The sequence below is a fragment of the Pinus tabuliformis genome, chromosome J, assembly GCF_031772625.1.
Source record: "Pinus tabuliformis cultivar Carrire ecotype Pingquan chromosome J, CPIR1, whole genome shotgun sequence".
Classification (NCBI taxonomy): Eukaryota; Viridiplantae; Streptophyta; class Pinopsida; order Pinales; family Pinaceae; genus Pinus; species Pinus tabuliformis.
The window spans coordinates 675,548,334-675,620,422 of NC_142295.1; positions in this window are offsets into that span (position 1 = coordinate 675,548,334).

Below are 72,089 nucleotides of genomic sequence, written 5' to 3' on the forward strand. Positions count from 1 at the left end.
CTAACATCTAGAGGAATAGTCCACAAAGATGCGATGGTCATTAAAACAATTATAAACAATAAATATATGTCAAACATCCAGCAGAATAGTCGACAAGGATGTGACAGTTATAGCCAACATTACATCACATTATCAATTAGATAAGCATTAAAATAACCAAAATAGTTCAACTGATTTAGTAAAGGTGCAAGAAAAAATGAATCATAAATATTCATAGAACAATATTACAAATATTCATAATCCATGCATGAAAACGTGTCGGCCATCAAGATTCAAACATTAAGTAAAATTCACAAGACACATGTATACATTGAACACCACTAGCCCCAATAGTGGAGAAATTTTACCACTCCTTGTTCCCCAAAATAACTAACTTATCCCTCTAATGCCTTGCTGGAGGAGCCAAGGTGAAAATTTATTTTCTTATATAATGAGGTGTATAGATAACCAACGGGGTGATGCTTTACCTCCCTTGTAACTCTTTGACTAACCTCATGATTGTTTGACTTCTTATGACTTTTCAACTTTACATGACACTTCATCTTCTATACATGTTTTTTGGACTTCCACTTTACAATACGTTTTCGAATAGGAAATTACATAATCCACAAGAATAATGGGCATATGATGACTCATGACATGACATGGCATGACACTGTTGACAAGGGCTTCTTGATGACATGGCAATGTCGAGGCATTCTTCTTGCTCTTTTTTCTTCAAAAATATATGTGAAATGCTTCATCTTCATGAGAGATATGTTTTGTTCTTCATATCCACCCTCCAAAGGGTTGTGAATCAGATGGAGTGTTCATGTGGTCTTGATATTTGACCTTCTGTTGTAATCTAGTGTTCCTTCATCTTCTCGCTTGACCATCATCTTATCTCTTCAGATCCATATGTGTCTTTTAGCATATCCTCCTTCTCCATATCCTTCTTCATCATCTTTCCATAGCATGACAGAGTTCTTGCATGTACAATCCATTCATGAGAAGATGACATCAGCTTGATAAAACCCTAGTCTAAGATGTTGCAAGATGATTCAATGACTGAGCTAGAACTAGGTAGAAGACTAAGGGAGAGGCTCAGTGACTGTGTAATTGTGTATATCAGGAATTCAAGGGTGAGGCTTGAGCCTTGAGACTGAAAAATATGCAGTTTAGTCTTAGACTAAGAAAAAAGAATGCGTAGTTGGGGAGATGAGGGGGCTAGGCTGAGGGCTTGAACATTGATTTTTCCCATTGCATATTTCTTGAATATAGAAGAGCCCAGATGATTGCACAATCTGATATTTCAAGATCTTAGGACTGAGGCTTGAGCCTTAAGACTGTGCACTGTGTAACTCAGGCTAGAATGTGCAAGCAAATTGCGCAGTTTTGAGGCTCAATGAGTCAAGCTGCAGGGTTACTGTTTCTGTCAACTATGTAGTTCTTGGAGGAAGACCAAACCTAGTGATTACACAATTGTGTCATTCAAGAGCTTAGGTTTTGGGCCTGATCTCAGAGATTGTGCAGTGCACAGTTGGGGCTAGGCTGGAGGGTTGAATTGCGCAATTTTGGAGGCCAAGCCTCAGGCTTGAGCACTCAAATTGCATAGTGCACAGTCCTGGAAGACAGGAACTACACATTGTGTAGTGTCAATAGGTATGGTTATAACTTGAGGGTTGGGAATATGAAATGCACAGTTCAAGAAGGCTGGATGAGGCTAAGTTGCTAGGAATTCTTTGAAATTTGGCTAAGTGTGGGATAAGTGAAACTTATGTGAACAGTGATAGGACCTTACTATGATCACACACTTAGATTGCTTAACAACACAACTTAGATCATCTAGAACACATTAAAAACATACTTCCTTCATTGCGACAACATTTACGACAACTTACGACATGTGCGACACTAAAGATACACATTGCGACGACCATGTTGACACTTGTTGACAATGCTTAGAACATTGGAAATGAGTGCAGCGGAGGTTTACATGGTATGAACGAATCATTTACACAATTAGAACCTCTTGAAAACACCAAAACAAGCTTATGTACATTGTGCGACACTTAACATGCCATAAGATGGCAAGTGCTAAAGTGAGAATGACACTGGGATATGCAAACAATGGTGAAAGAAACACATTTTTGGAGTGAAGATAACATGAAAATAACATTAATTAGAGTGAAATCAAGAAAAAGTGATGGCCGAAAACATGAAAACAAAACTCATGAAAAATAAGGTGCGCAATTGTGACAATTCGCAAAACTCGCCAAAATAGAATTACAAATGTAGTTAGAAGTGAGAGACTATCGATGTCACTACCCACTAACTGTCGACATGGATTGGACATCACACAAGCACAATATTGATGGCTCATGTTATGCTTGTTCAAGCTTGTGTTAAATAATGTGCTCCTGAACTTGTTGTTGACTAAGTATGTGTGATCAAGTACCCTCGACACTTCCAATCTAAGAAGGGATATCAAAAGCATCAACTAACCAACAAGTGACTACAGAATGACCAATCACAAGATCCAGAGTAGGCTTTGAAATTCGTGTGTAGGAAAAATTTTGGAGGGTGTTTGTTGAAGTGACAATGCTTGGCAACATACTGGTAGAACTCCAGCTTCTCTGCCTTGGTCAAATATTTCATGCAGGGTTCTATTTATTTAGGAAGTATTGATTCATCATTCAGATTACCATGGATTCCCCACTTACTCCATGCATAAACGTATTACCTTTCATTCCTTTACTCAGTTAAACACAAACATAAGGTCAATGATCACACAATGTTTTGAATCAAAATAAGGTAACAAAGTTCGTTATCTTTAGATTTTCAAAGTATAGTTTTTCATATCTGGTGTTGCTTCATTGTCAGTAGGCTTAGACAGTACCTCAACGGAATCACTACAGGAACACAAACATTTCTTTGGTGCCAATGAATCCGGACAGTACCCTGGCAGAGTTGTTTGCTTCACCTCTCTATGCAGGAAGGATTTCTCTTATTTCACCTTTATTTATTTATTTAAATAGGATTGTGCATAGGCACTTATTCATTTTATGGGTAGATAAGGGATCTCGACTTATTGAGAGAAGAAGAGGTTGTCCTTTAGAGAAGCATATATAAGGCCTATGATATTGGTTTGGTCGTTTAGATTTTCCCCTTATCCTTCTCTACTTGATTGGATCAACCTAAAAATCCCGAAATGTAAAGACCCGAGTGTAGGGATGAGGTTTCCATAATAGACCTAGAGATCATGGTTTGTCACAAGGCTTTTAATGCAAGGATCATATTTTCCATTGGAACATCATCAACCAAATGGTGTAACCAAGACAAGGAAGAAGGATAGGGAGTTAGCCAAATGATTTAGTGTTACAAAGTGCTTTTTTTGCCATATTTTCGTTTGAGCCCAAATAGGACACCCTCCATGCAAAGTCTTATTGTTAAAACAAAAGGAAAAGGAACAACGCAAGAAGAAAGCACAAGAAAAAGTATGCTAAACCAAATCATGATGCAAGAGAAAAGTGAGAAAATATAAGAAAGACTAAGGAGAACAAGTGTGGGATGAGTGCAAGAGAGGGGAAACTAGAATGCAACTAATCTTACTCCTAACTGAAACAACTAGAAGGTCAGGGTCACGTATAATGAAATTTCCAATGTAAACACCATAGTTGTTCCTAACCTGCATTGGCAAAGATACAAGTAATTAAAATAGATATAAAGTAATGTGCAACCAAAAAGATAAGAAATTGAATAGCTTTCACAAAAATTTTAAGGTCTTTCCTGTGGGAAGAAATATGTGTCACAACACTACTTTTATCCATCTCACATTCTTACCTTTTCAATAGAAACCATAATCATACAAAACTCAAATAATTCTTGTGAATGGACCTTCTTATGTGTCTTCATGCTTAACAAACATGAGAAAAGGCTAAAACATGTTCTTTGCAATGGAGCTTTCTGAGTAAGATTGCTCCAACTGTTTGGATGTTGGATCATGAAATTCGAAACAATCCTCTTGAAAATCTTTAAAACTTTGAAATAATGAATATTCAATTAAAAGTGCGAGATCAAGATGACAATCTTGTGATGAAAGATCTAATCATAATCAGAAGGATTTTCAAGATAGTGAGGACCTTACATAACCATCAACAAAGGCTGAAGTGCCTCAGCTATTTGACAAGTATTTGAATAGTGAGATAAACCATAAATATTAGAAATGTGAAACAACTTCATCAAATATACTAGTAGGAAAATGATAAAACAAATGACATTTAATATCATGATCAGATGGACTAATTAAAGCATCAATTTGAACAACTTTGCGAGTGCTATGAACAACCGAACCAACTTCCGCGCAATTTGAATGTGACAAACCATTTTCCTGTAACTGGTGACAAATAAGCATCGTAATCATCGAAAGAATTTAAAATGGATGTCAGCACAACAAACACATGAGATTATTCAATACATAGTGAATGGAGAAAAAATTGATTCACACAATAACTCGTGCATTCATTCACACTCAAGAGGATTTCAGGTGCTATGAAGAACAAGATTCATGATATGATATTCACATGGAAAATCAGGAGCCACTTATCATCAAATAAATTTGATAGATATGATTCCTTCAGCGAAAGATGATATTGGAGTTGATCAACTTCATAGTTCCATGACTTTAAGAGAGATGAACATTCCAAACTCGATTTTGATGCAAGATATTTGCATGAAGATGAATCAACTGAAGAAGATTCTTGAATCTGATTGGAAGTGAAAACTTGAAATTTGGAAAATTACATCTAAAATGACAAATATCTTTCAATAAGAAATTCACATCAAGTGAAACCATGCAAAGAGAATTATTATGCGAGAGGAATCAAAACTAACTTAGTTCGAGGGGCTTACCCGAGTCATGATATCCTGACATAAACATTAGTAGAAGTTGAAGTGCCTCAACTTCCCGACAAGTCCTGGAACTTTCAAGGATTGTAAAATCCCATCCTAAAGATTGAACCAGATCATGCATGGTGTGAATATAGTTGCTACCATTGGTTTCAATAAGACCACTTCTCACCAGATGGCAATCATGTCTGTCACAAACCCGACCATATTTTTCAACTTCAATAACCATATTACTCAAGTTGAAAGATTCATCTAATCGCAAAGATGATGATGCATGAATCAAAGAAATTTCGTGAGAAAGTTGGTTTGGAGAGTTGTCTTCATGCAAGAGAAGAGATGATGAGGGATGGAAGAGTACTGAATGATTTGATTGTTTTAATTTTCATCATGGATAATCTCACCACCTTATGTCAATTGAGAAGTTAAGTCATTGGATGAAGAACTTGAAGAGCATGGATTATCTTCATTGAAAGTAGATGTATTGCAAATGGTAGAGAACAAAGAATAGTGAGATGAAGAGGAGGTTTCGACAAGGACATCTTCTTTGACCAATCAGATTCCAGATCTAAAGTAAAGTCTTCATGAGAAACCAAAATATAAGCTGATGTACTTGGACATTCATGATCGCATACATCAATAGAGTCATCATCATCAGAATGATTGTTTCCCAAGGCTACAGATTGATTGAAAGAATTGATTGCATTTGATTTACTACCAAGATTACCAGATTCAATACGAGCCAAGAATGAGTGAACACCATATTCACACGGAGGATTTTGAAAAAGATAAGAAATATTGAAAGAATCTTCACCTTCCTTCTCCTCTACCTATGTAATGTGACTACCTTGAACTTGATCATAATTTAGGCTAGCAACTTGAAAATCAAGAGACTATGAAAAACTATCTGGTGGAAAAAATTAATCAAGTGGATCACATTAAAAAGATTCATGGCATGTAGATGATAGAGTATAACATAAATCAAAATCATATTCAAGACTAGAGTTATTAATGTTAATACCATCTTGAGGAATGAAATATTTATCCCACCCTAGGATCCATGAGCCATTTTAGGATTTCTTCCATTAGCTCTGAATCATGAAAAACAGAAGGAGGATGAAGAGATGGATTAGGAATTTGATCTGGAGATTTCGCAACCTTTTTATCATCCCATGGAGGCACCCTCATTAGAACTAGAAAAAGAGGAGGACAAGTAACAAAACAAGTAGTAAGTTCCTCCTTTGAAATTAAAGGTGTTTCCTAATTCACAAGAGTTGAGGAGGTAGAAACGTCAGGGGGTTCAGATTCACTGTGCAAAGAAATGTGAACCAAGCATTCGGAATTATGCTTAAATAAATACCAATCTGTATCTTCTTCAGGAAATTCACAACAAAGATGAAGGAATCGATCAAACAAATCCTCAACTGATTCATTAGGCTTCATTCTTAAGTAATTAATTTTTTTAAGAACATATCAGTACTCATACCTATCAAAGGCTTGATAAATCTCTTGGAGGAAATTATGAAAAGACTGGATGGAAGAATATGGTAAGCTATGACACCATCAATTTACATGACCTTTAAGGTTGAGGAAAAAAGCAACACAAGAAAAATATTCATCATTAATTTCGCAATATTCACAAAATTTAAGAAAATTAGTAATGTGCTCGGTTATGGATGTTCCATCGTCACCATAAAACTTTAATTGAGACAAGTGATAAATAGGCTCATTGGGGATTAAAATTTTATTAGGGAATAGGCTGGAAAAATACCCCACGAATATGATTTGAGGATGAGCCATTTACGATAAGATATTCAAAACAAACTCAACAAGCATTGCTTGTCATCTAGCCCTCCTGCTAGCAACATTTTGTTGATGGTGATGGAAATACATCAACCAAGGGGGTCTCCCTAATGTGAAGTCCCAATCAGACCTCAAATTGTTTGGAATAGGAGCCTCATCTAGGATATCAACCCAACTTCCATATATTATTATAGGTTTTCCTTGGCTACAAAGTTTAGCACAAGATAGTTATTCACATGTAATCTTGGATCAGTGAGTGAGTATGCCTGGTGAGTGTTCGATTGTATGTGTGTCAATATTCTTCTACTAACATGGGAAAGGAAAGTGAGCCTATAGGAGAGAGGTAATAGTACCACCCTAGTAGATACACACAAAGAGAGAAGATATTCGTCTAACATATAGCGGAATAGTCCAAAAAGATGCGACGACCATTACAACCAACATAAACAAGAAATATTTCTCTAACATCTAGTGGAATAGTCCAAAAGGATGCCACAATTATACCCACCATTATAGCACATTCTCAATTAGATAAGCATTAAAATAACTAAAATAGTTCAACTACTTTAGTGCAGGTTAAAGAAAACATGAAACATAAATATTCACAAAATAATCTTACAAATATTTACAATCCATGCATGAAAACACATCGGCCATCATGCTTAAAGTATTAAGTAAAAGTCACAAGACACATGTATACATCGAATACCATTAGCCCCAATAGTGGAGCGTTCGAGGCACTCCTTGCTCGCCAAAAGAACTAGCTTGTCTCTCTAATGCCTTGTCGAAGGAGCCAAGGTAAAACGTTATTTTCTTATACAATGAGTGTGTATATATAACCAATGGAGTGATGCTTCACATTTCTTGTGACTCTTTGAATACCCTCATGAGTAATTGAATTCCTATGAATTTTCAACTTTACATGACTCTTCATATCCCGTACTTGTCTTTTGGACTTCCATTTTACAATACATTTTCAAATAGGAAATTACATAATCCACAAGAATGATGTGGTATATGATGACTCATGACATGACATGGCATGAAACTGTTGACAAAGACTTGTATCTGAAATGGAAATGTCTATCCATTCTTATTGCTCCTTTGCCTTCAATAATATATGTGCAATGCTTCATCTTCATGAGAGATATGCTTTGTTCTTCATATCCACCCTCCAAAGGGTTTTGAATCAGATGGTGTCTTCATGAGGTCCTAATATTTGATCCTATGTTGTAATCTAATGTTTCTTCATCTTCTCACCTGATGATCATCTTATCTCTTCATCTCCATATGTGTCTTATAGCATGTCCTCCTTCTTCATATCCTTCTTCGTCATCTTTCCATAACATGATAGAGTTCCTACATCTACAATCCACTCAAAAGAAGATGACATCAGTTCGAGAAACCCCTAGTCTAAGATGTTGCATGATGATCCAATGACTGAGCTAGAACTGGGTGGCAAGATGAGGAAGAGGCTCCTTGAATGTGAAATTGCGTAGCTCAGGCAGTCAAGGGTGAGGCTTAAGCCTTGAGACTATAGAATGCACAGTTCAAGATTGGACTGAGCAAAAATATTACGCAATTGGGGAGCTCAAGGAGCTAGGCTGAGGGCTTGAACACTCATTTTTCCCATTACACTATTTTTGGAGGCAAAGAAAACATGGTGATTAACACTTGCATCATTTGAGAGCTCAAGATTTTGTCTTGAGCTTAGGGACTACGCAATGTGCAGCTGGAGCCAGGCTAGAGGGTTGAATTGCGCAATTTTGGAAGCCAAGGCTCGTGCTTGAGAGCTGAAACTACACAGTGTGTAGTCTTGGAAATAAGGAACTGCACATTGCATAATTTTAAGAGGCATGGTTGTAACTTGAGGGTTGGGACTACACAATGTGCAGTTCAATAAGGCCTAATGAGGTTAAGTTACTGGGAATTTTTCGACATTTGGCTAAGTGTGGGATTAGTGAAACTGATGTGAATAATGATAAGACTTTACTATGATAACACACTTAGAGTTCTTGACGACACAACACAGATCATTCAAAAGACATTAACAACATACTCTTCTCAATGTGACAACCTTGACGACAACTTGTGATAAGTGTGACGCAAGAGATACACTTTGCAACGACTATGACAACACTTGTGCGACAGTGCTTAAAACATTGGAAATGAGTGCGACAGAGGTTTACATGGTAATATAAACTCATTTACACAAGGAGAACCTCTTGAAACCATATAAACATGCCTATGTACACTGTGCGACACTTAACATGCCAAAAGACAAAAAGCGCTAAAGTGAAAATGACACTTGTGATATATGAACGATAGTGAAAGAAACACATGCCAGAGTGAAGATAACATGAAAATGAAACTAATGAGAGAAAAATAAAGTGAAAGATACAAATGAAAATATTAAAACGAAACTCACAAAAACAAAGGTGCGTGAAAGTGACAGTTTGCAAAACTCACTGAAATAGAAGTACAAACACAATTAGAAGTGATAAATTGTCAATGTCAATGTGCACTAAATGTTGACATGGATTGGACATCGCATAGGTACAATCTTGATGGATCATTCTATGCTTGTTCAAGCTTGTGTAAAAGAATGCACTCATGAACTTGTTGCGGACTAAGCATGTGTGTAAAGTGCCCTTTACACTTCTAATCCAAGAAGGGAGCTCAAAAGCATCAACTAACCAAGAAGTGACTATGGAACGACCAATCATAAGATCCGCAATAGGCTCCAAAATTCACGTGTAGGAAAATTTTTGGACTGTGTTTGTTGCAGCGACAACACATCAAAACATAAACATCTGGTTATGTTTTTGTACTTCTACCTTTCACTCCCAATATGGTGTAGAAGTATTGATTACATAATTACCAAATCCATCTACTCAATCCATGTATTCATTGAATTGAATTCAACAAAATAAATTGTAGATACACTTGCCTCACCTGCCATTATGCATTTCTTCAACATTCTTCTAGGTAGAAAGACTATATACCAACTATATAACCAATACAAAAACATCAATATCATAATTACCTCAACATCGTGGCCTTTTGTCAAGATATCAGATTATTCTTACTTGTTTCTTTGAGATCAACATCCTTTTGCATGGTCTATCTCCATATTGTACAAGAATCCTTCTCCATGCTTTCACTTTTAATCAAAGTGCCCATGGAATGAAAAAATCAACAAGCTACAATATCTTCTCCCTCGCCATTGTTAGCTCTCTTTATTTGTTAAGGAGACCATATTTGATGTTGATCAATATCATCATGTCTTATTTCATGCCATATTGTGGAAGAGTCTTAATCTTTAGCCATCCCAATGCATACCAAACTCCTTCCAATCATCAAGTAACCACATGGAAGACCTTTCATGCTCATGTTATTGAGCATATTCATGTGACCAATTCTTTCTACAATATTCTTGTAGACATGAATTCTACCTTCTAGAGAAGATTTATGCATACCTTAATCATCTAGCCATCCTTCCTTGAATTAACTTGTTTCTTATCCTTATCGAAGATAAGTTTCCTTCTCTAAGAGGAGAAAGAATTCAATTGTGTCTTTCATACTGCAACTCAACCATCCAAATGACTTCATCCTTCAATATTATTGTTTCCATACTGAATGGAATATATATCAGTCACTTCATAATGCTTCTTTCAAATATTAAAGAACCTTCCTGAATGATGGTTCTTATTAGAGGATTTTGGTGATCCTTTTTGCAAGATGACTACCCATAAAATTGTGTTAGGAAACTACTTGTGATGTGTAAAATGGTCCAAGTATTCTCATTCCTTTCAGCTAGATGACTTTCTCTAAATCAATTTGGTCATGGAGACTCTAATTCCTTTACTATCATATTCTTCCTTTTGTGATGACATCCTTCATGAAAACCAAGACTCTTATAGAGAATGGAATGATGCATGCTACTCTAATTGATACTTTCTAATAAAATAAAGACAAACTACAAATAAACTTGATGGTGATGGAGCTTATTTCAATAATATATATTCTTGGGATCTTCACCTTTCGGATTCTTCTCGGATTCTTCCTTTTCTTCAATTATGTGAGCTCCACTCCTTTCCTTCCTTTTGTTGGTTTTATTATTTGGACAATATTTCTTAAAATTTCTGTACTCATTGCATCCAAAGCATTGAATCTTAGACATATCTTTTTTTCCTTTAGATTTTCCAGACTTCCCTTTCTTCTTCTTAGATTTTACAACAAAGGCTTGAGACTTTTCATTTGATTCAATGTCATCATTTTCCTTCATTCTTGTTTCTTCCAAAATACATTGATCCAATAGTTCACTAAAGGGACTTGTATCTTTTCTTGAGCTCCATTCAGGTTGCAAAGCATTTAGTACATATGTGGTCATCTATAAATCATATATAACTTCTCCAAGAACTTGAAACTAGTCCCTTAATTGCGAGATATCCATAAGATATGTGGAAATATTTTCATTCTTTAATATACTTATTTTATATAATTGATTCCTCAAGGATATTTTCTGTCTTTAGGTACTTGTGGAGTACAATTTCACCAACTTATCATATATTGCTTTAGATGTACTCCAATCATTAACAAGGGGAATGAGATTATCCTTTATAATCAAAATCGTTTGTGCTCTCACTTCTCCCTTCTTCTATCTTGCTAATTCTTGAGTCTTATCTTTTTCTAATTGAGTAATTTCTCCAAGAAAAAATTCCATGACTTCATTTTCTATGAGCACCAAATCAATCCTTTTCTTCCATGCTATGAAGCCCATTGATCCAACGAGCTTGCATTAGAGAAATTTTGAGGTCTAAAATGGGCCTCAAATCAAAATTTTACAACAAAAATCAACTTTAAAGAACTAATGGGATTCAAGATGATGATGTCAACCATGGGGGATGATTCACCATTTTTGGAGTTAAAAAGTAAAAAGATAAAAAATAAAAAATAAAAAATAAGAACTATTTTTTCAACTTATCTCCCTACATTTTTACTCAAATTTAAAGTGGGATCAATTGTTGGATGCATAAATCAATTCCTCATCCAAGAATTACCCATGTTGAATATGTTCGATCAACCCTTCTACACAAAAAATGAAACATACATGAAAAACGTGATTGCAATCGTATTTTTTCGTCTGTTTCTCATTTTTCATGAAGAAGAGTCCATCAAAAGTATGAAAAAAGGGTGCTAATTTGACAAGGAATTAAATTGCACATCTAATGAGTTCTCTCACTTGAAATTTGAGTAAAATCGTAGGGAGATAAGTTGAAAATACGAATTGAAAAGGTAGTTTTTTCTTTTTTCCCTCTAAAATTTCCACTATTATTTTATAATATTCCATAGGAGGCCCATTTTAGACCTCAAAATTTCTCTAATGTTTCTTTCTTTGCAAAATGAAGCCATTTGATTTGTAGATTGAGACATGGAGAACAATATGGTAATTACTTGTCAAACAAGTGTCCTTATTGATGATTCCTTCAATTATTTTGATGCTTTCGAGAACTTTAAGAGACTTCAAAGATGTACTCCAATAGAAAATAACCTTCAAGAGAGATAGATGTCCTTTCTTACTATGATGAGGCCTTTAATTAAAGCCTGATGTAGTAATATTTCTTCTAGGTCAACATGTCTTCTTTATTAAGTCTTTCCTTGTGTCTGTGAATGATTTACTTTAACAAACAACCTCTTGGATTTCAGTGATCTGTGGTTTGTGCTTTTTGAATTTTTGATCGGAGAATCCACAGTAGTCGAGTTTTTACACCAACGTTTCAAATCCCAAATGGGATCCATCATCAGGGTAAAGAGAAAGATGATGATGGATCCCATTTGGGATTTGAAACGTTGGTGTAAAAACTCGACTACTGTGGATTCTCCGATCAAAAACAACCTCTTCTTATGCCAAAAAATTGACCTTCAAGATTCCTTATTCTTACTTTATCCCTGGTACCATGTTGGAGAATCTAGTACGGTAGCTATTAAAAACAATTATCCTATCCTTAATAATTGATTGTGAACTTTAACTAGCTTCTTATTATTATTTATTAGATTATTTTCATCAAATAATTATCAAGACCATAAACCATGAAGGTCATAAAATATAATGGACACAAGCAGTAGGCTCCAAGTTAGGGAAAAACCCCTCCAAGGGAAACCCAGAAATAGTTTCTTCTCTTCTTACAGAATCAGATCAAATGAGAAATCCAAGACCCAAACTCTAAGACCAAGGTTTTCATCTAAGCAACAAGTTAGCCCTCCAAAAAGTCCTTCCATAAGAAATTCAAAGTCCTCAAAGTCAATGAAAGTTAAACCTCAAAAATTCTACTCCTGTCATGTTGGCACTATGGCACAAGTGTTGTCCTTGATGACAACTCACTCAAAGGGCAAATCACAGTTCAGGCTCTCAGAATGAAAGAAAATGAGGTATACACAGGTTCATCTTATTAAAGTCGTGTATACACGCGAGTGTACTGATCAAAAGGCCCATATACATATGCACGCACTTTCACGCAAAGAAAAGCGTGTACATGTGGGAAAACTTATGGTTGGTCCATGGTATTTAGTCCGACATATTTGAACCTATGGTTTTGGTCCTTGGGATTGAATTTAAAGTCCCTAGTATTAGTTCTCAATGGTTTTGGACCATGGTTTGAGTAAGGCCTAAGAATATAAAAAGGGAAGGAGATCATTTGGCAAGGAAATCGACTTGTGTGTTGAATATCTTGAGGGGAGCAAGATCTAGAATATTGGTGATTGGTTGGTGAGTTATAGCTGGATCTGAATCAAGGAGGAACCTGAGCATTACACGATGGTTATGATCTATTGATGGGTCGAGATCTCAAGGCTTGAATAGTAGTATCATTGTGTGATTTTGATCTATTATATTTGGCGCATGATTAGACCTATAAATCTGATAATCTGGGTATAACTGATGTCTGATTAAGTAAAAGGATAAATTATCTTTTATAGATCTGTATGCAGGTTCGACGCAGAGGAGGCGCGTATACACGCAGGTTAAGGAAGTGAAGACTGTGTATACGCTGGTTGGCTTTGGCATAGCTGCATATATATGCATGTTTCTATTGATGAAGTAGCATACGTCTCTTGAAACATGTTTTAGCTGCCTCTATTTATTGCTATAGTGTTTTGGGTTCAGAACTGGTGTCTGGTTACTGGTACTGTTTTCTGGTACAACATTCTGAAAAGTTATTGGTTGATTCAGTATTTATACAAAGGAGATTGGTTGTTGCAGATCTACTTGATGTTTGATTGATATTCATGGATCTAGTCTGAAAATTTATGAAACGTGGTCCCTGAAAGAAAAGAGACAGTTTAAGCCTTCTATAGGTCAGCACCTACGTACTAGTACCTCAGCTAGTACAACAGCTAAGGGGGTTGTAGCTCCCTTCCACGAGAAGTTGGAGAATGAGAGAAGGTTGTAGCCTTCTACAGGTTGAAGCCTGCGTACTGGTATAAGACTGTACCAGTACAGAATCATTGTAAAAAGAAATTTCTAATTGAAAGAAGATAGAGACATATTGCAGTAGGTGATTTTCACCCACATTGGGTTTCCACCTTATATCTTGTGTTCCTTTGTGTGACTGTTTGCTCTACTTTTCTGTTCCTGTTTACTATTATATGGTTTTGACACACAGATTAATGTTCAACATCTGAAGAATAAATTAAATTATAATTCCGGAAGTTATACGCGAGTTTCATTAGTCAGAGTTGCGTATATACATTGTTTTCATTCACTGAAGTAGCGTATACAAATCTTTGTATAAGTTGAAAAAGAATCTGACATAATAATACTAATTCACCCCCCCCCCTCTCAGTATTATTTTCAACATTCCAAACTTTTTGTTCCTCTACCTCAAGTCTGATTTTTGGACCTGCAATTTTTAGCCAACCAGCAACTTTAGAAACCCTAGTTTCACACATGTGAGAAAGAGTAAGCACAAAAATGAGTTCTTCTCTTTTTATTTGACCTTATCTCCCCTTTCTTCTTTTTTCTTTCTCAGATAAAACATCAAATGTGTCCAAATGAGTCGAATCCTCTTCCTTTATATAGCATTTTCAAGAGGTCGAATATAGGCCTCTTCTAGGTTGACTTTTCACTAGTAGGGCCGACTTGGTCTTGGAGGTCATTTTGACTTTCTAGATAGAAATATTTTTTCTTTCTTGTTACAAATTGTAGAAATTCTCACTGTAGATCACCTGATAATGCAATATACTAAAGCACAATACTTGATCTACTTCTACAAACAAACTTGTGGAAGCTTAATCGATTTTGTAGCAAGATCAAATAGAACACGTAAAACAGAGAATGAGAAATCAATCACACATGAACACAGAAGAATACTTTGGGGAAAGCCTCAAATAAAAACCCCACTATCCGTATTATCATACAAGTGGAAATATATCTGGATTACACAAAGCTTTAGCTCACAAGCTATCCATCTCTTAGTACAATCCCTCAAAATGTTGCTCATAGACTGAATAGACACGACATATGCCTTCCTTTAATATTCCAAGCCTCCTATTTCCTTGCGCAGTTTCTCCTGGGTCCTCTCACTGCCACCTATGTGAATTCACCTCTCACACAACTCACCAAACTCAGAAATAACTGCGCAATCGTCAAAGAATGAATTCCTTTTGCATGCAAGAGATATCCTCAATGGAATATTCCTACAACTGATAGTACATTGTCCCATTCTCAGATCTCAACTAGGTCTCTAACTGAACTGACATGCATGAGTTATTTATGAGAGAATATTCAGTTATCTGAAATACACTAATTACATGCATGCATGCATTAACTAACTGAACTCACAATCAGTTCCACAAACTATTGGAACTAATCTAACTGGACTTAACTTAGTTAACTAAGGTAACTAATTACAACTCAAAGTACAACTCATCCTAATCTCCTTAATTAAGGGATAACTTCCTCAATAAAAGGGATAATTGTTGTGTGTCTTCACATAGACTTCATGTTTGATTTTATCCAACTAATTAACTCAATATGAATTAATTAATTATTTTTCAAATAGCTGCTAAGATCAAATTCGAATTTTAATTCTCACTTTTAGTTCAGGGACTAACTAAAATTGGAATGTATCCCGAAATGCTATTTATAGCAATGTTATTTTTAGCACTTCTATATTTAGCATTTCTTGTTTCTATTTTTAACACTCTCAACAAGAAAGGGATTATCTATCACCCCAATCCTGTCTCTATGGAACTCAAATTTGCATTTTAGCAATGCCTTGGTCAAAATATCTGCATCCTGCTCCTAGATCGAAACATACAGCAACAACATGATCCTATTTACCACACAGTCTCGAAGATGATGATACCAGATATTGATGTCCTTGGACCTATCATGAAATATTGGATTCTTAGAGAGTTTGATACAACTCTGATTATCGCAATAGATCACAGTTGGATCCATCCTCTGATCAAAGAATCCAACTAGAATTTTCCACATCCAAATGGCCTCACATGCTGCCTGACTGGCAGCCATGTATTCAGCCTCTGCTGAGCTAAGTGAAACTGACCTCTGTTTCCTACTGTACCAAGAAACTGCAGTTGAACACAGGTTGAAAATTCCTCCTTAAGTTCTCTTCTGATCTGATGGACTCCCTGCCCAATCTGCATCTATGAAGCCCTGAAGCTTCACTCCCTCTGTCCGTCTGCAACATAATCCATACTAAGATGTGCCTCTGAGGTATCTTAGCACATGCTTCGCTGCCTTCCAAAACAACTTGGTAGGCTGAACCATAGCTTGACTCAGTTGGTTCACCGCAAAGCACAAATCTAGTAGTGTGTTCACTAAATACATCAATGAACCCACAAACTTCCAATAAATAGTAGCAACTACCACCTCACCTGAAGTAGCATCCTCCTTCCTCCAGTTACCTGCTAGAGGAGTCTACATGGGCTTGCACTTATCCATGTGGAATCTCTTGAGTATCTCATTGGCATACTTTCCTTGAGACACAAACACTTCCCCATCCTTCTACCACACTTCCATGCCTAGAAAGTAGTGCATGAGACCCATGTCTTTCATCTCGAACTCTCTTGCAAGGTCCTCCTTGCAAGACTTGATCAACTGATCATCATCTTTCAATATCATATCATCAACATAAAGAACAATGATCAATGGCTTACCTTATACCATGATGTGATAAAGGTTCACATCCGCTTCACTCTTTGTGAAGCCCAACCTAGTGAAATGGTTGTCGATCCTAGTGTACCAAGCACGAAGTGCTTGTTTCAGCCCATACAAAGCTCTCTTGAGTCAGCACACATGTGAATCATGATCGAAGGTCTCAAATCCTTTTGGCTGCTCTATGTACACCTCTTCCTCAATCTTTCCATAGAGGAATGTAGTCTTCACATCCATCTAATGGATCTTCTAACCCATCTATGCTGATAGTGCCAACATCGATCTCATAGATGAGTACATTGCTACAGGAGCAAAAGTCTCATCATAGTCAATCCCCTCGACCTGTGAGAAACCACGGGCAACAAACCTTGCCTTATGTTTCTCCGCACTGCCATCAGTTGCTTGTTTTACCTTGTAAAGCCATTGGGAACACACCACTAACTTGTCCTCTGGTTTTGGGAAAATATCCCAAACACCATTCCGAACTATGGAGTCATACTCCTCTACCATAGCATCAACCCAGACTAGATGTTGCACTACTTCCTCAAAGGAAGATGGTTCGATCTCTACACACTCCCCAACCAGGGCCATGTAACCAGTGTACCACTCAGGTTATCTCCTCTATCTGTGCTGAGAAGATGGTTGTCCCACATTCTCTCTCACATCCATCACCAATCTGTCAACTTACTGTCAGGGTTTCCGCCCATCTCTGGAAGACTCTGCATGAGTTGATGTCTCCACTCCTAGATCCTCCACATGTGGCTGCTCTGCATCAGTCTGAGGCTCCTCCTCCTTAGGAACCAAAAGTTCCTCCTCTGCAAGCAGCTTGGGCTCCCTCTCAATGGAAACTCGCATGGCCTTCTACTCATTGAACTTTAGATCTCTGCATACCACTTTCCTCTGACTGGTAGGCAAGAACACCAAATAGTTGTGGAGTGTATCAGTGTACCCGACAAGTATCCCAACTTAGCTTTTGGCTCTAGCTTCTTCCGGGTATCTTTGGTCACATGGAAATAAACCGATGATCTAAAGATCTTGAAGTGACTTACATATGGTCTCTTCCCAAAGAAGGCCTCCACTGGTGTCTTCATCCCCAATATACGATGTGGGCTTCTATTCTGCAAGTATATTGTTGTATTGCATGCCTTGGCCCACAACTGAAGTGGTAGGCCTTGGTCATGCAGCATCCCCCGAGCTCCTCCCACAATCGTTTTGTTCTCCTTTTGGCCACCCCATTCTGTTGTGGGTTATGGGGTGACGTCAACTCCCGTTTAATTCCTTCCGCTAAACAGAAGTCCTTAAACTGTTGAGAGACATACTCTCCACCATTGTCACTTTGAAAAGCCCTTATTTTCTTTCTGGATTCTTTCTCAACCAAGGCTTTGAACTCACAAAACATTGAGAAGGTTTAATCCTTCTTTTGCATGAAGTAGATCCAACATCTATGAGAAAAATCGTCAATAAAAATAACATAGTACCTTTGTTTAGCGGTGGAGGCCGTTGAGAATGGTCCGGTAGAAATCTGTTGCATGATCTTCAAGGCCACTTGGTGAAAGTGGCCCAATCTTCTATGCCATAGCTCGCCAATATCTTGGCTTTTCACCACCTCTGCTTTGGAACTCAAAGCATCACAATCATCTACCTCCAACTTGTAGAGATTCTTTACTCGAATCCCAATCCTCTTGGTCTATCCAATGCCGATGTGCCTCAGGAATGCCTTTACTTTACTAAAGACTACATCATAGCCTTTGTCTTCCAACATGGCAACGGATACCAGGTTCTTCTTCAGACCAAGCACATACTTTACATCAGTCAGGGTGAGAGGAGCTCCATGCTCCCTCTGAAACACAACTGTTCCTTCACTTGAAACACGGTACTTTCCATCATCACCCATCTCTATGCGCATCTGGAGGTCCTTCTCCTCCAAGGTACTGAATAAACTCTTGTCGTCGATCATGTGGAATGAGGCTCCACTGTCCAGGTACCAAACACAACCCACCATCGATGAAACTATCCATGTGATGAGGGAGAAATCCAATTTGAATTGTGAGGCCAGTGCCTCACCATCTGATCCCTTCTTGGATTTCTTCTGTGGACAATTTTTTGCATAATGGCCCACCTCATGAAAATGAAAGAATCACACTTTTGATTTGTCAATCTTCTTCCCACCATGGGAAGAACTTGATTTGGAATGGGAAGCCTTCCCTTTCCCTTTCCTCGCCTTACTCACTAAGGCTAGATTTTCTTCATCATCATGCTTTCATGAATATCCATCTCTGGTGCTTCTCCTTATCTCCTCCTGCATTAGATCTGACCATAGTCGTTCCCAATCTAGCAGTTTCTCTCTTCCATTTATCGAGTCTTGTTAGCTATGCCAGCTCTTAGGAAGATTGAGGAGAGCAAGACTTACCATGTCATCATCGGTTGTCGTGATTCCTACACTTCCAAGCTCATCCCTACAGGTGGTGAGCTTGTTCAGATATGTAGAGATCATGTCACCCTTTTCACCCTTGATTTTCTGAAGCTTGTCTTTCAGTGCTAGCTTCCTCTTATTGTTGTTTTTCTGGTATAGATCTACAATGTTTTCCACATTGAAAACGGTGTCTCCTTCCCATGGAGACTCAATACAATGTGGTCTCGAACTCCCTCCAGAAGGATTCTCCTCGCTCTAGCCGCACCTTTCTTCCATTCCGCCAATTCTTGGGCATTAGCAGCTACTGGCTTGGGGACTTCTTGATCAATGAAGTCCTTCAAACCATTGTCCTCTAATATCGCTTCCATGCAATCCTTCCAGGCTATATGATTCGAGCTTCCATCCAGGGCATACTCGAGTCTCAAACCATTAACAGCCATTGGTGAAATTTGAGATGTGATAAGAATTCGATTTCTATAATCAAGAACTTCAACCTTCAAACTTCTCCCTTCTTTTTATATTGTTCTCTGATTTGATCACCTTTGCTCTAATACCATGGAGAAATTCTCAATGTAGATCACCTGATAATGCAATATACTAAAGAAAAATACTTGATCTACTTCTACGAACAAACTTGCGGAAGCTTAATCGATTTTGAGCAAGATCAAATAGAACACATATAACAGAGAATGAGAAATCAATCACACGTGAACACAAAATAATACTCTGGGGAAAGCCTCAGCGAAAAGCCCGCTATCTATACTATCTTACAAGTGGAAATATCTTCGGATTACACAAATATTTAGCTCACAAGCTATCCAGCTCTTAGTACAGTCCCTCAAAATGCTGCTCATAGACTGAATAAATACAACATACGGCTTCCTTCAGTCCTCCAAGCCTCCTATTTAGTGCAGTTTCTCCTGGGTCCTATAGCTGCCACCTGTGTGAATTCACCTCTCACACAACTCACCAAACTCAGAAATAATTGCGCAATCCTCAAGGAATGAATTCCTTCTGCATGCAAGAGATATCCTCAATGGAATATTCCTGCAACTAATAGTACATTATCCCATCCTTATATCTCAACTGGGTCTTTGAGTGAACTGACATGCATGCTTTATTTATGAGAGAATATCTAGTTATCTGAAGTACACTAGTTACATGCATGCATGCATTAACTAATTGAACTCACAATTAGTTCCACAAACTGTTGGAACTAATCTAACTGGAGTTAACTTAGTTAACTGAGCTAGCTAATTACAACTCAAAGTACAACTCATCCTCATCTCCTTATTTAAGGGATAACTTCCTCAATCAAAGGGATAACTGTTGCATGTCTTCACATAGACTTCATGTTTGATTTTCTCCAACTAATTAACTCAAAATGAATTAATTAATTATTTTTCAAAACAGCTACTAAGATCAAATTCGAATTTTAATTCTCAATTTTAGTTTAGGGACTAACTAAAATTGGAATGTATCCTAAAATGCTATTTATAGCAATTCTATTTTTAGCACTTCTATATTTAGCATTTCTTGTTGCTATTTTCAATACAAATCGCTGAAATGGGTCTTATACATGTGAAAAAGAATTTTTTAACTCAAGAAATCTTAGGAGCATGAAGAACATGCTTGACCTAGTGACAAATCAATTTGAGCATGAAACCCATGCTTAAAATAATAATAATAAAATCTTATTCTTACAAAAATATATAATTTCATAAGTACAAAGATAATTATGAAGACTGAATCTAGTTACATTCTCCAACACGTTGACGTAGTCCCTGTACATGTGTGGTGATTTTTGCATCCTAACCGAATGTTGCTAACTCACCAAATGACCTCCCATCCTACTCCTTGGGTACTCTTCTTCCCCATGGACCCTCAAGTTGCAATGGGGATATATGATAAAGGATTAACACTAACAAGTGGAGGAGAGCACTCTAGCTCAATAGTTCCCACTCCAATAATCCCCACTTCATCCAACTCACTATAGAACTCAACATTCACTCTAAACACAATAACATTAGGATATCATCCAACAGTAGAGCAAAGAACATCCCCTCTCTCACAGATTTCTCCTTGTGTTTGATGTCACCAAATTGAAGGGACATGGCAGCACTATGGTGGGACAGTGTACAGGCAGAAAGTACGAGATTAAACAAACCATTGATTAAAAAATGGGACAGGATGGTTGTTAGAATGAAGAGAAAATTTCTGCCTAAAGATTATCAAATTTCCCTTTATAGACAACTAAAGAACCTGAGGCGGAGAATGATGACCATGAAGGAATATACTGAAGAATTTTATATAGTTAACCTGAGAGCTGGTTATATTGAAGATACCCTTAAGAAAACATCGAAGTTTTTAAATGGTCTACAGATGGAGATCCTAGACAAAATTAGTATTCTCTCCCCTAAGACCATAGAGGAAGCTTATTAGAGTGCTTTGAAGGTGGAGGAAAAGATTTCTAGGAAACAAAATTCCAGAAGAGGACGTGGTTCTCGTAGAGGTCGGGGACATACCTTTGGAAAAGGTAGGACTGCCAACAGTAATGAAGAGAGCAGTAGTTCGAAGACTTCAGGACAGAGTGAAAGAGAAGGTAACACCATAGGAGGAAGGTCATACAAGTGAGGAAGAGGTAATGGCAGAGGCAGAGGAAATGCCTATCAATGTTACAAGTGTCACAAGTGGGGACACAGGTCCTTTGAATGTCTTGAAAATGAACAAACTGGGCAGAGGGGAGCATATGTCGCTCAGCCCAATCAAGTGGAGGCACCACCACAGGAGGTGGAAAATATGTCAGAGACCAAGGAAGCCTTGGTGTTGAACAAGGTATTATTAAAACCAGCTAAGGAAGTAGCTGATTAGACATAGAGGAAAGCATTGTTTTGGACTGTGTGCGAGTCTCATGGGAAATGCTGAAAATTAATTATAGACAGTGGAAGTACTGATAATCTGGTAGCTACTAAAATGGTGGGAAAAATGGGTTTGAAGAAGTTGAAGCACCCAACTCCATATAGGGTATCTTGGTTGCAGAAAGGTCACCAACTGTTGGTCAATGAGCAGTGTGAAGTAGAGAGTCATATTGGCAAGTGAAAGGAAAAGGTGACTTGTGATATCATGCCTATGGACATGTGCCATATTCTGTTGGGCAAACCATGGCAATATGATAGGAAGGTCGTCCATGACAGGGAAAAAAATTGTTACAAGTTTGTTAAAGATTGGATAAATCATACCCTAGAGCCCATGAAGGAAGAGGATGCTATAGAAACCAATGGGACAAAAGCATTACTGTTAGGTGGAAAAGATTTTTTGCGACAGATGGAGGATGATGAGGTGAAGCATGCAGTTGTGCGAAGGCCAAAACTAGTATAGATCCATACTGAAGTCACTAACTTAGCTAAAGAGATACAGGACATGCTACAACTGTTTAGTGATATTGTGGTAGATGATCTACCGGAAAAATTACCACCAAAGTGGAGCATTAGTCACCATAATAATTTTATTCCAGGAGCCAGTTTTCCAAACAAGGCTGCCTACCAGATGAGTCCAAAGGATAATGAAGAAACCCGAACGCAGGTGCAGGGTTTTTTGGATAAAGGACTTATTCAAGAGAGTTAAAGCCCTTGTGCAGTTCTGAATGTTTTAGCTCCCAAGAAAGGAGGTGAGTGGCGAATGTGCACAGATTCCCGGGCCATTAAAAAGATTACTATCAGGTACAGGTTCCCTTTACCTCATATGGATGATATAATGGATTGTTTGAGTGGAGCAGTGTACTTTTCAAAGATAGACCTGAAAAGTAGCTACCACCAAATCAGAATTCGAGAAGGTGACGAGTGGAAGACAACTTTCAAGACTAATGAAGGCTTGTACGAATGGTTGGTTATGCCATTTGGATTGAGAAATGTACCCAGCGCATTCATGCGGTTGATGAATGAGATGCTGAAGGAATTCATTGGTAAATTTGTGATTGTATATCTGGATGATATACTTATATTTAGCAAGATGAAGGAAGAGCATTTTTGACACATGAGGTATGTATTGGAAAAATTGCAACAAAATAAATTGCTGATAAATTTGAAGAAATTTTCTTTTTTCAAGAAAGAGTTAATTTATTTGGGATTTGTGATTTCCGAGAATGAACTAAAAATGGATTCGGAAAAGGTTGCAGCCATAGTTAGCTGGTTGTCTCCCAAAAGTTTGTTTGAGGTACGCAGTTTTCATGGATTTGCAAGTTTTTATTGGAAATTTATTAAAAATTTCAATGGAATTTGTACACCCATGGTGGACACCATTAAGAAGGAAAATCAGCCTTTCCATTGGACAAAAATGGTAGAGAAGAGTTTTCAGCTACTCAAAAGGAAAATTACTGAAAAACCGATTTTGAGATTACGAGACTTTAACAAACTTTTTCAAGTTCGTTGTGATGCCAGTGGGACAGCCATTGGTGTAGTACTCAGCCAAGAGGACAAGCCAATATCTTATTTCAGTGAGAAACTAAATGAAAGTAGGAAAAAGTACACTTCTTATGACAAGGAATTTTATGCAGTGGTTCAAGCACTAAAGCATTGGAGACATTATCTGTTGGCCAATGAATTTGTCTTATCTTCAGACAATTCTGCGTTGCAGTATATTATGTAGTAGCATAAGCCGAACCATAAACATGTGAAGTGGGTGGAGTACTTGCAGAGTTTTACGTTTGCGTTGAAACACATCAGTGGTCAAGCCAACAAAGTGGCAGATGCATTAAGCAGGAGGAATTTGATCCTACAAGAAAGTACAATACAAGTATTAGGATTTGAACATCTTAAGGACTTGTATGAGGCAAATGTAGATTTTAAGGAAGCTTATGAAGCTTGCCAAAATCCATTGTTGAGAGATAATAGTTCATGGCTGGACTATAATATGCAGGAAGGGTTGTTGTTCAAAGGAGGATAGTTGTGTATTCTGGAATGTTCTATGAGAGAGAACTTAATCCAAGAAAAGCATAATGGAGGTTTTGTCAGGCATTTTGGCATAGACAAGACCTTGGATCAGTTGAGCCACTTTTACTATTGGTCGAAGATGCACATAGATGTACAGAGGTTTGTGACTAGATGCAAAGTGTGTCAGCTTTCAAAGGGACACAGCCAGAACACATGGTTGTATACTCCCTTACCTATTTCGAACAGACCATGGAACTCAGTTAGTTTAGACTTTGTCTTAGGTCTGCCGAAGACATAATAGGGATTCGATTTCATCATGGTGGTAGTGGATCGTTTCACCAAAATGGCACATTTCATTCCATGCAGGAAAACCAGTGACGCCACACATGTAGCACATTTGTTCTTCATCGAGATAGTCAGATTACATGGCTTGCCGAAGTCTATTGTTTCAGACTGAGACGTTAAGTTTACAGGACATTTTTGGCAAACCTTGTGGAAAAAATAGACACCAAACTAAACTTCAGCTCAACTTATCATCTGTAGACCGATGGTCAAACCGAAGTGGTGAACCAAAGTCTGGTGAGGAGTTTGGTTGGATAAAATTATTGACAGTGGGATCGTGTGCTTGCACAAGCGGAATTTTCTTATAACGATTTGCCCAACCGAAGCACGGGCAGTAGTCCTTTCCAGATCCTATATGGAATGCACCCACATGGAGTACATGAGTTACGGGATTTGGGTCAGTTGGAGCACAGGAGTGCTGATGGTGAAGATTTCACAAAGGAAATCAGTGATCTTCACGAACAGGTGAAATTAAATTTACAAGACTGCAGCCAAAGATACAAGCAAAAAGCAGACTTGAAAAGGTAGGAGGTACAATTCAGTGTAGGAGACCTAGTATTAGCACACCTATGCAAGGAGAGGTTTCCTAAAGGTGAATACAACAAGTTGAAATGGAAAAAAATTGGGCCTTGCAAGATTCTTCGGAAGTTTTCTGCGAATGCTTATGAATTGCAGTTACCCCCAGGTATTGAAATTTCACCCATTTTCAATGTGGCAGATCTGTACCCCTACATTGTGCAAATGAAGAAGACAGTTTGGAAAGATGAACACAGGACACCCAGAATGAGAATGATTTGTGGATTAAACAAATTCCCCCAGCGAAGCCTCTAGAGATCGAATAGATCCTAGATACCCAGGTGGCTAGACGGACTCGAAGGAAAGAATATTTTCAGTACCTAGTCAAGTGGAAGGGTCATCCTATTGAAGATATTTCTTGGTTAGATGCTGGCCAGATTCAAAGCATCAAGTAGTCTATTGAAGAGCTCATGGACAGGAGCCATGAGTTTAGTTTACCCCGGGAGCATGATGCAGGAGCATCCGAGTGAAGAGGCGAAAGTTGGGAAAAGTTTTTACTTTATTTTATTTTGCTGGACAGAGAGGAAAACACTTTGAGTTTCTATTTCATTTTGTTTCATTTCAAATTAAGGCTGACTCAACCATTGTTAATTTTAAAATTAGGCAAGCAGATCAAGATAGAATTAGTTAGGCACTTGTTTGAAGAAACTGTTAAACAACTGAAAAGTAACTGAGGAACAATTCCTCAACTATAAAGAAACTGCTAATAATGCATTGAAAAGGAAAACTCAGAGAGGATGGAAGGGCTGCTATCCAGAGAGGAGAGAGATCCCAGAAGTTGTAATTCACAATTATTTGAATCTCTATAGTACCAAACAATTCAAAATCTATCATTAAGGAAGTAGATTATTTTTTATTATATTCTCTGTGCATAGATGTTTCAGGCATCAAAATGAAAGAAAAACAATGAAACCATATATTCAAAAGATCTGAATAAGCATCAAGAAGCATTTTGTAACAGGAAGCATTTCAAGACCGAGAACCAAACATAGGTACACCAACATATATATTTCCTTCTTCTTTTTTCCTCAACAAAACAAAACCCAAGTACTATTATATTCAGCATTTTAAAGCATTTCCTGTACATTTCATTTTCAATTTTGATTCAAAAAAATTCAATGTATAGCCTCTATACTCTGGAAATCGTGGAGGGTTCCAAACCCATGCAAACCAAAAAACATTACAGTCCACAAGCTAGACCCTAATCAAATAGTGAGGGCATGAACACCTCGGAGACCACATACAGATACGAAGGAAGTTGGAACCAAAACCCCAAGGGCATAACCGATTACAGACAAGAGCAAGCAACAGAGCAATTGCATATAGAACAAGTAACAAAGCAAGCAAGAAACCGCTACAGCCATGGAAAGACCCTACCCAAGTTTTCCCTAAGCCCGCGAACAGTCCCCAAGATGAAGTTGTGGAGCAGCATTCCCTCGAAAGGGCCTGCACACCACCACAGAGCAGGGCAGTGGTTAGTTGGAGCCACGAAACCAAAACAACAGTGAATAGCTAACTGGAAGAGGAACGAGGGTTTTTACCTGGAGGAGGATTGATTTCGTGACAGAGAACAAAGAGCTGAGACCTGCAACAGAGGGTTTCCACCAGCAAAAGAGCCATGGACGCGTTCTACCTGCTCACCAAGGAGCCATAGCGTTAGAACCTCAAAAGCAAGGAGTGAAATTGAAATTGGAAGGAGAAGATTACCTGAGAGCGGGTTTGCCAAGCCGTCTCGTGTAGTAGTTAGGCAAGAATCTGTGATTATAGAGTTGAGCCGTCACCAAACCCAACATCAAACTTACAAATCACCACAAACATAGCAGAAATGAAGCTTGAGCCAAATGACATAGACAAATAGACTTGCGGGTGGAAAATGACCTAAAACCTTCCAAAAGCTAGAGCAGTGAATTGCCACAAAGAACAAGCAGAGGCACAGCACCAACAAACCACAGAGAACCAGCAAAGCACAACAAACCACCATATGGGACAAATAAGGCACGATACTTACTAACGATCGCAAGAACCAAGAAAAGGCATAGAGCACCCACAGAGCCAAACCATAGCAAAGGAGAAATGAGTTCAAAACACCCTCGGCGAAAGTGATAATCCATGGTTGCAAGCCCGAGGCTAGTACAGAGGGCAGACAGTATACAATAAACCACATTAAAGTCATACACCAAAACCTTGCCACCAAACTTAATTCGGAACCGAAAGAATTAAACAGTCACAGCTACATGTCCCTCCTCAGGATCACCACCATTCATCCTTTCATACTAATTGATTTTTGTATAGCTATCTTCGATAGTATTGACAAAATTGAAATTAAAACCGGAAATTAATTTGCAATTTATTGATAATTATCAGTGAAATGTGATATTATGTTATTTAAATTATTTTTGTGTTTGTGGAACTATTTCTTGAACATAATGATAAATCAAAAGTTTAATTTATATTTTCTAAGAATCTTCTTCTTTTCGCTCCTCTTTACTCAACGAAATGAGGACTATTCCCATTTTTCATGCTAAGTTGAATATCATTTCATGTTTGCATCATAAATAGAATTTGCATTTGCATTTAATTTTTAGCGATTTGATCAAACCCGCATTTCAATCAATTTTTTTTTGGTTTGTTCTTCATTTCTCATCTAAACCTATAAAAATTAGACGAAAAAAATATTAAAAACCTATAAAAATTAGACGAAAAAAATATTAAAATTTGTATATATAACTACAATTAGATATTTAACATAATTTAACGCTGCAACTATTTTGGTGTTCAATTAATATTACAATTAATTAATTTTACATAGACCAATCATAGATAATAATGACAAAGAACTCAATAGAAAATTAGTTTAATTTAGAATTATATTGGTATGATAATGAATAGTTTTATGTTAATGTAATAATAATAATAAATAATAAATATAATATAATATAATAGTATTAAATTTAATGTTATGTAAACAACATTCTTTTAGCTTGACATTATAGCATGAAGTATAATTTTGCCATATTTTAGTACTAATTTTTTTTAAGGATATTTATAAAGATACCTTTAACTACTATATAAATAGTATTATTATATTAGTATAATATTTTATTATTATAACATAAATTTAGTATTAGTATTATTAAGACATTGTATTATATCTTATAAATATATAGTGATATTATTAACCTTTAACTACTATATAAATAGTATTATTATATTAGTATAATATTTTATTATTATAACATAAATTTAGTATAAGTATTATTAAGACATTGTATTATATCTTATAAATATATAGTGATATTATTATAGTATTGTAGAATAGTTATATTATTATTAGTAGATTTAGTGTTAGCCTAGTTTATGGTTTGTGTAGACATAATATAAATAAGCATAGAATAGGAAATTTATACTCATATTTTAGAATAATGTTATATTAATGTAGTATTAAATAATATTGGTAGATAGAAATGTGTCATAGTTAGTATTAACATAAAACATAACATTAGAATAGTATTAATATTTAGGATTATAGGATTGACACTAATTTAACGTAATCTAGTAAATAAACACTAACATGTTAACATTTAAGATAACCTTAGTATTAGATTGGTATATTAGGATTAGGCTAATAAGATTTTTAAGCTAGTCTTATGAGTTAAGGTAAGTTGGCCTATAACTAGTCGAAACTACCATCCCAAATGGAAAAGGGTCTGATTTGGGGCCTTGGCCTGGAGGTCTCTTTTGATGTTAATGAGGTCACTTTTCCCCATCAACACTTTTGGCACTAGAAGAAGGGCACAAATGGATTATATGTTAGGAGTTTTGTTTTAAAAAAATTTAACTAACGATGGCTCCTATATGTATTCCTACTTTGGTTCATGCTTTTATCTCACACAAGCCTTCGAGAGGCATAACCAAGAGGCAGCTTGAATCCATCTCTGAATTTCAATATGATGGTGAGAGTGAATTTCTAGTTTGGATCATATTGATCAGTTTATACATAAATGTAAAGGTTTTAGCATCACTAATGATAATGAAATTTGCAGGTTATTTACTCTCACACTTCAAGGAATGATATAGGAGTGGTACAAGATGGTACCAACTAAGTCAATTCACTCTTGGAACCACTTCATGCATGTATTATTTTTGGCTCATCATAATTATAGTTATGATAAATTGTGCTTAGAATTTGATAACTTGACAATCTAAGAAGATGAAATTGTTAGTGAATTTTCTGACATATTCATGTCATTTTGCTACAAATTCGTCATCATGACTTACCCCCTAAACAAGTTTTAATTGAGAAATTTACCTCTATTGTTAAAGAATATAACGTAAGAACTTATAATGAAGATAAAGAGGAATTTTCATTAGGAAATATTGATTCTACAATTAATCCTATTGAATCTTCAAATGAAAATAATAATGTTTCTCAACCATCACATCAAGAGAAAATCTTACATCCGAAAATGTTTCTACTATATCTCCTTACGTTTGTGATAATGAGTCAAGTTCAATAGAATTAAATCATACGAAACATAAAGATTTAATGAACAATCATGATGATAATTCTTTTAAAAATGATCTAGGTTCTACTTTGATGACAAATGACACATTAGTAAACTAGAAACCATTTAATGAATTATCAAGTGAAATTCATAATGATGATTTATTTTTTGGTTATCATTATTTGCAACATTGTTATTGTATGTGTCCACATATTGGAATATTTACTAGTTCAACTCTTAAGAATGAACTAGATTGTGGAACTCAAGGGGTACCATTAAATGATCAATTCTTTATTGATGTCAGTTTAGAAACTACTGCTCATCCTTTTTGTAACATTAATTACTATCAAAATTATTACAAACTATGGGAAAAGGATGTGGTTTTTAACAGCTATCCTGATGTTGATGAACTTAGATCATTTAATTCATTTTCCAAGCATAAACCTACTTCTTTCCATTTTTATTTGGAAGGCATATTGATACAACCATCTAGTGAACCTCTTACATTTGTAGATAATCATGGGTTCAGCAGTTGCCTTAATTCTTATATACATATAATGGATTCCTTCAAGGGTATTCATCCTTTTTCTCTTCACTATCACAATTAATATCCGACAAGAGAAAAACATGGTTTTTGTAATTTCCTAGAAATAATTGATTTTGATACTTTCCATTTTTTACAGCTTTCAAAAATAAATCCTTGGTGGATCCTTAAAGGTGATATCTATGACCCTTTAGGTTGAACATATGATGATAGATTTTATCTAGAATTTGAAAATTCTTATAGTAGAAATTTTTATAATTACAGATCCCTTTTATCTTTATTTTTTGGAATTAACATGCATAACAATTCTAGGCTTTTTGTACATAGTTTAATATTTGATATTTTTCATTCACTGTATAACAATTCTAGGTTTTTTGTACATAGTTTAATATTTGATATTTTTCATTTACAAGCATATGTAGTGTTTATTTATATAGGTAGTAAAGAACGTGTTTGTTTACATTGGAAATATGACTAATACCTAGTTGTTTTCCCTCAAATGGAGTTAGAATATAAATAAATGTAGCCTAGTTTAGATATATTTCTTGGCTTTTATATGAGTGGATTAGTCTAGTTAAGTTGATTTTCCTTTTCTATTGAAATAAAGCAATTAAGAAATTTTTATAGGAATGACTCTTCGAAATCAATTTAGTTAGCATCTGACTTATAATGTATTTATTATTCGTGAAACTTTATATTTGATCATTTACAATGGTGAACCTCTTATTTTAAGATGTTAACTCAAATATAATGCTCATTCCTACTTTTTGTAAACATAATTGCGTCATGATTTGAATTTAATTTAAATAAGGGCTTCATTAATAAAAGGGTTTATAAGACAAAAATTCCAATCTTAGCATAGAATATCATTTCATACATTCTATCGATATGTCAAGCTTTTTATTTTGTCTTGTGAAAAATCCTTGTAGCGCATTGCTTAGCATTTAGACTTAATACTGTCATGATTTTCAACATATGCAAATTTAAAGGAAAATATAATATGTTTTCCTATACAACCTCAATGATAGGATGACAGGATATGTAAGGTAAATTTGTGTTCATATTCCTCTAGGTATGTGTAAATGTTGATTTTCTTCTACCCTTAATTTCAGCTTTTGTTTTTTCTTTTAGTTATATTTGTTTTTTTTTGTTCTTCTTTCTGTAGTAGGTCTTCATTGGTTTGATTTGAACACTAAACTCTACTAGCAAATTACATCAGTTTAAAAATAAAGCAGGTGTGAAGAACAATTATCATAATACATTCAGGGATTTTCCTTTCCATCTTCCATATTTTTCTTCTTATTTTATACTCTTTTGAAACTGATTGTTAATCTTAAAAGTTAATCTTTAAGACATACAAAGCTAATTTTCAAGCAAGATCTGTGAATGAAGGAAATTCCCACTAAAGCACTCAAATACAAAATCACAACTATGCTTTAGAATAAGAGTCTTGCTAATAAATTTCACAAGATAAAGATCTAATAACCTTAACATAAACATCGTTTCATATACCTTTTATGTCAAGCCTCTTTATGTTGTCATGTAAGAATTTTCTCATAGCTCATTCTCTCGTTTGTTTTCCTTTTGTTTTTTCACATTCATTGTAGTATAGTTAGGTTTCATTTTACTTTACCTTTATTCTATTCTTTTGATTTTTGATCTAGGATGATTTTATTATGTTCTTTTATTTCTCTTTCTAATAAAACTAGAGGGGATTTCTTGTTGGTCTCACATCAATGAGTGATTCAAGGGACTTTTTAACTCTATTTTCATCTTAAAGGGAGATCTTTATTAAATTTTGAATTACCTTACATTAGTTATTTTCCCTTGGTGGAACATTTATCTTGTTCAAGTGATAGGGTTCATATTTTCAAGTAAAGGAACTAACTTGAGTCTACTTTGATGAATCCCACCCTTCCAACCTCTTCGCATAAAAAACCTCTGAATTAATAGCTGTAGGGAAAGATAAAGGAATCAAAACTTTATAGGTATTATACTCATTAGCTTAGAAATATCTCGTACCACCTTGCCCTCTTCACTCAATTTCTTAAATAAATTCTCTAAATAAAGTTTACCAAAAGGGTGGTAAAAGAGGTTTGAAAAAACATATGTGTGGGAACCATAAGTAAACCTGTCAGTGTACGAATAGGCTTTCTGGTAGTGGGGCTATGCTTGTGTGGTACTAAGACAACTTCGTCAGGGCTATGGACTCTTGTTAAAACAAAGTGATGTCAGGTAAGGGAGACTATACAATAAAGTGATGTCGAGTAAAGGAGACTATGTATATCAATGGATGCATACTTTCTTTAAGACTTCTTATATGTACCTTTTATGTCATTCACATGAGGTAAATTTAAAATTAATTATTTCCCTCAAACTTGGATTCATGGTTTTAGACTTAGTTGGTTTCACATACTTATGTTTTTAAGAACTTCTATTGCTTGATTTATTAATGTGGGGCCCAAGGGAAATGTTTTAATGTTTGAAGATTTTATGGAATTCATCACTTCAACCTTTTTGTAAAATTAAACCCATTACCTTTGTAACTAGAGATAATTGCTTCTTCCCCATGATTTGCCATTGTTATGGCCACAAACCCCCATAATTTTTTCAACAAAAACATGGGGACCCTTTATTGAATTTCCTTGCCTGAATTAGATTTTTGATTGTTTGTTGTCCTTTTACCCTCCATTTTGGAAGATTCCCTTCTTTACTAACCTTCTTGATAGGCTTTAAAGCTTTTGATTATTTTTTATTTGACCATGTGTTGGCATAATCTTCATTATGGCCATTGCGGTGACTTTATCGATGCTTTCTTCATTATTACATTCACTTTGCTATCTTTCACATTCATGATGACATTCTCTTGACATAAAAATAAGGTGATGTGGCACTTTTAGTTGCCACATCACCTCACATTTTACATTTGATCGCATTGGTTATTTGTCTTCTATTCTTAGTTGAGATCTATATCACAAAAGGGGTTGAGATGAAATGATGTGATCCCACCTCACATTACATATTAGGCTTCACATGTTTTTTTGCTTCCTTCACCTCACTTTGTGCACAACTTCAATAAAAAGAGAAACACATTTATAAAAACATTGTACATAATTTAACTTGGATATGAATAACTAATGTAAATAATAATGTACGTAATGTATATTAAAATAAGTAAAAGAATATTATATAATAAAAAATAAATGTCTGCCTGGGGTAGCTCAAGTGGTGGTGGTTGTGGAAATGAAGTCTCACCAAACCAGAAGTCTTGGTTTCAAATCTTGTCCTACCCTCCCCCCGTAACGGTGTGAATAATGGACATGTAAACATGGAAATTGGAAAGTCTTACCAAGCTTACAAAAAATAAATTAAAAATTAAAAACATTTATGAAATTTAGTAAATATAACATATACACCTTGTAATATATTATACATTATAAAATAAAACCTATTCAACAAAATATGTTACATTGTAAATATTCAGTATAAAAAATAAATAAATAAATAAAATTACAATTAAAATATATTGTAAATAATAAAATATTGTGGATTGCATGAATTGTATACATTATAATATATTTTATATAATAAATAGACTTTAAAACAAAATAATAGTCCGCCTCGAGTAGCTCAAGTGGTGATGGCCATGGAATGAAGTCTCACCGAACCAGAGATCTTGGGTTTGAATCTTGTGCTACCCTCCCCCGTAGCAGGGTGAATAAAGGACATGTAAACTTGAAAATCAAAAAGTCCTACCAAATTTACAAAAAAAATAAAATAATAATAATAAAACTTTGTTAAATTGTAACATTGTATAATTAAATATACATTATAATTTTGTATGTTATATAAATTAAAAAGCCCATTGTAATAGGAGAGGCACTCACAAGCTATCACAAATCCAAGGTCAAGCCTAGCAATATAAGACTATAAACATCAACTTTTGGTACATGGATATACTCATTGTTTATATAAACTATAGCCTTGGCAGTGGCGACAGTCCCTGCCAAGAAAAGGAAGTTCATATATAATAAACACAAAATGAGAGGCATAATTGTTATTTTGCAATTAAAAATTCAGGAGGGTGAATAGAAATTATTTGAATTTTAATAAATTAGTTCTATATTGGAAAACTAAGAGAGGAGATTCACAAAAATCTTCTGGTGATGGAGAAATAGCAAGGAGCACAATATAATTTGGATTATATATATATATATATATATATATATATATATATATATATATATATATATATATATATATATATATATATATATATATATATATATTCACTCACTTCAATTATCTTTGCAGTTGTCTATAATGCGACTTTTTGGAAGCCTTTCCGGTGGGTTTTTCCGGTCAAAATCCGGCAACAATTTATTGGAATCGCAAGTTTGATAGCTAGTTTCTGCATAATCAAAGTGTCCCAGGGGTTTTTCAGGGTGTTGAATCCAAATATGCAGTTAAAAAACCATTTTAACTGCAAAAAATCAAGATTTAACCTCAATTTCTTCCGCCGGATTCCGTCACCGGAATCTCCAAAAAGTCGCATTATAGACAACTCCATTATCTTTAGCTAAAATAAGAGAGCAATAATGTTAATGTTGGCATTGGATCATGTGTATGGGAAATGGAGATCCCATGATCATTTACGTAAATGGTTAATGGAGAGAAAATATCTCAGACAAAGCATCCATCGATTTATCGATCAATTTATTTTTTATTTAATAAAAGAATCGCAAGTATAGCATTTCTATCATTTTTAATAAACACAAATGTATGGGTCAAATAAATATTATAAAAATGTTTAACTTTATTCAAAGTCGTGGCCAACCATAAATAAAGACAAGATAGTGTTGACATAAAGTGACTCCCTTAAAGTTGGGAATTACAACTGATGTGGAAGCATTGTTTCCACCTTATTATAATATTCTTTTGACATGTGGCACATCACTCATAATGTATTTGGAATAATAAATAGAGTAAATTACATTCAATAATGTTTTTTTATGTGGTAGATATCAATTCAACACAAAAAGAGTTTATTGGAGCTAGCATTTCGTTGAGGGCAAAGGTTCTTATTTCTCAATTAAGGACCAAATCACATCAACTTCAGTGTGAAACAGGATGGTGGAAAGGCCTAAAGAAGCTTGGGAAGAATGGGTGTGTACATTTTGTACGTCTGGGGCTATGGAATCGAAAAAACATTTCATTTTGGAATGTGATACATTCAAAGACATCAGAGGAAGTTATGGGAACATGTTAGCATCAGTTTCTTGGCATTGTCTTTTTAGCGAGGGGATTGTTGGAAGGTTGGGCCAGCTCATCATCAATTTGAATCAAAAAAGGATTGAATTGCAAAAGTGAAAAACGGGAACTAATAGTCTCATAGACCAAGTTTGGTATAGGTAAAATATCTTGGATCAAGTTTGGTATCATAGAAAGTGTTTGTTAATGCGAACTACATGAGTATATGCTAACCTCGAACAAGCTGTGAAAAGGAAAAGGAAAGCTTGAGTCCTTTGATCCCGAAGCAGGACATGCACAATGAAGAAGAAACATGGATTACACAAAGAGACTGGAACACGAAGGTTGTAACAAAGGAAATGGACACAAAGGTGGAAATTGATGCATAAAAGGCTCAAGCATTGATACAAAATCAAAAAGGAATGCAACAAAATACAAATACATAAATATAGAGATTCCTTAGAAATAAAATTTCATTTCATTAATATCAGATACTCAAATATGTTTACAAATAGAATGGAAATAAAACTAGCTCGGGAAATGGTAGCTTATCTCTGAGAAGAGATATTGCGGCTACATGCCTCTGAAATGTGTTACAATTAGGCTCAAAGGCCCATTTATTATTGAACAACAAAGGAAAACCCTAAAACAACCAAAACCCTAACCTCGGAAGATGGAACGCCAAGAGTTTGTGGGCCCCATTAGGGTTAGTTGGGTAGCCAACTTCCTGGGGTTGTAGCTTGGCCATATTATCTTTGTTTGGTGTGTACAATACCTTGCTGGAAATATCTCTCTTAGTACTACCATATTTACAGCATGCCCTTTCCTACAACTATGGGCCTATTGCAGACCTAAAAAAACGTCATTTAGGGGGTCAAAACTACTACGAAAGTTCCAGACCCGAAAAACTACTAAAACTAGTAAATGTTGCAATAAACAAAGAAATGGATGAAACTAATTGGAGGTCTAGGTGGAATAGGCAAGTGGCCACCAATATCCACCTAGATGATTCATCCTTCATTAGGAAGAAATGGTCCCCATTGTGTGCAGAGCCTCAATGAGGTGAGGAACTTTTTGTTGAGCTTGGACCTTGGTGAACCACTTGCCCTGGTGAAGGAGTTAGCCTGCTTTGAAAACTCGATATAGTTCGATCCTCTATTGGAAAGTGTTATTGATCCAAGATATTTTACTTATATATTCATCTTAATTGCATGAAACAGAGCTTATTAACCATGGAACTTAAAAGCACATAAAGCAATGCGAAAATAACAACATAAACATGAAACCATGACACAAGGATTTGATTACAGAGTTCATCCAATTAGGACTATGTCTCTAGGCCCTACTCAATATTGGGGATACATTCTTTAATTAAGTGGCATAAAAAGAGATAAAGTACAAGAAACATTCATTTACAATCCTTATACCTCCAAGCTGGAAGATGAATGGAGAGCCAAACTTCAGAAACGGACAATGTCACTGAAATCATGGCGAAAAATCTTGCAGAATCATCTATCCGAACCCCCAATTCAAAGAAATGAAGTTTTTGCATCCTCTTGGAACCTCCCTACTGCTCAAGGCGAGATTCCAGCCTACTACTAGGTCAGGTTACTGTTGCGTACACTGACTTTCTCAATTCCTAAGCCAACCCTCCCTTTCCCTATGCTAATAGTCCAATATATATTCTTGGTTTCCAACCCTTCAATCCTCAGGTAGTTCCAAACATATGACAAGTATTAGCAGGCGGGTTTGTTTCAGGCAGAGAATCTTGGGTCCTACATAGTATGTGGCAAAAAATCCTTTAACTGCACATTTAACCAAGCAGATTTTTATATCGACATATAAACCCAAGACTTTACGACAAGTGCCCTGTGATAATAGCAGACCCAATGGGCTATTAAACACAATAAATAACATATCGAGTCCTAAAGCCTCATCACAAAGAGAAATCGGTGGGAACCGAGTTTGGTACTCCATACGACTACTCTGCTTTATGAATTGCGATTACGATATATTACATCACAACCTAACTCTGTCGAGGTCGATTCCTCAACTCTTCCCTCCTTGCAATTGTGATGTATCACATCACAACCTGACTTACTCCGGGGTCAATTCTTTAACTTCAACTACCTCCAATCTACGATTGCAATATCGCAAATCGCAACTCAGTAGTGTTGGGGCTGATTTTATTAAGAGTGACCTCTTCCTTCTTCGATCTACAATAAGTAGGACCAATGGCGGCTTACCATTTGGTGCTTCCCCATTCACTGAGAGTTTTTGCATGTCACTTCCTCCTGCCACCTATCCAAGTCAAACTTGACCTTTGACTTGCTCTAACTTCTTCATATGAACTCAGATTTGAGTGTTGTTTGCACCGTTGGAATCGGGATGATGATCACTTCGACTTGATGCTAAGTTTATAGAGTCTTTTCCACATTGAGTTTTGAGCCTTTTTACCATGCCACCGGTACTTTTTAGAGATCCACCTAGATCAATCCTTCCCACTAAGAGCTTTTGAACAGACAAAAGCTTTTTCAGTCAATTGGCAAGTGAGGAAATTTCTCCCTCAGTTTTTCTTTCTCCATCCACCAAGCTTTACTCAAATGCATTCCTTTGAATCCAACATGAATGTATTCCACATCTCCTCATCGTGGAGTTCTGGTTTTCTTGGAGAGTATGATATCTTCGGGAAACTTGTCTAGATACTCTAGTGCAAAATTGTCCACTATAGGGATCTATGCAACCTCTTCGATATCCATAATCAATGGCGGTTCATAAAGCTTCAAGTTTTCAACATTCACTACTGAGTACATTTTCATATAAGTAGGAAAGTCAAAATGAAAACCATTGTCTCTAATCTTTGCCAATATGGTGAAGGGACCATATCGAATGGGTCTCAATTTCTTCCCTTCTCCCTTCATTCTATCCTTGCTGATGTGGAGCCATACGTTGTCCCCAACTTGAAATTGATGGTCAACTTGGTGCTTATCATGTTGAGCTTTATACTGAGCCTGCCTCTTCTCCAACTGATCTTGTACTACCTGATGAATCACCTGTATCCGCTAAATAAATTTCCATGCTTTGTCCCTATCATCTTGTCCATTTCCATCCTCATCTTTCCCAAAGACCATGTATAAGGGATCCCTTAGTAGATAAACAAAACATGTCTCGAACAGTGAGCTATGTGTGGATGAACGTGCTACTTGATTGTATGCATGCTACACATAAGGAAGTTGTCCATCCCACAACATGGGATGTTTCTCACAATAGCCTCGTAACACGTGTACCATGGTGCAGTTGAAAACCTCTATCTTCCCATCGGTCTATGGATGAAATGTCATACTTCTTTTCAAATTAGTGTCCATCATTCTCCACAAGTTGGTCTAGAATTCTCCAAGAAAGCGAGAATCTCAGTCTGACACAATAGATGTGGGCAACCCAAAATGGACACAAACATGCTCAAAGAAACAATAAGCAGTCTACTCAGTAGTGACCTGCTTTTTACAAGGCATTAAGATACACATTTTACTAAAACGTTCCATGAAAACATACAAATAGTCATGACCTTTCCTAGACATAGGTAAACCACCTACAAAATCCATGGACATACTTTCCCATGGTCGACTTGGAATAGGGAGTGGTGTGTAAAGCCCAAGTTTTCTATTAGAAGGCTTTGAAACAGAACACAACACACAACCCTTTAAAAAACGAGTCACAATGTTTTTCATATGATGCCAAAAACAAAACCTATATAAATGACATAAAGTTTTTTCAACCCCAAAATGACCAGACACAAGAGAGGTATGAGCCTCTCGGATTATATGTACCCTTTCATCAATGGGTATGCACAGTTTGTCAAGGTGGTACAATAGTTTTTCTTGCAAATAATAATTTTCCACCGGCGATCCACGAGTCAGTTTTGGATAGATCTCTTTAAACTCATCATTGTTAGCATATTGTTCAACATACCTTTGTAATGATAAAGAAGCATTTTGAAAAACCACAAATGAAGAAATAGGAGGGTGAGAAAGCATATATGTTGCTTTGTTGCTGGTGCCCTTCTTGTATTTTATTACAAGATGAAACTGTTGGAGGAATCCCATCCATCCGAAATGACAAGCTTGTTGAAGCTTGGTTTATGACTGAAGGTACTGCAAGGGCTGATGATTCATATGGATGATGGTATCATTTCTGATCAGGTAGTGTTTCCACTTCTTTACACTCTGAACCAAGGCATACAACTCCCTGTCATATGTCGGATAATTCACAACAGCCTGGGAGAAAGTCTATGATTGGTAACATACAAGGTTCCTTTGTTGCATCAATACAACACCCATGGCATATCCATTGGCATATGTTTCAATCTCAAAAGGATGTTGAAGGTTTGGTAAGGCTAGTATCTGTGTTGTCTTGACCTTCTCTTTCAGTGTGTCGAAGGATTTCTGTTATTTTCCTCTCCACTTAAAGGCCTTCTTCACACTTGTCAATGTGTTTAAGGGGGTTGTGATAATAGAGAATTTCTTAATGAACCTTCTCCAATAATGTACCACACCTAAAAAGCTTCAGACCTCTGTAACATTTGTGGGCTTAGGCCACTTCATAATCACATCTACTTTAGAGGGATCTATTTTCAATTTCCCATTACTGACTATGTGACCCAAATAAATCAGGGAGGTCTTCCCAAACTCACACTTTGATAGTTTTATGTATAGTTTTTCATTTTTCAGAACATCAAGCACTTTCTTCACATGAAATACATGTTCATCCCATGTCCTACTATAAACAAGAAGATTGTCCAGATATACAAGCACAAAATTATCAAGAAAAGGCCTAAACAAATCATTCATTACCCTCATAAACATGGTTTGAGCACTGCACAGTCTGAATGGCATCACCATCCATTCAGTAAACCCCTTCTTGGTTTTGAATGCAGTCTTCCAAATGTCTTTTTCTGCAACTCTAACTTGGTGATATCCACTATGCAAATCTAGTTTTGTAAAATAGACAACATTTTTCAACTAATCTAATAATTCATCAATGCGAGGGAGAGGGTATCTATTCTTCACCATAATTTTGTTTAGTGCCCTATAGTCTACGCACATTATCCATGTGTCATCTTTCTTTGGCACCAACACGATCAGTTAAGCACATGGAGAAGAACTCAGTCTGATGACCCCTTGATTTAGAAACTCTTGCACCTGTTTCTTGATCTCCTCCATCTTGATAGAAGCCATCCTGTACATGCCAATATTCGATAAAGTAGCATATTGTTATAAGTGGATCTCATGTTGGATTTCTCGTTTTCGGGGCAATCCTCTTGGTTCCTGAAACAATCCATCATAGTCATAAATAATTTATGGCAATTCTTTCTTATGATCAGGATCACAACCTTTGAAAGCATCAGTTGTCTCGGCCTCTTTCGCTCTCATCACCATGAGTAGGCACCCTTTACTGGAATTAACCAATCATTTAATTTGTCCTGCACTTACAAGGCTAGCACTAACTTTTGTATGATGAGATCTGACTATGTATATTATACCTCATCCTTCGTGAGGTGGTATTTATTTTCATGTCGAAAGAAAACTGCCTGTCATATAGATATGGACTTCCCAAGATAATTCCATAGATATCCAAAGGCACAACATCTAACTCTAACTCATCAACTAATTGGGAAGAAATAACAAAATTAGCCCTACACTATTGGGTTACCTCTAATTTTTCTTTATCGCTTACATAACCAAGTGGGTATGGACTCGGATGAGGCTTAGCTTCGAGGCCTAACTTTTTCACTAAGGACTCTGAGACTAATTTTCCTTGGGAACATGAATCGAAGAAATTTTCCACCTTTATGTGTTTTGTAATAACCCTAATGCGGAATAATTCAATTCTCTTTCACTCAGGCTCATTCAAATAACTAGTACTTGCAATTGAATCATAATTATTATTAACAGGAATAGTACCTTTTTCACCCATGATTGTGATCAATGTCTCGTCATCAGAATCTGATCCAAGTTCCTACTGTGCTGTTGCCATGGTCTTCTACTTTCCCTTTCCACTAAATCTCTTTGGTCTCAACTTCGGATGTAGCTTCCAACATTGTTCCTCATCATGACCTTCTCTCTTGTAATGTGTGCAATATGGTGTTGCTCCATCCCATTTCTTGGTTATGACGGTCTTCTTATCCTTCCCCTTGCCTTTCTTCTATAATTTTCCGTGTTGAGGGTTGAACGTTGTTTTCTTGGTTGTTTTCTTGGCTTGATCATCTCTGTCATTCTTGCCTCAACTTTCAATATGAATGGCCTTTATGCTGGCCACATCAATCGTAGTAGGCTCGAACAATAACAGTGAGTGTCTTATGTAACTATGTAGTGCACCAACATACTTAGTTACAGTCTCGAGCAAATCTAATGAGATGCCCAAATTCAATGCTTTTTCCTGAAATTCTTCAGTGAAGCTTTGCACATTTTGGCCTTTAACTTTCCTTAGATATTTCCATTCCGTTAGTGCCTTTTTTTTTATAATCCAAAGGGTAAAATTAGTTTTTCAATGCATAAATAAAACTGGACCAAGAGGAAGAAGGTTACTTGACTTTTTTCTACCCTTATGCAACTTGCTCTCCCACCAAATGAGAGAAGTGCCACTCATCCAAAGATACGCTAACTGGACCTTTGCCTCATATTCTTTGATCTGTTGAATCTGATAGTAGACCTCTATTTGTATTATCCAATTATTAAGTTTTTCTGCACTACACTCTCCATTAATAATGGGCAGGTCAAACTTTACATCTATCTTTAAGAATGGTTTCTTAGATGTATGTTTGGAATCGTGATTAGATTTATGAGAACTATCACTTGAAGAAGGAGAGGGAGGAGGATATTCTCCACCATCTTCATGATTTGCTGATACATTATCATCGACATATTTCTTCTCATGCCCAAGTGCCTTATCATACTGTGAAAACAGCTTATGCACTTTCTCTGCCATATTGTAGAATACATTGTGGAAATTATGTTCCTCTTCCCAACGAGATTCTTCATTTTCCATGTTTCTTCTTCATTGTGCATGTCCTGCTTCGGGATCAAAGGACTCAAGCTTTCCTTTTCCTTTTCACAGCTTGTTCAAGGTTAGCATATACTCATGTAGTTCGCATTAACAAACACTTTCTATGATACCAAACTTGATCCAAGATATTTTACCTATATATGCATATGAATTACACAAAACAGAGCTTATTAACCATGGAACTTAAATCACATAAATAAATGTGGAAATAACAAGATAAGAATGAATCAGTGACACAAGGATTTGATTACAAATTTTTCCCAATTTGGACTACGTCTTCGGGCCCTACTTAATAATGGGGAGGCCTTCTTAAATTAAGTGGCATAAAAAGAGATAAAGTACAAGAAACATTCATTTACAATCCTTATACCTCCAAGATGGAAGATGGACAAATAATGGAGAGCCCATCTTCAGAAACAGATAGTATCACTAAAATCCTAGCGAAAAATTGTGCAGAATCACCTATCTGAACCCCCAATTCGGAGAAAGGAAGCTTTTGCACCCTCTCGGAACCTCCCTACTACTCAAGGAGAGGTTTCGGCCTACTACTAGGTTAGGTTATTGCTACACACACTGATTTTCTCAATTCCTAAGCCAATCCCCCCTTTTCTTGTGCTGATAGTCCAATATATATTCTTGGTGGCTAACCCCTCAATTCCTGGGCAGTTCCAAACATATGACAAATATTAGCAGGCGGGTTTGCTTCAAGAAAAGAATCTTGGGTTGTACATAGTACGCAACAACAAACCTTTCAAACATGGCAAAAATTCTTTAACTGCACATTTGACCAAGCAGCTTTTCATATCGGCATTTCCCATCGCATACAAACCCAATCCTTTACAACAAGTGCTTGCGATAATAGTGGACCCGAAGGACTATTAAACAAAATACATAATATATCAGATCCCGAAGCCTCCTCCATACGGTTGCTCCCCGTTGCGAACTGCGATTGTGATATATCGCATCACAACTTAACTCTGTTGGGGTTAATTCCTCAACTCTTCCCTGCTTATGATCTACAATTGTGATGTATCGCATCACAACCTCGCTTACTCTGGGACCGATTCTTTAACTCCAACTACCTCTAACCTACAATTACGATATCGCAAATTGAAACTCGGTAGTGTTGGGGCTGATTTTCTTAAGTCGCGACCTCTTCCTTCTGAAATTGTGATATGCAGGACCAATGGCAGCCTACCACTTGGTGCTTCTTGTGGTGTAGGAGTATCCTCTCTGCGGATAGAGATGATCCCTCTAGCCCAAGAGTGGGTCTAGACACAAACAATACAATCTAATGTTAATTTCCTTATATTAGAATTGAATAATAGGGCCTACCTCTTATAGCATTAATCCACTTGATGTTGATCTTGCTTCCTTGGTCCAGTTTCCTTTCATTCATTTACCTGAAACAAACATGAAAGAAACAATAGCAAATGTGATAGCATAAAATCAAATTCAATCTAATTAAAAGGTCAAGGAGTTTTAAGCTATAAAATGTAATATTACACCCGATATAGGAAATAAACCATTAGTTGTATTAAAATAAACTTCAAAGAGAAATAAAACCGAAGCCTTGACATTGGATATCTCCTTTGCGATGTCCAAGTCCTGCTACACACATTTTGAGCATTCTTTTCCTTCCCTAGCTTGACATGAAATGGCTTCCAAGCTCTAACTCTCTCTCCTCATGCTTTAGCTACCAAAGACTAGTCTTTTTTCATCTAAGACTAATCTTCATCTATCAAAAGCTAAAGATTTCAGAATTTTGCGCTTCACTATGTGTTGTATTGTGTGTATTGTAACCAAAAAGGGTAAGAGGAGTGGTTTATATAGAGATATGAGGATAAGAATGAGATCCACTCAAGGGGGAAGAACTTATTATCTCCTTGGAAGGTCCACTTTTAAGGGGGGGGAGAATGTTATATGGAGTTCTCGAACCTTATCCAACCAAACGAACATCCAATGCATCGCCACTAGAAGTTTCTAGATGTGAAACTCCATTTTCTTTTATAAAAAAAATCCAGAAGTAGACTGGCGTGGGTATTGGGCTAATAGTAACGCTGATCGGTGCGGGTCACAGTGTAAAACTCTGCAAATCGACGCGGGTGAGACACTGGGAAAGAGCATTGATATTAAAAAATGGATTTTAAAAAGGATTCTCTGGAAATGTTCTGAAGGGAGTGGGGACTACATTCTTCAAACTTCAAGGGATGCAAGAGCAAAGGTTTCACGGTGAAAGTATAACACAATAGTCACCACTAGGGTTCTTCAAGATCAAGAACGGGGAGTGATAGGAGAGTGACAAATTACCGTGTAATAGATGCCCCTTACAACATGAAGTCGTAGCTGAGAGCGATGGCTGAAATGCTTTAAGACGGAGCGAGGATTTGGAATACCAACATCAGAAGGCTTGCAACTCAAACATACATGTACATATCTGAAATATAATAGTCATTCCTGATAAACATGAGAGGCATATAACAATACCCATGACATGGTCATAGCCATCCCTCTAAATAATCATGTATATAATCATGAATGACTTATCATTCCTTGCAACCTAGACTTTTGTGACCTACGCCCAGGGTCTTGCACTCCAACACAACCTTATCAAAGTACAAATTCTAACATGTGAATAGACATGTTGAAGTCGAACATGCTAGAAAATCACTTTATTACCAGCCAATGATGTGAACCATTAACAAGCGTGAGAGAAACCACCCATAACGCCAATGGCTCTCAAGGTACCATCAACACAATTCACGAAGTGTGAATAAGGAACTGAAGTCGAACACCTGTGAAATCACTCGATTGAGGGCCAATGATGAGAACCTGTCATCGAGTGGGAAGAAATTGCCATTGAGGCATGCAAGCTCTAAGTTACTCGAAGGGAGTTTCTAGATAAACTTCCTGAAGTCGACAGGAAGTGATCTATCAAAGGAAGGTCATAATAAATGCTTCATCATTGACACGAAACAGGAAACACAATGAATGAGAGTAATCCAAGATGGTTACATATGATCAGACAACATACAGGTAGGAAGACTTCTCTTGAACATGTGGATGACACGACTCCGAATTTTGGCAGCATTTGACATCATAGGATTAGAGGTCATGGTGACGTGGAAGAGATCATATGAGAGGTTTAAAATGGATAACCCAAAACCCAGGGAGGCAAGTGACAAAGTGAGGATGTCCCAAAACCCGACACGAACAACAGATGAGTGTTAATGTTTAAGAGCGACATGCTGCCTCAAGTGAAGAATACAATTGATGAATACTTCCAACTTTCCTCCACCATTTCTAGCGAGTACCCCAGTTATTTTTACACAAGCTTGATGGGGATAGCATATGCTTATAATATAAGTCCATCCTTCGAATGGATCCATCATAGTAAGTTTTACGAGCACTAGGAAGGAGTAGCTCAGTCTCGTCATAATGACAAGTCCTATGCCATTTAATATTTTAACGAGTCCGACAAAGGTGAAACTCGACATCTTTTCATGTTTAGAGAGTTTGAAAAGGAAGCAGAAAATAAAACTCCAAAAGGTCCCTTTTTTTAAAGTTGTCCCTCAAGCCCGAAAAGGTAGAAAACAATACTTGAGAGAACCTCCTAGCCATGTTTGACTAAGGTGTACCTTTTTCGTAAATAGTTTATCCTAGCCCGAAAAAGGGGCAAATGTATACTGGGTAAACGATGTTTCGCAGCCTTTGACAAGTAAAAAATGACAATAACTCAGCAATATTTTCATGTTTTGAGAGTCAGAAAAGGGCTTAAAGTAGACTCCCCATTTGTATTTATTTTAACGAGTCTAAAAAGGAAAAATACTCGGCAATCCTTTCATTTTTTATGAGTCAGAAAAGAGCTTAAAGGTGACTTTTCCTGGAGGAATGAGTGGTATAAAGGGTAGCAACAAGTTCTGATTAAGGGGGAGCGGCTCAAAACATTGAAAGGTCAAGAGACTAGCTAGCAAAACCACTCATTGTTGTGGTTCCTCGGGAAAGCAAAAAACAACCAAGTGAAAGCATATGATTGGCCAAAGAGATGGTGGCGATGCAATGAAACAACCAAGGCTCATCTAGCAGAAATTAGCTGATAAAAATGACAATCACTAGATGTAAATTGGGCATGGGTTCATTTTTACACAAGCTTGAACCATGGGGAACTCTACTTGAATTCGGTTTCATGTTTACACAAGCTTGAAACGAAAAACTATGCTTGAGTTTGGTTTCATTTTTACACAAGCTTGAAGCAAAGATGAAGTATGCTTGAGTTAAGTTTGCATGCCTCCAACATAATGACTCAATTCAAGGTACATGCCCCCCAAACTCTGTTTCATTCAGCTAGGTGGAGGGAATGAAGGTTCACTTTCGAGATCCAGGAAAAAATCGACTGGGATTTTATGAGATCTTAATCAAAGACTCGATTTGGAAAAGGGATTTGTTTCATTTTTTAACAAGGTTGACATAGTAAAAGAACTATCCTCAGACATCTGTTTCATTTTTTAATGTGGTAGATACAGCAAGAAACTATCCTCGAACCCTTGTTTCATTTTTTAATGATCTTGACACAAGGAAAGGAACTATGCTCCCACCCCTTGTTTCATTTTTTAACGAGCTCGACATAAGACAAGGAACTATGCTCTAGCCCCTTGTTTTATTTTTTAACGAGCTTGACATAATATAAGGAACTATGCTCTGGCCCCCTGTTTCAATTTTTAACAAACTTGACACAAGTCAAGGAACTATGCCCTGATCCCTTGTTTTGTTTTTTAACGAGCTTGACACAAGATAAGGAACTATGCTCTGGCCCCTGTTCATGGACCATATGATAACATGGCTCCCAAGAGGTCCTCACTAGATGGGAGAACTACGATTTGGGAGGAATACATGTCAACTAGTACCAATGACATATCAGGGTCCAATGCCCCGAGTACATAATGTACTATACCATCTATGTGATCATCAGTAAATGTGGAGACGGAATGGGTAGCCACATAATTGACCTATGGTGGGGAGGGTACTACTTGAAAATAAGAACCAATAGGGGACAATGGCTGCACAGGAGGCACCTGGTGACTAATGAACAACAATTGATCAATGGTCACTATTCTCCCTTCATGTGGAAAATAAACCACACGAAAAAGTGAAGAAACAAGATCTCTCGTGACATAAACATAGTCACGTCCAAGGATAAGATTGAAATCTAAGGGACCTTGGACTACCATCACATCTATATAGATGGTCTTTCTTCCCAAAGTAATAGGCAACTTTGGAAGGATCCCTAAGGGTTGACTGGTTCCTCTGTTGAAAGCCAACAGATTCTGGGTGGCAGGCACATGTTGTGGGGAACCCAAAGCTTGCCAACTAGTAGAAGATATGATGCTAATAGATGCACCTTCATCTAATATAGTGCCATGTTTTATCACTCAGGTTGTTCCCCAAAAGTTGTGAGAAAAGGGAATACGGTCGAGGTAACCACTAACCAATCTTTTAGATGCAGATTCTAGCCAATCTGCAACCAGAGAGGGCTCTCTCTATATGATTTAGCTTTGCTTTGCTGTATCTTAGGCTAGTTATGAAGTACAAGTATTTGTTTGATTTTTTGGATGGTGAATTTTCAATAGAACAGGGGTGCAAAGTATGAGAAGTTTAGAACATTGGGTTAATGGAGTCAATGAAAATAAATTTCTGGGTATGGTTTCTTTGACAGAAGGAGGGACTACAAAGTAAGATAATTAATCATGGAACCATTTTCAAGATGGAATCAGGTGAAATGGAGTCAGGGGATGAAAGGCAATTAAGAATCTTTCATCATGCTAATAGAGGGAAAGTGGGTAAATATTACGAAGGAGCAGTTAAGAATTCCTTAATTATATTCAGGGTGTAAGAACTAGGGAAACAGGAGCAACTAAGAATTCCTACGTATGCTAGTCTTGAAGAAAACATAAAAATGACAGGAATTGAACACAGAGTACAGTTAAGTAAATTCTGAGCTATTCTCTTTTCCTGCAATTTAGAGTATGATATGTAAATGATATATAAAACATAGAAACAGTAAAACATGAGTTAGAAAAGACTTATTGATCCATGAAACAATTCAAGAATTCTGCAACATGGGCTTCTACCACCAATTCCGTAACCAGAGAGTTCATCAGCAAAGCATTCTAGCAATCTTTATTCAGAAGAGTTCTCAAATTTACAGCACAGTTCCAGAATGATATTCACCAACCCCTAATACTTATATTGGGGAGGTATTTGTACAAAAATGTTACCAAAATATCTCAAAGAGATAATATCTTGCAATAACTTCTTTCACCTACTCTACAGAAGGAATAAATGCTCTTGGGAATAGAGAGAAATGAATGCAGAAGTAAGAAATGTTGTGCTGGCCGTTTTGTTGGTGAGATGCATTGATTACTTGCTCAGCGAGTTGGCCGATGGATATTTAGTGAAACTCCGCGCTACTGGTGTTGCTTTCCTGGGTGCTTTTATTGCACTTTGACTGACTGCCCAGCGAGATTTTTTATCTGCTCTTTCCTTCACTTTATGACATCTGTAGTGTTCTGGGAATATAAACAAAACTTTTATATCTGCCTACAAAATTTCCAGCATACTCTGCCACCATTTGTCATCTGGTAATTGGTGTCTGCACATTTTAATTAGAGTTTCATTTGCATCTGTGTACCTGAAGAAAGTAGGCTGGAATGTGAAAAGATGCCTCACTTCATGTTCAATAAAAAACAGATTTTCCAAATTGTCATATAGGCTCTGTCCAGATGGGAGTGCCTTTTCTCCTGCAGAACTTGATGATGTTGTGGCCTGGCTATCCAGATATGTATTTAACCTGTGTACATAGGCTGCATGTGTCATTAGTCTATAGTCATCAGTTAAAAAACTGGGCAGACCCTTTTCCTCTGAAGCTGTAAACATCTCTGTGAAAGAATTTATCTCCATTTGCATCTCCTGACACTTCCTTTCCAGATTTTGTATGAAATTCCTCATGGTCAGGACCCTTTTAATTATTAAAATAGTGCCTGTCCTATCCCTAATATTCAGTTTTGCCAGATCTTCTTTGTTGTGCGTGTTCAAGAAATGTATTAGCCTATTTCCCTGTTCGGGCATGTTTCCCAATGAATCCCTGGCCCTTTGAATTTCTTCTTGAGCTGCTGCCACCAAATCAATCTGTCATGAATTATCTGTATTGATTTCCACATATCAGTGATGGATTGGCCAATGTTGGCCCATAAAATGCTCCCAATTTCTGCCAGAGGTTTGTCTAGTAAGAGGTCCTTTTCCAATGCCTTTACTTTGTTTTACAATGCTTTCACCTCCCTTGTTTTTTCTGCTACAGTCATCTTGGATTTATCATAACTTACTTCCAATTTTTCCAATTGCTCTTTGGCACCTTTTAATTCTGACACCTGGAGTCTTAGATCCTCCATGGCCTTTATCAGTTCTTCAGTAGTCATGGTAGTTCTGTTGCATGCTGCTGTTGTTGTTGAAGTACTTGGTTCTGTTGATGCAGGGACAGTAGGAGGGACTGCTATTGTAATTATAGGAGGAGCAGCTGTACTTATTGGAGCTGTTTGAGATGGCTGAGAGGCCAACTCTCCCTGTTTTCCTTGTAGTGCATCCTCCAATGTCTTCTCTGTTTCTGCCAACTTTTCATTCATTTTCATCAGTAGGTCCATTGTATCTTCTTGTGATTTTTGTTCAACAATCTCTGTAGTTTGGGATGCATGGTAATGGGCAGCTTGAGCTATTTCCAGAGCATTGCGATATCTTCTTCCTTCTTTTTTATTAATGCTTGGATGCCTTTGGGATCCTTGGGATCATGTCCCAGCTCTATGATAATCTCTTCTAAGGATTTAATTCTATTATCCTTAGCCAAAGAGGAAGCCTTTTCCAATTCCAATTGGGCAGAAGTATTATTTAAAGAATTCTGCAATTTGTGGGCCAGTAATGCCTTATTTGCCAATGTGGAGTATACCATTTCCCTGGTTTGCTTATGTAATTAAATTTGATCCATTGGCTAGATATCCTTGGCTAATACTTCTAGATTGGTCCGGATATAATCAGCAGCTGACTGTGGCTACAGCATTTTGGGCTTGAAGTGACTCAGGATCATCTTTCCTTCTTGGATGTCATACGCTGACATTAACCTTTGTTGATTTGTGGGGGCCATCTTCAGCAAGTGATTATAAATTTGAATTCTTATTAGCTCATTCTTTGCCTTTATTTCAGTTAATGTTCTCTTAATGTTTGAGCCTTGCTTGCCTTGTGATCTGGTAGAAGAAAATTCCACACTGTGTTGTCTTCCAATCTCCTGCCTGTATGAACTGGCCAAGGTTTCTGTGACCGGAGATGTATCCTGGCTAACCACTCTTTCTTCCCTTGGACTATCTGTGATCTCCTGAATAAATTCCTCCTCTGATAGGGGGTTCAATCTCTGCCTTTTCTCCCCTGGTTCCTCTTCCAGACCACTGATCGGTGTGTCTTCTTGCCTATCTCTTTTGTTCCCTCTTTCCTCATTTAGAGGAGTTTGTAGTATAGGGATTTTTGGGGCCTTTGTTTGTGCTGGGGGGAGCTGCCCTTGGCCTTGTTCCTTTGATGTAGCTGGCTGGTCTGTCATTATATCTTGCTCTGAACCTATTACCTCTTTGTCTTTTTCTGACCCTGTGCTGGCTTTTTGTGTGGGCTGCTGAGAAGTCCCGGCAAAAGATGTATCACCTCCTGTGTGTTGGGGCTACTTGAAGGGTACCTACCCAAAAGATTCCAGGTCAAGTGTTTTTTCAAACTCTTTCATGGCTTTTTCCAATTTCTCTTCCTCAGTAATATCTTCTACTAATGTGCCTTCTACCCATTCTTGTTGGTTAGCATACTGTTGAATTTCAGGGATTTGGTGGTGAACATATGTTGTAAGCTTGTTTTTCACTTTTCTATAACTTATGAAATGCTCAGGGTCATAAGGTGCCCAACAAAAACTTTGTTTCAACTTAAGTTGCTCCCCTAAAATCTTATCAGCCTCTTCCCAGGCTTCCCTTTTATTGAAGATAAAAGGGCCCAATTGATTTCTTATTTTGAGCTGTGCCTTTTTCCTAGCACCATAGAAATGAGTCAAATCTAAACTAATAAATTTCCTGAAGTATTCCAGGGAAAATAGCCTCATAGGCACATACTTTGGCAGCTTGTAGGGGCATAATTTACAACCATATATCCGGATCTCTGTGTGATTCTGGTAAAAGTATCGGTCACCTATACTATAGTCTTTTGAGAGATGTAGAATTTTCTGCATTTCAGCAGAGAGCCTGGCAGGAGGAGTTGTAACCAATAAATAAGTGGATGGATGTATGAATAGGTCAATGAACTCACAATAAGTATATGGAGAGTTATGGACTACATGGAATACTGAGGTCCAGAATATCACAGACCTCCTTTCTCCTTTAAGATCCAACTTTCTAAGAGGAATTTGAAAACCATTAGGTTGATTATATAGCATCAAATGGTATATGTATGATGTGTACTTGAACACTCTTCCTCTATCCAGGCTCATGAATTGCTCATGGCTTTTATTAGCTAAGAAGGTGGCAAAATCATATTTGACAGCAGGGGGCTGTCCTGGAGTAAATATGGACATCAAAACTAAGGTTGTCTCATCAATATACTCACTGGTTTTGAATCCTAAGATGTAGGATATCATGTCTACAATGAATCTCCCTGCTTCATTGAACCAAGAATGCAGATAAGGAGGAGGTTGCTGGGGCTGGAAATTTGGTTTCATGAATAATTGGGCTATCCTGGTTATCTATGAACTGAACAGTTTGGCACCTTGATCAAGCAAGAATCCCATGGAGAGAGGGGCCAGAGGCTAAGTTGGCTTAAAGTGCAGCATCTCATTTATCGATTCAGGGGTAATGTGAAATAAGACAGACCCATATGGAGCCAAAATTGCTCTTTGAGTGGGGTTATAATTGGCACAGCACAAATGGATGATATCAGGGAGCACATTTACTGAAGGGAGGTAGTAGATGGGCATGTTGGACTCCCAAATTCCATACAAATTAGTATTGCTGTGATAGCTATTTCTAATTTCACAAACTGCTTGGAGGTGAGGCTTGTCACCAATCATATCATTAATTTGGAAATCTCTGTCAGCAAGGGGCAACCATTCCAATTATTTGTGTGGTGCATTCAGGGGGGAAACATTCAAGGCCACTGGAGCCTCCATTATTCAATCTTTTGTGATCTTTGAATCTGAAATTTGGGCTTTATGTAACAATTGTGGGTAAAATGACAGTTTTCGGGAGGTTTCTCAGAGAATTTTATAGGTCGGGACCAGTTTGAATTTAACTTGGCGGGCGAATTTACAGTGGGAGACGGGATTCAATGGATTTGTTGGAAAAAATGTGTAAAACAGTGACTATGGTGCACGATTTTGAAGGCAGCACAGTGATCCTAATTCGAATTTGGGTGCTCTGGGAAAATTTACAGAGAAAACTTAGAAAAAAATAGGGTTTAGGAGGAGAACTTGGGTAAATACCTGTTTAATGGATGCCCTTTGCAAAATGTAGGTGGCAGATAGAGCTGAGGGGCCGCGCTGTGGATTGAATTTCTCTGGGTGACGGACTGTGCAGTTGAAATTATGCTTCGGACATAAAAAACCATGTAGAGGTTGGGTAGTAGAAACAAAGAAAAACAAACAAAACACGACAATTTATGCCTTTTTAACAAAAATTTGATTTTGGCGGGTTTTTGGCACGCTTTGGTCGAGTGACGTCAGCATGACGTAATCTTTGTCGTGTAGCGGGGGTACGGAAGCTGACTTGGCACTGACATGGCAGACATGGCAGATGATATAGTGGTGAGGTGGCAGAGGACATGGGTGCTGACGTGGGCGACGACGTCAGTGGCGGGAAGCAGGGGCGGTATATGGTATTATCGCACCACTTTTCGACAACAACAGTTTTGGGCGGAGGGGACGGGATAAAACGAGGCGGCGACACGTGGATTGTGTACGGCAGTAAAACCTCTGTTTTCCCGGAGGCTATCGTTCGGTCATCGGAGGGGTTCCGATATTGACGTGGATCGTCTGATGGGAAAGCCCGGATTGGACAGTTGATGAATGGGTGGAGTTGGCGGAAGCGTATGGTGTGGTGGCCTACGTTAATTTTTAACGTTTTGTAATGTTCAGGCAGTGCATTGAAACTTTGGTTAAATGTTCGAGCGCGGTTATTTATTCAACCAGATGTTAAATAAAACCCAGTATTATATGCGCGCGCGGTGAAGGTTTGTCCACAAGGTTTTGGATAAACCTTGGACCCCCTTAAAACCTTATCATATGGCTATACATAAGCCCAGGGCGGGATATCTAAGAATTTGGGGGTCTTATGTATTTTTACATAGTATGGGAGGGGAAATATTATGTAGGAGCTATATAATAGTGTTAATAGGTTAAAATGAGAAGTATTTACAGACCAAAAGCACTAAATAAAAGGTGAAACTTAGGCTTAGGGGAGTGAAAGGTCTCTAGGTTATGAATTTGGAAAACTTAGTAGAATGGAACAAAAGTATTTTTACACAAGAAATGTGGCTTGCCTTGCCCAAGTAAACACAAAGTTTTACTTAGTATTTCTCATAAAATGAAGTAAGCTAGGAGCACTGAGCAGATCCCAATGTCCTTGAGGGGATGTTAGTAAGTGTTCTTGGAGGAATGAGAGGGGAAATTAGTGATGCTTCAACTGTTTTGCAGCCACCTTGCCATGGTACTTGTGATGTCCATGAGATAGATCATATTCAAAGAGACAAAACTACTCATAAACTTGCTTCTGCAACATCAAAACTGCTTACCCAGCCTAATATACCTAACATTTTTTCTTCTTTTTCCTTGGGTGCATTTGAACTAGCAAACCCTTTCTCTCTTGTTTTCTTTTAACTGCCCTCCTATCTAAGTTTGCCCTTATCTCTTCCAAGGGCTCAGATTCAGCTGTTGAGCACCCTTGCTTCTCTACCTAACTACTTATCTGCCAAGCTTGAACTGTTTGGACAGATCTTATTCTCTAATGCTAAAACAAGAAATTAAAATATGGACTGGCCAAGATTGAACTGTTTGGCCATCCATCAGGTGTGACAGAAGTCACTTATTGCGCAATTTGAACTTCTTTGCAAAAATAGGATAGTAGTGGCATTTTGACTAGCGCACTTTCCTGGTCTTTTCTTTGGGGTTCATTTTATTTCTTTCTTGACCACTTCATTCTTTTTGCCCTTTGATTTTTCTTTTAGGACATACCCTCTTTTTATTTTTTAAATTTTTTTATTTTTGGGAAATATGGAACCTTTGCAGCATGGAGAGGATGATCATATTTGGCATTTCAACAGTCAATCATGAAATATGACACCTATTGGTATAGGAACCTAACAGTGGCTCCACTTGGGGATGGCTTTTCCGGGTGAAAAGCCAAGAACAACAGGTCAAATGGCCTTACATTCAACTCTTGTTGTAATCTGAAACTTTTCCTTTGCTGTAAATAACCAAACTGTATCTTTGTAACATATACACCCCTTTTGTAAGCTGGTTTGAATAATTACAGCTCTGTCTTTGATAGTTTGTCTGACTATTGTCATTATTTTTATAGCTCCTAAGTCTTCTTCTTCAAGTCTTCTGATAAACTGAAAAGGTACTACAAAAGGTGGCACAATTCCTTGCCTTTTTCTCAAAACTTGCTGCACCTTATTCCCTATCTTGTTGCTATAATAAACTGCAGAAAATAGACATTTATTATGTACAAAATACAGTCCTGATATATCAACAACATGGATCAAAATAATGCTTGAGCATCCACCCATTGATTGGCCCATCTTCTGCTTTTGTATCATCCAAGCTTCTCAAAAAGTAGGTGTTGTTTCCTTGTACAACCTGAATAACAAAGGGTCCTTTCCATAGGAAGTCAAACTTCCCATGTTTTCCTTTGTCTTCCCTCCTTGAATCCCATTTCAGCACTTTGTCTCCTATGAAAAAATCCTTTGCCTTTGTCCTCTTGTCAAAAATATTCTTCAGTTTCTCTTGTAGAATCTGAGATCTTTGATACACTTCTTCTCTGGTCTGCTGTAAATGAATTGTTTGATTGATTCTCCTTTGAATATCATTGGGTTCTACATGTATTTCTTGCAGCAATTTTATCACAGGGATTCCCAAGGATGAAGGGAATACAGCCTCCATGCCATAAACCAACTCATAGGTGCTTGTTCTAATGGATCTCTTTGTAGTCAACCTGTCTGCCCAAAGTGCATTGACAAGCTTTTTATGCCAGTTTTTCTTGTTTTCCTCCAATACTTTATTTATGATATTGATCAAGCTTTTATTGGATGATTCAGCTAAACCATTACCTTGAGGGTAATAAGCTGTGGAATGGCCTAAGGTAATGTGGTATTTGTGGCAAAAATTGATCATTCTTTTGGATTTAAAGGCAGCAGCATTGTCAGTTATTATCTTTTCCGAACAGCAAAATCTGGATAGGATATTGGTTTCTAGGAATTGCATGATGATTCAGTCATTGGCTTGTCTACAAGGGATGGCTTCTATCCACTTGGTAAAATAATCTGTGGCAGTTAAAATCCACTTATGCTGGCTAGATGAGGGAGGGTGAATTTTCCCAATGAAATCTAAACCCCATTGTTGAAATGGTCTCTCAGTGGAAATGGGTTTTAGGGGTAAAGGTAAAAGCTTTCTCTTGCCTTCAAATATTTGACATTTATGGCAAGAAACTACAAATTTCTTTACATTAGCAAATAGGGAGGGCCAATAAAAACCAGCTCTCAAGATTTTATCAGCAGTTGATTTCCAATACAAATGTCCACCACAGTCCCCTGCATGAAATTCTTTGAACACTTTGTCAGTTTCATCCTTTGTTAAGCAATTCAGCAAAATGCCTTCATGATTTTTCCAAAATAAAACATTGTCTAGAATACAAAACTTTGAAGCTTTCATTTTGAGAAATCTCTTTTTAGTTCTGGACAACCCTAGAGGAGCCTGCAGGTTTAACAATACATAGGCTATATCAGCATACCAAGGTGATTGTAACAAGGCTTGATTGATCTGTGGAGTTGCCATCTCCTATTCATTATCCAGTTCATTGATGTCAAGGACTTGAAAATTGGTTTCGGTCATCAATTTAGCTAATCCTTGTCCTTTTATTAGCTTTGTTGGTTTAATTTCAATATAATATTCCAAAATGTTAGCTATCCATTTGCCTCTCTTGCCTTCAAGTCCCTCTTGAGTTAGAATTTCTTTGACCACGGCATTTGGGACATAAGCTATTACATGAGAGTATAAGATATAAACTCTGAAATCCTTGATGGCCTTTACAAGGGCATAAGCTTGTTTTTCCATGATCTGATATTTTAAAGGTGCATCTCTAAGTGCTTTGCTGAAAAAAGCAATGGGCTTCTCACATCCTTGATCATCCTTTTGCAATAGGACAACAGCAATAGTATGCTCAGATGCAAAGGAAAATATTATGAAGTCTCTATCAAATTTCGGGCTTGTCAGGACCGATGTTTTGGTTAAAGCTATTTTGATTTGCTCAAAATTGTTTAGCTTCTCTTGTCCACTTTACTTTGGAATCTTTTTTCAGCATGTTATTCAACAATCTTATCAATTTAGCCAAGTTGGGTATGAATCTTCTTAGAAAATTGATCTTGACTAGGAAAGCTTGAAGTTCTCTGATATTCCTAGGGTGAGGAACTTTTAGGATAGCTTGTATTCTGTCCGGGTCAATTATAATGCCATCTTTTGAGATTATGTGACCTAACAGTTTGCCTTCTTCTAGGCCAAACAATGATTTCTTTGGGTTAAGTGATATGCCATACTTTCTGCAAATTAAGAACACTTGTCTTAAATGTTCTAAATGTTCTTGATCTGATTTGGAAAAAGTAGTGAGGTCATCAAGATATATGACCAGAAAATCATGGATTTCTTTTGCAAATGTTATGTCCATTTCTCGTTGAAATGTTGCCCCTACATTATTAAGACCAAAACGCATTTTTACATACTTGAAAGTTCCCCAAGGCGTTGTAAAGGCAGTTTTATCTTGATCATCAGGGTGAACTAGGATCTGATTAAAGCCTGAGAATCCATCTAACAGTGAAATTCTGGAAGCTCCCACTACCCTTTGTAAAATGTGATCCATCTTGGGTAAGGGGTAGTGGTCTTTGAGAGAAACTTTATTCAAATTTCTCAAGTCTACACATAGTCTTATCTCTCCTGTTTTCTTCCTAGTGGGAACTAGATTTGAAATCCATTCTGAAAATCTAATGGGTGCAATTATTCCAGCTTCGTACATTCTTTTGACTTCCTTTTCGATGAGAGGAAGGAGTAGAGGATTAAACCTTCTAAGTTTTTGTTTAAAAGGTTTTTGATCTTATTTTAAAGGAATTGTATGCTGGATCACAGAAGTATCATAGGACTTGAGGTCTTCATAGCTCCATGCAAAAACATCTTGAAATTCTTTAAACAGTTTAATGTATTTCAGTTTTTGGTCAGGAGGCAAGGCTTTGGATAATTTTATCATTTTAGGCTTATGTTCAGTGCCTATATTACAGTCCTCAATTACTGTGTTCAAAGGCTACATTTTTGGCTTTCTTGGAATATCATTTGAATCAAAAATATCTTCCAGAGGAGTCAAGCCTGTGGGCAAAAAATTATCCTTTAACTCAATTACTTCTGACTTTCCCTCAGCAATTTCATCAAAGTCCATTTGCTTCAGCTCTTGCAAATTTTTTCTGGTAAAGATTGTTGGATGCAAAATCTGATTTGTTGTTTCAGCTGATATATTAGTTTCTATTTTGTCTATTTGATGTTCTTCACAAATGGTGCTTGTATCTATGTTTGTGCTTGAAAATTCCTCTTTCAAAGTCAAGAAATTATTGATTTGAGTGTCATTGTCAAATACCTGCCAGTTTTTAACATTGTCTGGAACAACAGGTCTGTGTTTAATTTCAACAGTAAAATGATGGTTAGGCTCAAATGGCATCTTACAAGTGCTAGCAAATGTTGCCAAACTATGAGCGTGTAAATTGTGGTTCCTTGAGATTTTGGTAAGCTACGATTCTAGAAAGCTATTGAGTATTTCAATTGCTGCCCCTCTATAAGCTCTTAGCCTGATATCATTTGTAACAAAGTTTCCTTTCATCTGCTAGATAATCAGATCAGAATCTCCCAAAATTGAAATCCTAGCTGCCCCTAGACTTTTAATCAATTTGAGACCTAGAAAAAGGGCCTCATATTCAGCCATGTTATTTGTACATCTAAAATTTAGCCTATATGCATGTCCTTCAACATGATAATTTTGCATATTATGTACCCAAACCCCTGCCCCTGCTCCTAGTTTATTTACTGATCCATCAAACTCTAAGTACCATAATATTTCTTGATTACAACTAGCATTAGGAGTTTTGAAAACTTGCTCAGTGGGCAGATTTGGATTTTGTAACTCATATGGTTTGCCTTTTGTGTGTGTGTTACATCAATAAATTCAACAATTTCTATATCTTGAGTAGTGGATTATTCATTAATGCTTCTTCCTTGTGCTGATTCTAGAAGCTTGTGATCAGTTTTGGGACACATTTCAGTATTGTATAAGATGAACGAATCCATATCAGAATGCATGGAGTAAATGGGGAAATTTTGGGGTTTCTCTTGACTGCTGACCACATATTTCATCAAAGTTTCTCGATATAGCCTCTTTGGCTGGCAAAAGACTGAAATGGTGGCATAAGACATGTCTAGCTGCAAAGATCCTTGGAGCTTCGCACCCCAACATCTGGACAAAAGCATTCCATACTTTCGTGGGATATCAACTACCACTACATCCATCAAAATAGTCTTGGCAGGGTATTGTACTAGTGATACACACAAATCTTTGATTAGGCCTAAACACCTAACCTGGCTAGAATCAAATGAAAACAAGTCTTTATATGGCCTTGTGATATCCAGGTCCAATATTTCCATCACAGACTTAGGCATTAGATTATGAGAAGCTCCTGAATCAAACATTGCATTATGTAGTACTTTGTCATGAATGTTTAGGCTTACATAGAATGGAGGGACTCCTCCAACTACTATTTTACCATTTACTTCAGGGCCAAAAATCAATTCTGGTTGGTCATCTAAGACATTCACTGCGTCTCTATTCTCTGATATTTGAAGTGACCTGCTGATTTGTTCTCTATAAACCTCATGTTTAGCCAATTCGGACAATGGAATGGCTATTTATAACTTGCCAATTTCGGTTTCCAGGTTGAACAGTTTTTCCAATTGAATTTTTTCATTCCGGGCAGCAAGATTTTCCTTTTCTATTGTGTTTTCAGTGATTTTTTCTCTATCAAGAGTGCTGTTATGAACTGCATTTGCTTTGAAGTCAATTTCAAGAGATCTGTTTGCGTTCTCTTTTGGAGGCAAGAAGGTGGATGGCTGATTGTTTGATGGCTGTGAATCTAATATTTCCTCAACCATGGGCTCTTCAGGGTTGAGGTTTGTTTTAGCAGGGAGTTATGTAGGGGAAGTTTTATCCTTTGCTTTTTTAGGCTGCTTGGTATCTTTCAGCTTATTGGGTTTAGGAACATCTATCGTTCTACTTCTCAATTTGTATTGTTTATGAACCTCATAGATAGCTACATCATACCCCTCTCTGAAATCAAATGATTCTCCGTATTTGGTTTGAAATTGGTTGAAAGTATGAGCCTCTTGGTCATCTTGGGTTAAAAATATTTGTTGTTCACTGTTTAGACCCATTAGGTTGATTTGAGTATCCTCTGTTGGCTCACTAGAGGTTGAAGCTTCAGCATAGTTTTCTTGGAATGGAGGTCTGATGTTCTGGTCAAGACCAGCCTTCCCGGTGTTAGGATTTTGATTTTTCCTGAAGTTTGGATTTCTTGTGGTGTTACTTGGTTGACCTTCCCACGAAGATTTCCTTTCAATAGTTTCCACTCTATCACCCAATCTATCCATTCCTTTGATAATTGCATCTAGTTTTTGCTCAAATTTAGAAGGCTCTTCTTTGAAGGGAGTCCTTCTTTCAGCTCTAGCTTGTGCTCTTTTAGAGATCAAATTGGCCTCTACACTAAAAGCTATGCTCTGCATGTCTTCTAAGCTTGGAGGAGCTCTTTCCCTTAGCTGATATGCCATGTCGGAATCAAATCCATCATGGAATTTGGTCAAGGCTAAGTTAGGTGGAGATCTAAGGTTTTGAGGCATAGCATTGTACACATTATTGAATCGGCACAGTAGTCTTGGACAGTTTCTTGTGGGCCTCTTTTCAAGCTTTCATATTCAGATAGAATATGTAATGGGTCCTTCTTCTTTTCCCATCTGTTCAAAAAGGTTTGATAAAGGGCATCTGGATCAGCAATTGTGTTTACAGCGAGTGCCCTAAACCAAGTCGTTACATCACCTGCTAGGCTTTGCACAAAAGTTTTCATTCTGACATCATTATCATCAATTTCATAGTTCTCAAAATAATCCATCATTTTATTAGTATGTTGTTGGGCTATGTAGGTGCCAGTACCATCAAAATAGGTGATTTTGCTTTGATAATCTTGAGGCATAGCGCTTGGATTTGCAGGCAACTACAGAGGAGCATATCGGTTTGCCATATTTGCAGGTATAAATGGGACAGTTGGAAGCACAGGGATAACAGATGATATAAGTGTTTTGGATGGGGGAGTGGAAAGGATGCTTTGAAGTGATGATGGTGAACTAGAAGAAGCTGCAACAACAGTAGAAATGACTGTTGCTTTTCCGTGAGTAAGCTCAGATTGGGTAAGGTTTTGCTAAAGTGTATCAAGGTTTAAATCAGCAGAATTTTCTAGACTTTCTTGTCTTCTAAGATTTTTAGAGATCAAATTAGGATTTTCAAAAATAGCCGTAGGATTCGGATCTCGATTTGATCTAGTGTAACGGGTTTTCTTCTTTGGAGCCAGCTTCTAAATCTGTTTTTGGGTTTTTTCTAGAAGTTTCTGAAGAATACAAGTTTTGCAGATTTCTAGGAAATTATGAATTATAAGAACTATGAAATTTCCTGAAGATGTTTTGAAATCAAAGGGAACTGATCAAATTTTTGATACAGCTATTTAAAGCCTAAAGCTAGAATGGAGATAGACTAAAGCAGCTTTTATTTACTCCTGAACTGCATAGAAAAACAGTTTCAAAGGCTGCCTAGCTAACTTCAGGCTCCATTTGTAGCTTTAGAAACTAGACAACGGTAACAAATAGTCATTCAGTTCCCTAGTGGAGTCGCCAATGATGTTATCACTCAGGTTGTTCCCCAAAATATGTGAGAAAAGGGAATACGGCCGAGGTAACCACTAACCAATCTTTTAGATGCAGATTTTAGCCAATCTGCAACCAGAGAGGGCTCTCTCTATATGATTTAGCTTTGCTTTGTTGTATGTTAGGCTAGTTATGAAGTACAAATATTTGTTTGATTTTTTGGATGGTGAATTTTCAATAGAACAAGGGTGCAAAGTATGAGAATTTCAGATCATTGGGTTAACGAAGTCAATGAAAATAAATTTTTGGGTATGGTTTCTTCGACAGAAGGAGGGACTGCAGAGCAAGATAATTAATCATGGAACAATTTTCAAGCTGGAATCAAGTGCAATAGAGTCAGGGGATGAAAGGAAATTAAGAATCTTTCATCATGCTAACAGAGGGAAAGTGGGTAAATATTACCAAGGAGCAGTTAAGAATTCCTTAATTATATTCAGGGTGTAAGAACCAGGGAAACAGGAGTAGTTAAGAATTCCTCCCTATGCTAGTCCTGAAGAAAACATAAAAATGACAGGAATTGAACACAGAGTACAGTTAAGTAAATTCTAAGCTATTCTTTTTTCATGCAATTTAGAGTATGATATGTAAATGATATATAAAACATAGAAATAGTAAAACATGAGTTAGAAAAGACTTATTGATCCATGAAACAATTCAAGAATTCTACAACATGGGCTTCTGCAATCAATTCTATAACCAGAGAGTTCATTAGCAAAGCATTCTAGCAATCTTTATTCAGAAGAGTTCTCAAATTTACAGCGCAGTTCCAGAATGATATTCACCAACCCCTAATACTTAGATTGGGGAGGTATTTGTACAAAAATGTTTCCAAAATATCTCAAAGAGATAATATCCTACAATAACTTCTTTCACCTACTCTACAAAAGGGATAAATGCTCTTGGGAAAAGAGAGAAATGAATGCAGAAGTAAGAAATGTTGTGCTGGCCGTTTTGTTGGTGAGATGCATTGATTACTCGCTCAGCGAGTCAGCCAATGGATATTTAGTGAAACTCTGCGCTACTGGTATTTCTCTCCTAGGTGCTTTGATTGCGCTTTGACTGACTGCCCAGCACGATTTTTTATTTTCTCTTTCCTTCACTTTATGACATTTGTAGCGTTCTGGGAATATAAACAAAACTCTTATATCTGCCTACAAAATTTCCAGCATACTCTGCCACCATTTGTCATCTGGTAATTGGTGTCTGCGCATTTTAATTAGAGTTTCATTTGCATTTGTGTACCTGAAGAGAGTAGGCTAGAAAGTGAAAAGATGCCTCACTTCATGTTCAATAAAAAACTGATTTTCCAAATTGTCATATAGGCTCTGTCCAGATGGGAGTGCCTTTTCTCCTGTAGAACTTGATGATGTTGTGGCCTGGCTATCCAGATATGTATTTAACCTGTGTACATAGGCTGCATGTGTCATTAGTCTATAGTCATCAGTTAACAAACTGGGCAGACGCTTTTCCTCCAAAGCTGTAAATTTCTGTGTGCAAGCATTTATCTCCATTTGCATCTCTTGGCACTTCCTTTCCAGATTTTGTATGAAATTGCTCATGATCAGGTCCCTTTTAATTATTAAAATAGTGCATGTCTTGCCCCTGATATCTAGTTTTGCCAGATCTTCTTTGGTGTGGGTGTTCAAGAAATGTACTAGCCTATTGGCCTATTCGGGCATGTTTCCCAATGAATCCCTGGCCCTTTGAATTTCTTCTTAAGCTGCTACCACCAAATCAACCTGCTCATGAATTATCTATATTGATTTCCACATATCAGTGATGGATTGGCCAATGTTGGCCCATAAAATGCTCCTAATTTCTACCAGAGGTTTGTCTAATAAGAGGTCCTTTTCCAATGCCTTTACTTTGTTTTCCAATGCTTTCACATCCCTTGTTTTTTCTGCTACAGTCATCTTGGATTTATCATAACTTACTTCCAATTTTTCCAATTGCTCTTTGGCACCTTTTAATTCTGACACCTAGAGTCTTAGATCCTCCATGGCCTTTATCAGTTCTTCAGTAGTCATGGTAGTGCTGCTGTTGTTTTTGAAGTACTTGGTTCTGTTGATGTCGGGACAGTAGGAGGGACTGATGTTGTAATTATAGGAGGAGCAGCTGTAATTATTGGAGTTGTTTGATATGGCTGAGAGGCCAACTCTCCCTGTTTTCCTTGTGGTGCTTCCTCCCATGCCTTCTCTGTTTCTGCCAACCTTTCATTAATTTTCATCAGTAGGTCCATTGTATCTTCCTGTGATTATTGTTCAACAATCTCTGTAGTTTTGGGATCATGGTAATGGGCAGCTTGAGCTGTTTCCTGAGAGCTGTAATATCGTCTTCCTTCTTTTTTATTAATGCTTGGATGCCTTTGGGATCCTTGGGATCATGTCCCAACTCTATGATAATCTCTTATAAGGATTTAATTCTATTATCCTTAGCCAAAGAGGAAGCTTTTTCCAATTCCAATTGGGTAGAATCATTATTTAAAGAATTCTGCAATTTGTGGGCCAACAATGCCTTATTTGCCAATGTGGAGTATACCATTTCCCTGGTTTGCTTATGTAATTCAATTTGGTCCATTGGCTGGATATCCTTGGCTAATACTTCTAGATTGGTCCTGATGTAATCAGCAGCTGACTATGGCTGCAGCATTTTGGGCTTGAAGTGACTCAGGATCATCTTTCCTTCTTGGATGTCATACACTAACATTAACCTTTGTTGATTTGTGGGGACCATCGTCAGCAAGTGATTATAAATTTGAATTCTTATTGGCTCGTTCTTTGCCTTTATTTCAGTGAATGTTATCTTAATGTCTGAGCCTTGCTTGCCTTGTGATCTGGTAAGAAGAAAATTCCACACTGTGTTGTCTTCCAATCTCCTGCCTGTGTGAACTGGCCAAGGTTTCTGTGACCGGAGATATATCCTGGCTGACCACTCTTTCTTCCCTTGGACTGTCTTTGATTTCCTAAATAAATTCCTCCTCTGATAGGGGTTCAATCTCTTCCTTTTCTCCCCTGGTTTCTCTTCCGGACCACTGATCGATGTGTCTTCTTGCCTATCTCTTTTCTTGCCTCTTTCCTCATTTAGAGGAGTTTGTAGTATAGGGATTTCTGGGGCCTTTGTTTGTGCTGGGGGGACCTGCCCTTGGCCTTGTTCCTTTGATGTAGCTGGCTGGTCTGTCATTATATCTTGCTCTGAACCTATTACCTCCTTGCCTTTTGTTGACCCTGTGCTGGCGTTTTTTTTGGGCTGCTGAGAAGTCCCCGCAAAAGATGTATCACCTCCTATGTGCTGGGGCTGCTTGAAGGGTACCTGTCCAAAAGAGTCCAGGTCAACTGTTTTTTCAAGATATTTCATGGCTTTTTCCAATTTCTCTTCCTCAGTAATCTCTTCTACTAATGTGAATTCTACCCATTCTTGTTGGTTAGCATACTGTTGAATTTCAGGGATTTGGTGGTGAACATATGTTGTAAGCTTGTTTTTCACTTTTCAATAATTTATGAAATGCTCAAGGTCATAAGGTTCCCAATAAAAACTTTGTTTCAACTTAAGTTTCTCCCCTAAAATCTTATCAGCCTCTTCCCAGGCTTCCCTTTTATTGAAGATAAAAGGGCCCAATTGATTTCTTATTTTGAGCTGTGCCTTTTTCCTAGCACCATAGAAATGAGTCAAATCTGAACTAATAAATTGCTTGAAGTATTCCAGGGAAAATAGCCTCATAGGCACATATTTTGGCAGCTTGTAGGGGCATAATTCACAACCATATATCCGGATCTCTGTGTGATTCTAGTAAAAGTACCAGTCACCTATACTGTAGTCTTTTGAGAGATGTAGAATTTTCTGCATTTCAACAGAGAGCCTGGCAAGAGGAGTTGTAACCAATAAAGAAGTGTCTGGATGTATGAACATGTCAATGAACTCACAATAAGTATATGGAGAGTAATGGACTACATGGAATACTGAGGTCCAGAATATCACACACCTCCTTTCTCCTTTGAGATCCAACTTTCTAAGAGGAATTTGAAAACCATCAGGTTGATTATATAGCAGCAAATGGTATATGTATGATGTGTACTTGAACACTCTTTCTCTGTCCAGGCTCATGAATTAATCATTGATTTTATTAGCTATTAAGGTGGAAAAATCATATTTGACAGCAGGGGGTTGTCCTGGAGTAAATATGGACATCAAAAATAAGGTTGTCTCATCAATATACTCACTGGTTTTGAATCCTAAGATGTAGGATATCATGTCTACGATGAATCTCCCTGCTTCATTGAACCAAGAATGCAGATAAGGAGGAGGTTGCTGGGGCTGGAAATTTGGTTTCATGAATAATTGGGCTATCCTGGTTATCTCTGAACTGGGCAGTTTGGCACCTTGGTCAAGCAACAATCCCATGGAGAGAGGGGCCAGAGGCTGAGTTGGCTTAAAGTGCAGCATCTCATTTATGGATTTAGGGGTAATGTGAAATAAGACAGCCCCAGATGGAGCCAAAACTGCTTTTTGAGTGGGGTCATAATTAGCACAGCACAAATGGATGATATCAGGGAGCACATTTACTGAAGGGAGGAAGTAGATGGGCATGTTGGACTCCCAAATTCCATAGACATCAGTATTGCTGTGATAGCTATTTCTAATTTCACAAACTGCTTGGAGGTGAGGATTCTCACCAATCATATCATTAATTTGGAAATCTCTGTCAGCAAGGGGTAACCATTCCAATTCTTTGTGTGGTGCATTCAGGGGGGCAACATTCAGGGCCACTGGAGCCTCCATTATTCAATCTTTTGTGATCTTTGAATCTGAAATTTGGGCTTTATGTAACAATAGTAGGTAAAATGATAGTTTTTAGGAGGTTTCTGAGAGAATTTTACAGGCCAGAATCGGTTTGAATTTAACTTGGTGGGCGAATTTGCAGTGGGAGGCAGGATTCAATGGATTTGTTGGAAAAAATGGGTAAAACAGTGACTATGGCGCACGATTTTGAAGGCAGCACAGCGTTCCTAATTCGAATTTGGGTGCTCTGGGAAAATTTACAAAGAAAACTTAGAAAAAACAGGGTTTAGGAGGAGAACTCAGGTAAATACATGTTTAATGGACGCCCTGTGCAAAATGTAGGTGGCAGGCCAAGCTGAGGGGCCGCACTGTCGACTGAATTTCTCTGGGTGACGGACTGTGTAGTTGAAATTATTCTTCGGACATAAAAAACCATGCAGAGGTTGGGTAGTAGAAACAAAGAAAAACAAACAAAACACGAAAATTTAAGCCTTTTTAACAAAAATTTGATTTTGGCAAGATTTTGGTGTGCTTTGGTCAAGCGACGTCAGCATGGCGTAATATTTGTTGTGTAGTGGTGGTACGGAAGCTGACTTGGCACTGACGTGGCGAACATGGCGGATGATATAGTGGTGAGGTGGCAGAGGACGTGGGTGCTGACGTGGGCGACAATGTCAACGGCGGGAAGCGAGGGCGGTATATGGTATTATCGCACTGCTTTTCGACAACGACGGTTTTTGGTGGAGGGGACGCGATAAAACGAGGCGGTGACACGTGGATTGTGTACGGCAGTAAAACCGCCATTTTCCCGGAGGTTATCGTTCAGTCATCGGAGGGGTTCCGATATCAACGTGGATCGTCCGATGGGAAAGCTCGAATCGGACGGTTGATGAATGGGTGGAGTTGGCGGAAGCGTATGGTATGGTGGCCCACGTTAATTTTTAACATTTTGTAATGTTCGGGCAGTGTATTGAAACTTTGGTTAAGTGTTCAGGCGCAATTATTTATTCAACCGTATGTTAAATAAAACTCATTATTATATGCGCGCGCGGGGAAGGGTTGTCCACAAGGTTTCTAATAAACCTTGGACCCCCTTAAAACCTTAGCATATGGCTATACATAAGCCCGGGGCGGGATATCTAAGGATTTTGGGGTTTTATGTATTTTTACACAGTATGGGAGGGGAAATATTATGTAGGAGCTATATAATAGTGTTAATAGGTTAAAATGAGAAGTATTTACAGAACCAAAGCACTAAGTAAAAGGTGAAACTTAGGCTTAGGGGAGTGAAAGGTCTCCAGGTTATGAATTTGGAAAACTTAATAGAATGGAACAAAAGTATTTTACACAAGAAATGTGGCTTTCCTTGCCCAAGTAAACACAAAGTTTTACTTAGTATTTCTCATAAAATGAAGTAAGCTAGGAGCACTGAGCAGATCTCAATGTCCTTGAGGGGATGTTAGTAAGTGTTCTTGGAGGAATGAGAGGGGAAATTAGTGATGCTTCAACTGTTTTGCAGCCACCTTGCCATGGTACTTGTGATATCCATGAGATAGATCATATTCAAAGAGACAAAACTGCTCATAAACTTGCTTCTGCAACATCAAAACTGCTTACCCAGCCTAATATACCTAACATTTTTTCTTCTTTTTCCTTGGGTTCATTTGAACTAGCAAACCCTTTCTCTCTTGTTTTCTTTTAACTGCCCTCCTATCTAAGTTTGCCCTTATCTCTTCCAGGGGCTCAGATTCAGCTGTTGAGCACCCTTGCTTCTCTACCTAACTACTTATCTGCCAAGCTTGAACTGTTTGGACAGATATTATTCTCTAATGCTAAAACAAGAAATTTAAACATGGACTAGCCAAGATTGAACTGTTTGGCCATCCATCAGGTGTGACAGAAGTCACTGATTGCACAATTTGAACTTATTTGCAAAAATAGGATAGTAGTGACATTTTGACTAGCACACTTTCCTGGTCTTTTCTTTGGGGTTCATTTTCTTTCTTTCTTGACCACTTCATTCTTTTTTCCCTTTGATTTTTCTTTTAGGGCATACCCTCTTTTTATTTTTTTATTTTTTATTTTATTTTTGGGAAATATGGAACCTTTGCAGCATGGAAAGGATGATCATATTTGGCATTTCAACAGTCAATCATGAAATATGACACCTATTGGTATAGGAAACTAACACCATGTACTACCATATTATAGGCTTGTATTGTGATCTGGAAAGGCACATAAGCTGGGAGGTGGAAAGTAGTCAATTGAATCCAATCAAAAGAAATGACAGAACTACTTGGTGGGGGTATTATATGATTGCCCCCATGCTCTGCAGGAGAAGGAGAAGGACTCTCTTGAATAACTAGGACTAAAGGGTCACTCTTCAATTCATGAGAATCTGAGGAGATGAGAAGAACATGAGCAGAATGATCATCACTACTCTCTTCAGGAACAAAGTGAACAACTGAAGGCGAAGCCAATCGACACTCTTTTCAACCAATGGTTGGTCAAGAACAGACACAAGAGAGTGATTCTCAGGAAGAGCAGGATGGGAAAGAGATGAATCAAATTCAATCTATTTACCAACTAGGAGAGGGTTAGAAGAAAGCCTCTGATAACCAACAAGAAGTTGGGTTTGAGGAGCTGTAAGGTTTTCCAAAAATTTGGAAGCTTTATCCATAAGAGGAGAAAGGTGAAGAATATGCTCTCCTTCACATAACCTATAGGGGAGTTTAACTTTTCCCTTCTTCTTACCATCGCTAGCCGAGGGTGTAGCATGGAAATGATCTCCAGAGGTCAATGGGGATGGTTGATCCAGATTTTGAGATTAAGACTCTAGGAATATCAGGACAGTATCGAAGGAGATGGTCACCCTTACATAACTTGCAATGGAATTTTACCTTCCACAAAGGATCGAAAGGTTTATCGATAAGAAGTGCAATTGGAGAAATAGATGCACATTTGGCCTCTTGTTTATCTGACTTCTTCTTCTTCGTCATCTTCTTCTTCTTCTTAGCCTCCTGGTTACTGGATTCAAACTTTCACTAGGCAAAGTAGAAGAGAAGTGTGAAGAAATAGGGGAAGAAGGTGAGAGGTAAACTTTAGAATCAACATGATGTGGTTCAAATGAAGAAGATGGTTGGGCAGGATTCGGGACACTCGGGACCACCAAGGTTGAAAATAACCAAATAAGTAAACCAATGGTTAACCGAGGAAGGGACAATGTTGCCATATAAGGAGCACCGATGTTTCCAAACGAAGGAAAAGGACCAAGATTCTCCTCTGAGGGGAATCCTTGATTGGTAGACTTTATAAATATTTCCATTGGAAATGACCCTAAAGAATCATTAAGGAAGATAACTTTAACCAGGAATATTTCGTGGGTAGTTAATTTTAAGACACTGAAACAACACTTTTCCTTTTCATATTTTAAGAGTCGAGAAAAGGGCGAAAGGTGACTCTATTCACTTTCAAAGTTAATGAGATCAAAAGGACAAGTGCTTGATGATATTTTAAATTTAAAGAGTCAAAAAGACCAAAATGACTGCTCAGGATAATCTAAGCAAAAGGATTAGCAGGTAACCATGAACTGCATAATACCTCCCAGCGAACCGAGAAGTACGAGTAGGAAATCTCCCTGAATGTTGTGTTCGGTGTATCACATTTACAAGGCAACAAACTCAGATTCCTATGGATAAAGGATTGCAAACCTAGTGGGGTATCCCTCTATATACACGACGGTACGGGTAGCACAAGTCCGTACTAACATTGTCTAGTGCTGAAGTGAATGACAAATTTTAGGTTTAAAGACGTTGGAACACGTCTCTAGCCTAGACCTATAAATGTGAGCATTAAGTTTCAATGCTTCCTTAGGTTAATTCAATAAATTTTAATGGTTGATCTTGAATTAGGTTTCAATTCCAAGGCCCTACTGTTGTCATCTGAAAACTCCTGTATTCAAATATATGAGAAAATAAATATTTCTTCCATGAAATTTAACACTAATTTAGGGATAGAGAGCACACAATCAATGCAATAATCAAAGAATGAAATCTTTCACTAATACATGTCCTAAATGCACTTAATCTTCCCTTAACAACAAAAGAAGTTTCATTTCATTTCCAACAATTATGATGATGCAATTCTAGCTTCTCAATGATGCTACTAATGCAATATTTTCGCTTAAGTAAACTAGAATGATGTTCTTCTTTTCATAAATTGCAAAAGGAATCTTTCACATAATGCACTTTAACGAAAGTTTTCACAATTCTGAACAAAAAAGAATTGATCAAATCTAGAGCATGATAAATGAAGCTAAAATCAACTTCTTCCCTGAATCACACAAACCAAACACACAAATGCTTCAATCGACAAACCAAGCAATGCAATCTATGCTTGGAAAGAGAAAAGATACGATTGAAATAAGAGAACAAACAAGACTCTTTCACTCATTCAATTGAAAATGAAACAATGAATATGTTGCGACTGAATGATGGATTAAATGAAGCAGCAAATCAAAAACTTGACACAATGAGTAAACAAACAAATGAATGGTAATTGACCTAGACGACCTAGGGTCATAGAAACCATCCAAAAACTCAAAAAATCAAGAAATGAAACTTCAAGCCAATCAATCAATCAAAACCAGAAAACAAAGCATTCCAGTCACTTCTGGGTGGAAGAAGAGAGTTTGAGGGTCAAGACACACTAGCACTAGAATGGGAGAAATTCTAATTTTTTCTTAACTTAGAGACTGGCACGCTTTTTGGGCTGAAACTAGCGCTAATCAACACGACCAGCATGACTAGCCAGGCCACAACAAGCATTGATAGGCCTGATTGGCGCGACTATTTGGCCAAAAAGAGCATTGATCGAGGGATTCAAAGAAAAAATAAAAAATAACTTCACACATGGCCATATTTAACACATCAGAGGTTGGGCTAGTGCCTGCATGCCTTCAAACAGGTCAATACAGATCCAGAAGACCATAAATAAACAAACTAGGCACACAAGTAGAAAAAACAGAGTGATAAAAAGGAGATGTATTTCCCCAGTGGAGTCACAAATTTGTGGTGTAAGAGTATCCTCTCTGTGGACAGAGACGATCCCTCTAGACCAAGAGTGGGTTTAGCCACAAAAAAATAAAATCTAATCTAAATTTCCTTTTATTAGAATCGAATAAGAGGGCTACCTCTTATAGTGCTAATCCACTTGATGTTGATCTTGCTTCCTTGCTCGAGCTTCCTTTCATTCCTTTCATTAAAATACCTAAAATAAACATGCAAGAAACAATAACAAATGTGATAGCATAAAATCTAATTCAATCTACTTAAAAGGTCAAGGAGTTTTAAGCTATCAAATGTAATATTATACCCGATATAGGAAATAAACCATTAGTTGTATTAAAAAAAACTTCAAAGAGAAATACAACCGAAGCCTTAACGTTGGATATCTCCTTTGCGGTGTCCAAGTCCTGCTACACGACTTTTCAACACTATT